Below are 69,162 nucleotides of genomic sequence, written 5' to 3'. Positions count from 1 at the left end.
TAAGAGTCTTTTGAAGCAGCCCAGGTCTTGTCCTTCAGAGTTTGTGAAAGGAAACTCTGAAAATAGGTTGAATCAACGCTAATATAGAAAGGAGACCAAGATTATTTATGCCAAAGTGTTTTGCTGCGTTCCGGTTTTCTGCAACGCGCCATACCACACCGGGAGAGTCTCAGAAGTGGAGCGTCTTGCTGCCCGACTCTCAGATTACATTGTCTCTACGAGTACTTTACAGGACAATTCTGTGTTTGTTAAACTAGTATCTACTGTCTACTCTAAGCAGTGCTGTAATTAAACTCCATGCCTTCTCTTTTCTGGCGTTGTCCTGATAAAAGGGATCTCTAGTGTCTATTATGTTTTTCAACCTCCAAGATGAGTCTCTCGTCGTCCTTGGTGTTGTAGAGGACACATAAACGATATTTAATGGTAAATTGACTGGATCTTCTTGCTGTTTCACTTCCTGCCAGCGTGAAAATAGACCTGGCGCGTATCTTTAATGGAGCAGAGAGCCGCTTCACGCACGCTTCTGGGAGCGCGCCGTGGTGCAGCTGGTGGAACTTCAAGCATTGACTTGAATGGCCGCCATTGCTCGCAGGGCACGCGACACAGCGCAGACACGCCTGTTGGAAATTAGGGGTTACAGATGATTCCTCTAATGTGTCCTCGTATCACAGCTGCTCTGCCGTTTCCTCATCAGATCTGTTGTTGGTGGTTTTGCTTCGCTCTGTTGTGCTGTTGTGTGTTTTCTTCACTTGTTATCAGACATGAAAGCGACACGATGTGATTCGATTTGTCTGGTTTAATCAGACATCACTGCTCTCTAATGCTGTTAGTCCAGGACAGGGAGTAATGTTACACCGTGTGTGTGTGTGTGTGTGTGTGTGTGTGTGTGTGTGTGTGTGTGTGTGTGTGTGTGTGTGTGTGTGTGTGTAAATTACTCTGTTTTTGTTTGCCTCCAGCGTGTGGACGCACTTATACAAGATAAACAGCATCATTTGTCGACTTTAAAGCTTCTATTTTTGTATTTTAGCGTTACTCGGATGGAAAAGTGCCTTTAACAACGCTCATGTTTCTCAGCATTAAGACTGCATTTCCCATCAGCCCCATCCACCCATGCTTTTCCTTATCCCTCCAACCAATCATCCACCATTCCATCCTTCCAACCGTCCAATCATTCATCACCAATTCATCCAGTATCAATCAGTCCACCAATCTATCCATACAACCAGCCAACAAACGATCCATCCATTCATCTGAGACTGTCCTCCCCTGAAAAAACAGAGGAACTTGTTTTGGTGGAACATGTGTACGTTCAAAAGTAGTTTTAGTCGTGCAACAGAAAACTCAGATTGGACAGATAGTCTAGCTAGCTGTCTGGATTTACCCTGCAGAGATCTGGGGAGCAGTTAACCATAGTCCTCACAAATCCACCAGAGGTTAGAACGCCAACACAAAGGAAGAGGAAGGGGACGGACATCTGGCCTAAAAGAGGGACATAAGGCAGAATTTCCGGCGGCACCGGAGCAATCCCGGAAGTGGAATGTCATGGATATAGACTACGTTTATAGTGGCGAGATCAGGGTTTGTGTCCCTTTTGTAAATAAAAGTAAACTGCAAGTTTTTTTTAACTTTACGGAACAAACAGCACTACGTCACGTTCAGCGTCACGTGCGTAACCGGATGTGAAGTTACGTCTGATTTGAACCCAAACCACCATCTTTTTCTAAACTTAACCAAGTAGTTTCGATGCCTTACCCTAACCAAACCATTACGCTCCTGTGAGGCTAGGAATAAACAACCGATATTGCCGTGTGATTTGAAGAACTTGTTGATTCACCTAGATTTCAAATTGAAATTGTCCAGTTAGGGCTGGGCAATATATCAACATTATATCGACATCGATATATCAGCCTAGATATTGTCTTGGATTTTGGATATCGTGATATGACACAAGTTTTGTCTTTTCCTGGTTTTAAAGGCTGCATTACAGTAAAGTGATGTAAGTTTCTCAACTTACCAGACTTACCAGCTGTTTTATTATTTGCCTTTATCCACTTAGTCATTGTATCCACTTTATTAGTATTATTATTTATCTTAAATCTCAGTGTGAAAATATTTTGTGAAATCACCAATTGTCAACCCAACAATATCATCTTTGTATGTATCTTTATGTATTTGGTCAAACTTATTGTGGTATTTGATTTTCTCCATATCGCCCACCAACACAAAAATAATAATCAATGTCGGACCAATTGTCTTACAAGCACATTATTTAAACATAAAGACACATTTAAAGTGTACTACACTATTTCCAGACTGTTTGGAGAATATAAATTCCTGATGTGTAGATGCTGAGTTACATCACACCAGCTCCCTCATCTCGGTCATCTCTAACATGTCCTTGCATGTTTTCACCTCCTCCTCCTCCGCTCTGCCCTCCATCATGGCCGCCCTCTCGCTCGCTCTCTCTCTCTCTCTCTCTCTCTGTCTCTCTCTCTCTCTCTCTCGCTCCCAGCTGCTGCCACCCTGCACGCGCCTCCTCTTATCTCCAACACGCTCAAACAAAAGAGACAAAAAAAAGACAAAGAAGAAAAAGGCAGGAGCAGACAGAGTAAACACCGGCCTTGCTCCGTAAGGCCGAGGGAAGTCAAACAAACCTCGGGGGCATTTTCCAGGCCGGCAGGTGTTGGTGTCAGAGGCAGGCGAGCGTGGCGTCGAGAGTCAACAAGTGAAACAAGCCAACACAAACACAGGAACAGTGTGGTTTAAGTGCTGTTAGCTGTTGCTACTTGTAGAGTGGTTGTGACCTTTGTTCATTTGACATGTGGGTGCTGGAGTTAAAGCTTCAGTGCGTAACTTTTTTATATTAAAGCTATAGAAAGTAGTTTCTGTCGCCCCCATGAGGAATTCTAAGTAATGACAACAACACTGTCGGAGTGTCCACGCAGTTGCTAGTAGCCAAGGAGGACAAGGACGATTAAAAAACATGACGGACTCTTCAGAAGAGGTCGTTATCTTCTTATCTTCACTCGAGCTTCTGCGCGGGAAAGTCGCAGGACGCCACATTCTTCTGAACATAGTCATACTGAGAAATCCAGAGAGAGTTGTGTGGAGCTGTTAGTCTTAATTAGCTTTGTAGCAACTAATATGGCAATGGCTTGTGTGTATGTATATAACGGACGTTGATTAATATCAAAGAGGTACGCATTAAAGCTTCAATGAATGTCCGTTACATTCAAGCTTGAGAACTTATCAATAATGTAATGCATTGTGTAGATCCAGGCTGGACCTGCGACGTCACATCCAAGGTCAGAGTTTGCAGCTGATCAGCGTTGCAGAGCAGGATCCAGCTGGCTGTGATACCCATCTCCCCTCTAATTAGCAGGGCTCAAGTAAAACCTTAATCGCCTTGTTGACTTGAAAGGATCTCTGAGTGGGAAAGCTAATTAACTCAGCACAGAGACACAGAGTACTTTCTGTACAGGAGTTGGAGCTGATGAAATGTAGCAAAGTCTTTTTAGTTTCTAGTTTCAAAAACTCTGCAAGAAATACATTTTTATTGTCAACGCTTTTCCTACTTCAGACACAAACAACAGTGTAGAAAGTTGGATTTATTCTAAAGCCGTTCTTTGATTAGATCTGGCAAAAATGCACATATCTGGTAAATGTATCTTCATTTAGAGGAACAGTTTTCTCTCTACACACAAACACACACACACACACACATACACACACACACACACACACACACACACATACTGGTTTACATGTTGGATGAGGACCAATTTTAAAATAAATACTTGTGGGGACCACCCTTTCTAAGTGACCTTTCTAAGATGTATGAAAACACAGACAGACACACACACACACACACACACACACACACACACACACACACACACACACACACACACACACACACACACACACACACACCAACACACACAGGTGTAACTGTTTGTCTGATTGCCTGTACACAGCATGGATTAGTTTGGTTCATGTGTGCATGGTGTTGGAGCGAGACTCAGTATGTCTCAGTGAAGTTTTAGACAACCTAACTCGAGTGTCAGCAGCTACATTGAGAAGGAACAATCTTTATTTTTATTTTTTTTAAGATTATTTTGTGGCATTTTTAGGCCTTTATTTTTGACAGCTTAGAGCTTCATCAGGTCAGAACCGAACCTGCGGCCGCTTCGTCGAGCACTGAGCCTCTGTATATGGGCACGCGCTCTACCATGTGAGCTACTCAGGTGGATGGAACAATCTTTTTTAATAGCTCAGGTGTCCATCTTATTGCTGTGTTAATAGAGCTGGGTACCAAATTCAATACTTTTTTAGGCACCGAAATTTAAATACATAATCTCATCAGCGTCAGTGAGCCAATAAGCACGCAGCATGCTGCTACCAAGATCTGATGTCTGTGACTGGCTGTGTAACGTTATACATCGTAGAGACATACAGGAAAAACTAACTACATTAAAATAAATAAAAAGATTTGTGCCGTAATATTGTAATGTTGTAATTTCTTATCTTTTAAAAAATTGGTATCGAAAAAAGTATCGTTTAGGAACTGGTATCAAAGTCACGGTATCGGTATCGGTACTGGTATAGAATATTTTTGAACGATACCCAGCCCTATGTGTTAATGCACCCAAATCATATTTTCAGAAATTATATTTAAACTCCCTGAATGCATCCTTGTTTGATTGTCTTAACAAAATTGAAAAAACAAAAACTTAAATCACGAACTATCTGCAAACAAGACACGAACCTTAGCAGATTCAGTACTGGACAGTTTTTAACATTTGGTTTGTTGGTCACAGCACTTCATGCAAAAAAAAAACGCCCACATAGGTCATTTGTTCAAGCAGCAATTGCAACTCATCTTTACGATTATAGTGGCGTCGCCCTCTAGTGGCCGTAGTAGTTATGACGGAAGCGAATCTTTATTATTAACACAGTATTATTACAATACAAAAACACGTTATAGTACAGGGAGTATTTTCACAATGTGCACATAAATATACAGCTTACAGTTTCAGGTCTTAAAAACAAATAACCAACTTAAATTATCTGGCAATATTGTCTATATTGTTCCTTAGGAGATGAGAAGTCTTTAAAGCTGTTTTTGTTTTTTAAATACTTTACACGCAGAGTCAAAGAATGTCTGAAATTCACCATAAAACTATTTTTTGCTGGGAAGAAACTGAAGAAATCGGACCTTGTTTATATGGTATTTGCCTAAAAGACAAAGCAATTTCATCACGCTATCAACTTCCTTGTTGTTCGACTCTACATTCAAAAATAAAATAAAATATACATACATACGTTATAGGGACCAAGACCTTATGAGTCTCCGTAATTAAAATAAATGGTAAATGGTGAGTTTTTTAAAACTTTACAGAACAAACGGAGCTACGTCAGGTTCCGTCTGATTTGAACCCAAACCACGATCTTTTTTCTATTCATAATTAAGTTGTTTTGATGACTTAACATAACCAAACTGCGACTGTTCCATAACATTCACGATGTGTTCGAATCTGCAACCGTTACGTTTTCTGTAGAGATGTTCTGATACCAATACCAGTATCGGAAAAGCCTCCGATACTGCGTAACTGCTGGTATCGGTATCGGAAAGTACTGGAGTTTATGCACCGATCTGATACCACGTAATTAACCCCCGAAGAAAATCTACTTTAAAGTAGTTTATTAATGTTTTTTTTTCCTGTACTGACTGACTGTCAAACTGAGTAATTAAAGAAAGTTCTATGGCGTTCATTGTATGTGTTTGTTCATGTTTCACAAAGACCAAAGCCAGACCGTACAACAATGATATAAATCATATCACATCCATACAGAGATAGTAGTATACAGTTGTTAAAACATAGTAAAATATATGACACACTGGTATTGGATCAGTACTCGGTGTCAGCCGATACTTAAGTTCAGGTATCGGAATCTGTACCCGGAAGCAAAAAATGGTATCGGACCATCTCTAGTTCTCTGGTTTAGATAATTTATGAAATGCTCCTGTGGGTCGTATTAGATGGTAGGACTAAACAACCCATATCATCGTATGGTTTGATTACTTGTTGGAAATAACCTTAGTCATCTGTCTAAAGAATCTTTTGGCGTCTAATGGTCGTTTTCTATCTGTGCAAACCTCAAACATTTCTCTCCGTACATTTACTGTGTATTGTCACATTTTATCGGGTTTAAACTGTACTCTACTGACAGGTTTGATACTGCCCATGTTATTGTGGAAATTAGGGAACAGCTTCTTGCATCTGCTGTGGTTGAAAGAACACGTCTGTTCTGTAATTCCTAAAATCCTGCAAAACATCAGTGTGTTCTGTAAGCTTTTGTTCAGAGGGTTGAGGTAATGGGTGGGGCAAGAGGGGGGGGGGGGCTGTATGTGTAGGAGGGATGCAGCTGATTTGAGAGCCAGGGCAAACACAAAGGGGGCCAGGACCTCCTCCACACATGCCCCACACAATGCCCCGGCCCTAATGCTTGTAAATCTATTCACACATCCAGAGGCCAAAGATAATAACAAGCTGTTCAGAATGAATTTCTAATGAGCAGACTGAAGCCTGTCTCTCCTTCTCTGTCTCTGTCTCTGCTTCACACAGTCAGACATGAAACAAACGCCTGTTTAGCATCGACGCAGAGATGTGTACGTATGGACCAATAGCAACAGACGGACGGACGGCCTTCCTATAAAGGAATCTGAGAGGTGAAAACACACAGATGTCATTTTTAAACATTTCGTTGATTGTCGGCACAAAGGGAGTTCCTACGAGTGCGAAAGATTTCAGATTTTTAATTCCCAAATCGCTGTAAATATGGCATTCAGGGGTCAAAGCTCCAGCAGTCAGGTTTAAATATTAATTTTCAAATTTTAACCCTTGTGTTGACTTCGGGTCACATTGACTCGTTTTCAATTTTTGTTTTATATCAGAAAATATAGGACGTAGAAATAAGCGCTGAAAATGTGTAGAAGAAAAATTTAACAATTTAAAACATTGGAAAAAGCAAAAACAAACAAACAAACAAAAAAGCCGTCAAAAACGTTGGAAAAAAAAGACAACACAAGGGTTAAAGTTGTAGATTTTATTTCTGGTTGATGTAACCTGGGGTTACCGTGGGAACATCAAGTGTTGGTGTAATACTACAGTACTGCAAACACTTGTTGGGCAGCTGCTTTGTCAGAAATACAGCAGAGGAAGGACAGCATCGTATCAGTTTGCAGTGCAGCTAGTCTATATCCACGACGTTCCACTTCCAGGATTGCTCCAAAATTTCGCCTGATCTCACGCTTTTCGACCGGATGTCCGTCACCTTGGGCTTCCTTTGTGTTGGTGTTCTAACCTCCGGTGGATTTGTGAGGACTATGGTTAATGCATATTTACTATCAAACAAGGGTATAATAGTTTTGACTTTTGAGTTAGTTTTCAGTGTGCGTTTGCTAGTTTTTCAGAAAGGTTTACTTTTAGTTAGCCATGATGTTCAATGTTTAATATTTGTGCTACTTTAGTGTCCGACGTGAATCAGTTACGGAACGTGTCATGTCCTTTCAATATCTGTGCTTCAATGTCACGATGACAGTTGACGGATATTCATGCTGTCTCTTTTTTTTCCAATATATAGCTAAAAAACATTTTTATTTGTTTTTTTTAACCTGGCAATATAGTTTCAGGTTTTAGTCTTTATTTAGTTTCAGTTTACTAAAACCCTCCCCTCAACACAACTGTTTCATGTTGGAGCCTTAATGTTATAATATCACTTTAGCATATTTACAGTATGTGTGTGTGTGTGTGTGTGTGTGTGTGTGTGTGTGTGTGTGTGTGTGTGTGTGTGTGTGTGTGTAAACCCCTCCTCTTGTCTCATTCAGTCTTAACCTCCTGATGACTGCAGCTAATGAAAAGCCTGCAGAGAGGAAGGATGTGTGTATGTGTGTGTGTGTGTGTGTGTTTGCGTGCGTGCGTGCGCTCTGCCTATTCTTGTCCCTGGATGATGAGGCGGGGCAGGGGGCCGGTTGCCAGGGCCTACGGTGACTCCAGGGCCCCTGGCTGACAGTGGCAGGCTGTCAGGTCGTGCAGGCCGTCTGGCGAGCAGGCGCGGCCCTACTCGGTGAGCTGGCACGCGCCGGCCCAGCAGCAGCAGCCCGGCCGAGGCATAACGAATCACTGAAAGAAACCTCGGCAAGGCCGCGCAGAGAAACACCTGAGCCACCGAGCTGAGGGGGGGTTGGAGGGAGGGAGGGAGGGGTCCAGAGGTCCTTTGGCAGAGAAACCAAAACGGACAAAAGCAGACAGGAAGACACTTTAACATGAATGACCCAAATACTCTCCTTAAATCAATCCTTTATAGGGAAATTTAGACTTATTTAGGCCATAGGTCCTTTGTTCAAGCAGCAATTTCGACTCGTCTTTTTGTTCATAGTGCCGGCGCCTTCTAGTGGCCGTAGGAATTATGGCGGGAGCAAAGCAGAAAGTAAGGTCAGGAAGTATAAGAGCGCCAAATTCCTCATAAGGAGGCAGTGGTGTATGGGTAAAACAAACACAGGACTTTAACCCAGGAGACCGGGGTTCATGTCCTGTTTGAAAATAAAAGTAAAACAGAGAGTTTTGTCGACTAAACTTTACTGTAATGACCGGTCGGCTAAACTTTGTCACATGAGCGGTCGGCAGTCGTAGCATCTTCGTAAGATTTAATACGAATTGTTGTTTCGTACGAACCCGTTCAGGAGAACTTCTTTTAAAGGGGTGATAGAATGATTATATAGGGTATTTTACACTGTTCCTTAAGGTCTCCTAATGGGGTATGTAACATTGGTTGGGCTGAAAATTGCCCGAATGATATTTTATTAGGCCCTTAACTACCCTGTGAATATGGCTCTATTTGGAACAAGAGCTTTTCTTCCAAATATGGTATGCTCATGAATATTCAGAATGAGCTACGCGCTGATTGGTTTGAGCAAACTACATGGAAACACATGGGAGACTCTCATATTTCAGACACTGCAAAGTTATACATTGTTTATCGGGCTATTTCGTTATTAAATTCACTTCTGATACTTTTTTAAGCGAGAAATCAACTATATAAAGTTCAAATATGGGCCGTTTTACGAAAATTGATGGCTAATTGCAAATTTGGTAAGACTGTGTGTCGGAGTTCAGCCGCCGGTGCTGCCTCTTCGCCCGGCCTGCCTTCCTTCACAGACCCCGCGCCTGCTATGAAGTCTGCAGCTCGGTCACGGCTGCAGCCCACAGCAGGGACTACCAACACCGCTGCCCTGACAGAGCTCCAGGGCCTTCAACTCCCCTCTTCCTGCTAGCTAAATGGCCCGTTGTGTGAGAGTGAGAGGCCATAGCGAGCTTGTTACACCAGCAATCTGTTACCACATGTTACACACATGTCACGCCACTTATACAAAATCTAATTAAAGGTCTTATAAAGCTAACAACGGTGTCCGATTTCAAGTTAATGAATATTTGTGAAGACAAAGTGTTTTGTTAGCTGTGACTGTCCCCTTCAATCCTAGCTATGTGTAGCTACAAATCACGGATAGTTAGCTTCCTTTTCGCCTTTAATTCGATTATATTTACAGTTTGAATTTCGATCCACGCACTTACACAAAATCTAACTATATGTCTTATAAAGCTAACAACGGTGTCCGATTTCAAGTTAATGAATATTTGTGAAGACGAGGTGTTTCGTTAGCTGTGACTGTCCCTTCAATCCTAGCTACAAATCACGGATAGTTAGCTTCCTTTCCGCCTTAATTTGAGTATATTTACAGTTTGAATTTCCGTCCATACGCCACAAACAACATCTCCCTAAAGGTTTTATAAAGCTAACAACGGTGTCCGATTTCAAGATAATGAATATTTGTGAATTCCAGAGGAATTCTAAGAGGAGGCTAGCTAGCTCTCATTGATAGAGCTACATCCAGCCGCAGGCTCTATCAATGAGACTTCGCGGACAAGCGGCGTTTTCCCCAATAGTTTGTTTAAATAACTCAACACATTATAATTACACACATTAAAAGATTAACTGGAACCTGTGGTAATTGCTGGCGTAACAAGCTCGCTGACCGTGCTCTCACTCACACCACAACACGGCATTTAGCTAGCAGGAAGAGGGGGAGCTGCAAGCCCTGGAGCTCTGTCAGAGCACCAGCGTTGCGTGTCCATTATCCAAAACCGGTGACTTTGCGGCGGGTATGGAGTGCTGTGGGCTGCCAGTCGTGACGGAGCTCCAAGTACCTCAGAGCAGGCCGGGTGTGTGTGAAGGAAGGCAGGTCGGCGGCGAGGCAGCAACGACAAGCAGCACGGCAGCTGAATTCCGACACACAGTTGGACAAAATTTGCAATTAGCCATCCATTTTCGTAAAGTGGCCCATATTTGAGCCTTACATAGTTGATTTCTCGCATAAAAAAGTTTCAGAAGTGAATTTTGTAATGGAATAGCAGAGATATGCGCGACCTAGATTCTGAAGACTACCTGATCTCAGGTCAGTTGTGTAGACTATGTAAATGTTGGGGCGTGACCGTTCTCTTAATACACCCATGGGCTGACAAAGGTTCCGGTTTTTGGGAGGTTGACGTCAACTTCCAGCTTTGTTGGGATTCGCCCGTTTTCAGCGGCAGTTTCAAAATATGAAATTTTCATAGTAAAGGGGTGTCAGTGGGACTTTGAGCTTCTATGTATGTCCTATTTACCCACCGAACTGTCGTTATTCAACTATGACAGGGTAAAATCGGTTTTGCATTCTATTACCCCTTTAAGAATACATAGTTGCAGCTTACAGAACACACTGATGTTTTGCAGGATTTTAGGAATTACAGAACAGACGTATCCAGAGCCCCATACGCTTACGGTACAGATCCACTTTTGCGACACGACTGACGCGTGGTGTCGCAACGTCATACATCCATTGTTGATGCTCCACGCCCCTGACCAGCAGCTGATTGGACGAACGCGTGAGGTGGGACTGGCTACTCGAGAATGTCAACACTTCTACTGGATAGTCGCACCGCGTTCAACGGATTTATTTGCATAAAGCTGGGCATCGGACAGCTTTTTGACGCGCAACATTTTCTCAAATGTAGCGCCACCTTCCCGGAATGCTTTGCGTGCACGTTGAAGTCGCTTGACGTCACCCATAGGAATATAGTGGAGCGTGGCGCGACAGAAGTGTCGCACGGACAAGCGGATCTGTACCGTTAGATACCAGAGGAGCTAACCGGTAGATTAAACTCTTAGCTACCAGAGGAGCTAACCGGTAGATTAAACTCTTAGCTACCAGAGGAGCTAACCGGTAGATTAAACTCTTAGCTACCAGTGGCGCTCACTGGTAGATTAAACTCTTAGCTACCAGAGGAGCTAACTGATAGATTAAACTCTTAGCTACCAGAGGAGCTAACTGGTAGATTAAACTCTTAGCTATCAGCGGAGCTAACTGGTAGATTAAACTCTTGCCGTATCCGGTCGACAAAACTGCAAAAACGTCCTTCTTGCAAAGGAACGATTGGAGCGCCGTCTTCTGTTCCTCTTTTAGATAAAAGCCAAGTCTAACTCGTTCATTGTAGCGGCCAAAGCCGTTTTAAACAACTCCTGTTCATCTGTAGCCATCTTGCAATGTTTCCAGATGTGATTGGTGCAGCTCGGCTACAAGGGCATAGTAAATGAGCATCATTACTGAATGCCAGAGTGACCCGCTGAGCAAATTCAAATTGTGCTCTCGCAAGAACTCTGGATATCCAGGGTAGTACAGAGTCTCAGTATGCTTCAAACTAGTCTGGATCGACGGCAGTTCATTTCCACTTCCGCTCTCTTTAGCTGTGTTCCAAACCGTTCCCCATCACGGAAATAGTGCACTAGTGCGTTTGCCATTTTGTAGTGGTGTTTGAATTCGCCGCAGATAATTTCATTCACTATATAGTCCCTATAAAATACCCACAATGCACTGCTAATTTGAGTGAACCAACGATGTACCCTACATTTTACTACCGTATACCACAATGCAACGCAGTTGTGTTTTCCCAGAGGAGAAGAAGAAGCAGAAGCACCTGCAAAAAATGTAATAGGAAAAAATGGATAGGCCTTGGGTTTCTAAACAGTGGAAATGTAAAATGCAACATATATATATTATCCAACTGGCAAATCAAAACAACACACACACACACACACAACACACACACACACACACACACACACACACACACACACACACACACACAAATATCTAAAAATAATTACCTTCACATAATTAAAGACATTTGCATCATAACTTTATGCATGAAAGCCACAAATTGTTGCAGGAAAATTCACCAAAATGCAGAAAATAAAGTGTTGGATATGCTTAAAATTTCAGTTTTGCTAAAAAGTGGAGATCTCAACACTGAAATGAATGCTGTTTTGTATATCATGAGTCATCCTAACAGCAAAAAAAAGAAGTATATTTTCAGTGTTGAACCATCTGCGTTTTAAAAATAACAACAGATAAACTTCCACTGGCAAAATATTTCCCCCAAATGCCTGCATGTATCTGCAGTAATTGATTTACTAACGAGCTCGGGTCCTCAATGTGCTAAGGAACAAAGCTTGCACATAGAAAAGAGCCGCTGATGGACGAGCAGCCGGTACGTTACGTGAAGTAAGGAGACCCAAGTATTGATCCGAGACATCTGTTTGGGATCCCCATGATTCATAGAGCGGTCAAAGGAACAACCATGTGAGGATATTTTAACCTTTGTGTTGTCCTCGGGTCAAATTTGACCCACTTTTTTCTATCAGAAATAAGGGTTTCTTTCAACCAAATTGCCCAAAAATAACATGGATGCATGGATGTCTTAGCAGATAAAATTAATGATTACTTTCATAGAATTTTGGGTGTTTTATCCTCTTTCATCCTCTGATCTTAACTGTTAGTCAAAATAATTAATAATTTCTGGTATACTTAGATAAAATAGGTATAATGTCATATAAGTTAGGTTTATTAACCATGAATTAAAAAACAACGTTGAAAGCATGTCAAAAGCGACGGGAAAAGCACCAAAAGAAGTTTCAATTTCATTTTCAATTTTGACCTGGAAGGACAAGTTCATGGTGGAAACCTAAACCTAACCATTGCCTAATCCAAGTGCCTTCCAGGCAGCACTGCCTGGAAGACGACGTTGGGGGCTTAAAACACCAAACACCGTGGACGGGAAGACAACACAAGTGTTAAGAGACATTTTGAGGCTCCCACATCCGTATATAACCTGCCACTCTGTCCCTGCTGTAGTAGTGTCCCTGCATCACGTTTGATTTTTAGGGGACATTTGAACAGGTTAAGATTATTTTTTTCTACTATGAAATGAACAACCAACTATTTGGATAATGGATCTGTTTGAGTCATTTTTCATTGAAAAAAAAAACAAAATGATCTGACTCCAGCTTGTTAAATGTGACAGTAAACGGAATATCTTTTGAGTTGTGGACAAAACGAGACATTTGAGGACATCATCTAGGGCTTTGGGAAACACTGATCCACATCTTTCACCATTTTCTGACATTTTATAGCCCAAACAACTAATCGATCAATCGAGAAAATAAGCCACAATGAAGATAATTGTTAGTTGCAGCCGTGATCCCTAAAATGTATAATTGTGAAGACAGACGGTTCAGATGTCCTCTCCTTCTGTCACTCCCGAACAATGACAGGCATCAGTAATTGAAACATTACGGTTGTAGCTGGAGGGCCTGCGCTGTGTGTATGTGTGTGTGTGTGTGTGTGGGACCCTGAATCAATAAGGGTCAGGGAGAAAGGGTCGTCTGAAGTCGCAATAAACTGACAGAGGTTTCAAAAGGGTTGGACGGTGGCAGCTGAGGCCGGATTAACCCCCTCCTGCCCCACAGTTGGACAACTTGTTTCATTGCCTAATGGAGCTGCAGGCGAGGGGATTATTGCGATGGCGGACCATGACGAGAAGTCTCTCACCTCAAAGATGATGTAAGGACACCAAAACCTCCTGGCCTTTGACAGGTCATTATTTTTTCACCAGGGTTCCTGTTGCGGGGAGCTTCTCTTGTCCTTAACCGTTGTGTGTCTCTGTTATTTTATATCAGAAATATAGGTTTCTTTCAACCAAATTGCCTGTGTACGTGGATGTACGTTCTTCTAAGGTAAAATCAATAATTATTTTCATTGAATTTTGCATTTTGGGTGTTTTATTCCATTTTTTCATAGCACATTTGAAAAATGACTAAACTTTGACATAAACAGTCTGTGATCCACTCAACATCCTCTGATCTTAACAAATACTCAAAATAATTAATGGTTTCTGCTTTTTTTTTTTTTACAAAAAAATTTGATATAATGTCAAGGTTTATTGACCATTTATAAAATAAAAATAAAAGTCTCTGAAATAAGTGCCAAAAACGTTTACAAAAACAATCAAAACCATCGAAGAAAGTGACAAAAACAGCGGGGTAAGAAAGCGCCAAAAGAAACTTTTCAAAAAAAAATTTTTTTCAATTTTGACCCGGAAGGACAACAAGTTCATGATCGACAGGAAGACAACGCAAGGGTTAACCGTAACTCATCCCTCGCTCCTTTTAACTGCAAACACGGATATAAAAGAAGTGATTCGAACGAGGAGAAGATTCCACCAGGGGGCATTATTCAAGTGTTTGCCAATCGGTTCAAGCACGCTCAAGGAAAAAGTCTCCACTTTGAGAGGCGGATACGTCCTTGAATTGAAGACACTACACATTCCTCTGATGAGGGAAGTACCGGGTGTCTCACTCGATTGGGTCTCAAGCGGCGGTTGCTTAATCATCCCCCGTCGCCGGCGCTGACCTTCCTGTAACATGCCCGAGAGGCCCACGGCCACGCCGACCCTCCTTCAGTGAGATAATTGGCCTGTTAATATAAAGCCGACCGCGGGGCTCAGTGTGGTGCAGATATGGAGGCACACATCCCCCTCCCACCTGACTCAATACATCTGAATGTCAATGATCACTTGCACGGAGAAATGTATACTTTATGATTCAATTAAGAGCCATTCGAGTCAGTGTGCTGCAGTTTGATAGTCTGGGCTTCATTTGGAGCCATGGGCGTACATTTCATCCAAAAGTTGGGGTGGGGGGGGCAATAAATGGACATAACATTTCTCAAAAAATACAGCCATTTTACAGTTGTAGAGGATAAGTGTAGTTTTGGAACTCCAGGAAGTAGGCTGGCAAGCGATTTATTCACTTTAAACATTGGATAAAGTAAATGTTTTTCTCTAATATGGATGATGCTGAACTGTGAACTGAACCCCTCTAGCAAGCAAGCCAGATAACTAACCAGCCGGTCGGAATGATCAAGTTAGCAAATTGAATTAAAATGACCAGTCTGAGTGTGAATATAAGCCAGTGAGTTGCATCATATTTCAGGAAGTTCAAACCGTATTTTCTTCCTCGTACTTTCACCTCTCTTAGATCTGGGCGAGAAAAACGGAGGTGCTGAAAGTTACGAGCATCCGTCTCGTCCCAGATGGTTCGGCGCTGAGAAACGCCATAATCTAATTTCCATTTCCATTAAGCCAAATAAGTGAGCAGATTAAATTTTCATCTGCATCTAGGGTTTAGGAAATTAAGACGGGTGCTGTAACAGAGATGAGGCTTGATTGCTGCTAAATGGGATTGTTTCTCATGGATGATATTCAGTCACGGTGAAAATTAGGATTTATTTTCGTCATCTACGAAGTGCTTCATTAAACATATGAAAAACAAGATGAAACTATCTTTGGAAGATTTAAATGAGGAACCAAGAATAGGTTTTTGGTAATGTGTAGCTCTTCAGTAAGATGTATTGTAACTTAAAATAGAAAAATAGAAAAGGAAGAGTTTTCATTTCCCCCTGTTTATTTATGATTACTGATGCATTAAAGGAACATTTTATTATTTGAGTTTGAGGTCATTTTAGTTGCATTAAAACAATAGAATCATTTAAAACGAGAATAAAATGTGCAATATCTACCTCTGAAATGAAAGTATAAAGTTTCATAAAATGGAAATACGTAAGTAAAGTACAAGTGCCTCCAAATTGCACATACAGTATGAGTAAATGTGCTAAAAAAATATATTTTTCACTTGTGTGAAGGATATCCTTATTCTTGGTCTCAAGACAAGTGCAGTTCTTTACACAAACTGTGTAAGTGCTTTCTGAATTATGGTCAATCAAATTCATTTTTCACATGAATAGTATGAGGTTCAATTCCGGTGAAATGTAATCCCATCCGATCCTTTAACTCGTGCACGATTCATTGGGTAGGCAGGGGCGGTTCTAGGATCAGACCTTTAGGGGGGCTCAGCCCCTAATGAGAACGTGACACGGATACAGCCCTCCCCCCTAAATCAGTAATTTCATTATCTGATCATCTCTGAGCTAGCTACTGAACAACAACGTCAGCTAACGTTTTCCTGACACAATGTTCTTTATTCAGCAATTTTAGTTGCTTACGTTTTCAATTTGGGTTCTAATCTAAATCTATTTTTATTTTGCCCTCCCTGTTGTGATCTTTAACCGCCCGATGTTGCAAAGTAGAAACAGTTCTCGTTTTCCATGCATGTTTTGAGCCCCCTGAACGGTTATTTTTTACCTCTTTTGTGGAGTGGGTTGACTTCCAAATTTTTTGAGGGGGACACATCTACCTCTTCTAAATATTGGGGGACACATATCCCCTGCATCCCCCCCATTTAGTTGTAGAGGTGACACAAAAACAGAAGCTGAAGCTGAAGTCTGTGTGACTCTCTCCTGCCGAGCTGATCAGCCTCCACCCTGTCTGGGCATGCCAACACCCGGGCGTCTAGTTAACCGTTCTGGTGGGAACGACAGGAGCAGTGCGTGCCGAGGCGGCAGGAAGACTCTGAGGTGGCTGACGAACACCCTCCCGGCTGTATTAACAAACCACATAACAGCACACAGCAGCGTCTCCGAGTTCTGAGAAAGCTCTTTGTGTGATCATTACAGAGCGGAGAGGAGAGAGAGTGAGAGAGAGAGAGAGTGAGAGAAGCATCTCCCCGAGGTTTCGGCACAATACAACAACCTCCACCGGGCCTGTGGAGGGAGGGTCTGCTCCAGCAGGCAACTAATGAAGGCTGAGAGGACCTGTGGCGGCTCGGTAATTGAACCTCGGGGACATTCTCTCACTCTACATCAGCATTCTGCTCCCCTGAAGATACCGGCAGCATCACACTGCTGCTGAGGGCTCTTTAATGTGCAGGGACAAAGGCACCGTGGTGTTTCTGGGACGAGAGGTGAAGAAAGTTCAGGCCAGTGGCCATGAGCTTCAACTGTGAGACAAATGTTGGTCGGTTCACCTTTTGGTCGCATTTCTATTTTATACTTTGGAGGAAATATAATGCTGACCAGATTGAGTTATTTTTTTTTTTTTTTTGACAAAATATCCAATATAGCAATGCACTATTCAATTGTCTCCATCTGTCGGCATTTATGTCCCATTCATGCATGTTACTAACTTGGCATCTTCCCTGGAGTCCTTATGCTTTCTTGCCTCGCAGATGTCCTTGGATTGTGGTGGCACCTGGATTGTGGTTGCAGCTGCTGCCGCGGTCCTGCTCGACGCCCTGCACTACTATTAATATTACTAGTCATTGTTCTATTATTCTATTCTTTATCTTTACTGTTCCTATAATTGCCACTGGTCATCATGCCATTCCATTATACCCACTGCTATCATTATTATGTACTGTATATAGCTTTCTCTTTCTCTACCTATCCCCAACCGGTTGCATCCAATGGCCGCCCACCAAGACCCAGATTCTTTCCAAGGTTTCTGTCTGTCTGCAAATTACAGTGTGTTACTTTTCGTAGCTATATGTTTAAATGATTCATGAAAACAACCTGCTATAAATCACAAGATAAGAACACCAAACAAACGCAGGCAAAAGACACTTTGTTCATTCAGATATTACAGATATAGAGACAGCACAAGAAGACGCTAACAAGTAGCTTGTCATCTTAACACCTGACTATATTTAACACTTGTAACTTCCTGTTTCAGGCTGGTGGAGGATCATCGTCGTGCCTCTGGGTTTAGCATCACTCATAACATATGTATATGTATATGTATAACATATAAATGCATCCAAAGTGACAAGAAAATGCTCCGACGTGTTCATTGAGGATTCACATGACCTCATAACTGGAGCTGTGATATGACTTAGAATTATTCTCCAACATCATTAAAGGACCACAGACTCTAATTTCTGCAGGGTGCAGACTGCAGAGCATTAAAAAAAAACTGAAGTTGTGACATCACACACACTCTGATCAAACATCTTCTTCTTAAAGCAACACTATGTAACTTTTCCCGCTTCGGTCCCCCTACAGGTTGGAAGCGGAATTGTCCATTTCATTACATTGTCCAGTTCATTCGAACTACAGATCCGCTACCCGATCTGGCAAACTTGCATAACCTGTAGGAGGACCGAAGCGGGAAAAGTTACATAGTGTTGCTTTAAGTTGTACAAACAAAATGGATTTAGGGGACTTGATGCTCTATCTTCAAGTAGTTAAAGCCACATTACCACATTATCACCAGAACACTTCTCCTTCAGTTCTTAGTAAGGGAAAACAAAACCACAGATATACAATGAAGAACCAACTGGTCTTAGCCCAGTAAAACATATCATCTGTGGTCTTTCCACCGCTACAGTATCACATCATCGCATCACGGACCACATTTTTCTTAAATTAAACTCGGTCAACTTCCTCTTCTCTGTTGCTGACCAAGACCTGTTTTTACTGTTACCCTCACTGTGAATCACTATAGATAAAACAGCCAAATGCATCAAACTTAAGAATTCAAATGCTAAAAAGTTCTTTTATTCTTTTGACATCTTAAAAGGATTCAGAGAGAATCAAAGCTAATATCACACATGAATTTGACTTTTAACAGAGTAGTAATGAAGTCAGTATGAGGAAGTGGGCGCAGGAAGAAGATGCTATATTAATTTTTAAGACGCGGCGCGTCAGACGGTTTGACATTTGAGAGTGTGAGACCGAGAGAGAAGCACAATGGATCAGATCAGATGGATTATAATGTCTTCATTTCTGATGCTGCTGGTTCAGTTTACAGGTAAGAGAAGACAAGTTTTATTTTAATGTGGTGAGTTTAGTGAAATCTTTTAAATCAAACATGAGAAACAAACTTATCTAAAATGATCGTCACACTAACTATGAACATAACCTTTACATTTCTCTCTTTTTCTTAACAGCAGCAGCTTGGAAGTATTCCTCCTCCACTGTCAGAGTTGGAGATGAAGTGACTTTGTCTTGTAGAAATGTGATAGATGATCAGGATAAGTGTTACAGGACTACCTGGTTCTTCACTGGTTTAAAAAACGCAGTGTTGCTGTTTGAAGACGGGAAGATTCACAAAGAAGCCAAAACTAAATCAGACAGACTGAGTGTTAATGAGAAATGTTCTCTGGTTATAAAGAAGGTCACAGATGAGGATGTTGGTAGTTACACCTGCAGACAGATCAGATCAGGAGAACAATATGAAGACACAGTGGTTTATCTGTCTGTTGTTACCAGTGAGTATTTACATCATAATTTTTTCAAACTGTTTTGTTAGAACAATATACTGAAATATTCCAATAATTATGATTACAGTGATGAAGTTAATATTACTGTTGTTGTCTTTCTCCTTCAATATCTCCATCTTCACCAGTGGCTGAACAGAAGAACGATGATACGGTCACTGTGTTCTGCTCTGTGTCAGGATATTGTGACCACTCAGTGAAGTGGCTGTATGAGGGTGATAAGTCTGACGTGGAGACAACACAGCTTGACTGTTCTGCCAATGTAACATTTACAACATCTCATCTTCATCAGAAGTCAAAGTATTACGAGTTATTGAAATGTGAAGTGACCAACGTTGTGATTGGAGAAGTGCAGCTGTTCACCTTCATCCATCCTCAGTCCTCCAGTGAAAAACCAGGTGAGAATATGATGAGCTGTTTAAAATCCCTTTGTGGATAATTACACTGAATATTTGTTTAGATCTGATGTTTTAAAGCGCCCATATTATGCTTATTTTCAGGTTCATAACTGTATTTCAAAGTGATGGTTCGGAGTAATTTCACCCTAGGGTCCTTTGCACCATGACCTCGAGCCAAACACCCCCCCAGGAGCTTTTTTCACCTGGGTCTAACATTGGGAGAGTTAGCGTAGAGTAGCGTTATCAGCTGAATAGCTTAGCGCAGAGGCTAATGGACCCACGTTTAGAACGTAAGTGACCCTCACTATATGCGCCGAAATGATACCCGCACACTAGTACATATAGGTTATGCACTCATAAAAATTATGGATTGGAAAGTTTGTGCGTACACCAGAAGTTTATGAACACTTGGCTGCTGGCTTCTGCTCTCTGTTGTTGCTGCGCTACCGCTGTTCAGTAAGGCGGTGTTTAGGCCGTCTACAAATTACTACTCAAAAGAGATACAACAAAAATATTTATTAATTTAATGATTAAATAAGGTAATGTCTCCAAACTTACCTCAATTATTAATTGTCTCCTGCTAGTTATACTACAGCACTTACTTAAAAAAGAAAGTTAAATAAAAAAATATTTTTGTTGCATCTCTTTTCGGTGTTGTAATTTGTAGACGGCCCTAAGCACTCGTCTTACAGCAGCAACAACAACAGCAGAGAGCAGAAGCCAGCAGGCAAGTGTTATTTATATAAACTTCTGGTGTACTTACAAACTTTCCAATCCATCGTTTTATGAGGAAATAACCTATATGTACTAGTGTAGACCTTTGGTATCATTTCGGGCATTATTAGTGGGGTCATTTACGAGATACAAACGTGGGTCCATTAGCCCCTGTGCTAAGCTATTCAGCTGATAACGCTACTCTACGCTAACGCCCCCAATGTTCGACCCAGGTGAAAAAAGCTTCTGGGGGGGTGTTTGGCTCGAGGTCATGGTACAAAGGACCCTAGGGTGAATTACTCCGAACCATCACTTTAAGGTTGTACCAGAAAAGGTTTACATGGTTTAATTTTCAAAAAACACCATATTGTTGTTGTACTGCACAGCTCTCTCTCACTGCTGCAGATCCTCTTTTCACCTGGTTTCTGTTTTAGCTACAGAGTGAGACCTCTTTTCTTCTTCTTCTTCTGTACTATCTTTGATTGCACTCGCACATGCTCAGTAGCTCAGATCGTAGATCATGTCAGCTAGCTCCATAGACAGTAAAAGAAAGCCTGTTTCTCCAACTTCAGTCAGTTACAAGGCAGGATTAGCTGGGAGACTTCTAAATGAGGGCGCACATGTAAGTAGTTCTTTTGTAGATTATGGTGAACTTGTGTGTGTTGTAGCAGGGCTTTGCTATTGAGAACCGCTATCTTCACAGCTCGTTGGCTTCTTTGTGACGTCACAAGCCGTGCCGATTTTGAACAGCTCACCAGGAGACTGAAGGCAGGACACATTCAGAAACCGTATCTCACTCAGAACACCATGGATGTTTTTTTTTTCAAAGTTTGCATGCGTGTGGAAGCACCAGAGACACAAAATAACACCCCAAATCCCAGAAAAAGTGTTTTTTTCATAATATGGGCACTTTAATGTTTCATCATTCTTTGTTTTCCTTAGTGCAGAAGGTTTTTCTAACTGAACAGTGTGTTATTGTGTTTAAGGTGATGATGCAACAACTACAATATCTCCGACTACAAATAAATCACCAATGATAACAGGAAATAAATGGACATCAGAAGAGACAAACAACACGACATCTGAAAACAACAATCAAACTAAACCAGAAGGTAGTGACTGAACACAACAGAACTACATTTACAGTCAGAACAGACATGCAGGCAAAAGACACTTTGTTCATTCAGATATTAGAGATATAGAGACAGCACAAGAACACGCTAACAAGTAGCTCGTCATCATAACACCTCTGACTATATTTAACACTTGTAACTTCCTGTTTCAGGCTGGTGGAGGATCATCGTCGTGCCTCTGGGTTTAGCATCACTCATAACAAGTGTTGTGGTGGTCAACATATGGGCAAGAGCTAAAGGTGAGAACATTCACAGATGAGACTTTTATTTTGAAAAAGTTTGATGGATTTTTATTGTGGAAGCTAAAGTCGACTCTCTTTTGACTTTTTGTCTTTTCAGGGAACAAAACACAGACAGAAGAAAGCATTGTGAGTTTAAACAGCAAATTATTAAATGTTCATACAATTATAACTTTACAGATCTGTGTTTAAACATTTATTTGCTCCATGTTCACAGAAGTATAATGATGATGATGAGGATGAAGGTACAGTGACCTATGAAAACGCTGCAGAGCCTTCTACCTCTGTCTGACTCCACTGATCAACAACATCAACTCACCACAGAGTCCTCTGCTGTTAAACATCATCTCATCATATATTACATGACTAGATACCAAAATGATATGTTGATGGATGACTGAATGTGTTTTCTGTACCGATCTGTTTCTATTTTAGTCTGAGCTGGACAAAGATACTCAAGTCTTGATCTGATCTCATATTAAGAAGCCCCCCTTTGAGTCAGTCCAGAACCTTAACTTCATCTAAAACAGATCACTTGGTATATTCATTTATTTCTTATTTAGCTTCCTTAAATAATGCTCTCACATACTCATACACATTTATACCTCTGCCCATATATCTGATCTATAGTCTATACACAGTATTGATATCATTCCTCCAGCTGTTTATTCTGTATATCATGTCTTATATTAGCATTATTGTACTTAAAACTGCGCTATATATTTTATAATTATACCTGTGCTGCCGACTGTTACTACTGTAACTGTTTATTTTAAATATTGTATAATACTATATGTGCATTACTCTATAAGTTGCTGCTTTTTGCACTTAAACTGCATGTCATTGTGTCAGTACTTGTAATCTGTGCAATAGACCTTTTTCACGGCAGACATGTTGACATGTCATAGTAGGAAAAGCACAGGTGTATTCAAAACCATTACTGATGGCTGCATTCCACTTAGGAGAGGCCCTGGTATTAAACCATTAATGATGGCTGCATTCCACTTAGGAGAGGCCCTGGCATTAAACCATTACTGATGGCTGCATTCCACTTAGGAGAGGCCCTGGTATTAAACCATTACTGATGGCTGCTTTCCACTTAGGAGAGGTCCTGGTATTAAACCATTACCGATGGCTGCATTCCACTTAGGAGAGGTCCTGGTATTGTGCATGCTGACTCACTGAAATAGCTTACTGGGACACTTGATGGAACTAAGCCATCGTTAAGGTTATCAATGTCAGCTGTGCTTTTCCTACTATGACAAGTCAACATGTCTGCTGTGAAAAAGGTCCATATCAATAAAGCTGAGTCTAACCTTGAATCTAAACTTTCTTCTTGTTTCCAAATGTATCTGTGAGTTTAAGATCTGCTGGTTCTTTTTAAAGCTGCAGCAGTTTTTAATCTCTTTCTGTCCCTCAGTGTACAGATGAAGTGATTTTGACTGTCTTTCATTTAAACATATTGAACTACAGTATGTGTTTGGATTTAATGAGCTTCAAGAATTAATTAAATTTGTAACAATCCTGTCTTTGTTGTGGCTGATAATAATATAATATGCACATGAAAGTATTTATATTCCATTTCACAAGTGTTTTGTAGTTCTCTCTCTCTCTTCAGCACACAGACCACACTTCAGCTGACCTCTGATCAGCTGACCTCTTCTTGTTCTCTCAGCTCTCGTAGTAAACCTTCCCTCTGTTGGGTTGAACACCTCTGTTTGCACTGGGCTCTAACAGTTGTCTATGTAACATAAATTCATCTAAAATAATCTCTCAGGCTGAGTTCAGAAGAAATGTTCATGACAATAATAAGTCAGGGGATTTCCACAGAGAGAATAAAAGCTAATATTACACATCACTTCAACAGCTAACAGAGGAGATGAAGTAATTATTAAGAAGTGACTCCATCATTACCACAGGAAGTAGATGCTATATTCATTTTTAAGACGTAGCGCATCAGACAGTTTGACATTTGAGAGTGTGAGACTGAGAGAGAATCACGATGGATCAGATCAGATGGATTATAATGTCGTCATTTCTGATGCTGCTGGTTCAGTTTACAGGTAAGAGAATACGAGTGTTGCTGTAATGTGGTGAGTTTAGTCAACTTTTGGAAATCAAACATAAAACACATTTTAAAACTTATATTTATAATTCATATTTCTCTTTTTTAAATAGCAGCAGCGGTGACATATTTCTTCCCCATTGTCAGAGTTGGAGATGAAATCATTTTCTCTTGTGGAAATGTGACAGATGATCAGGATCAGTGTCACAATGGTACCTGGTTCTTCACTGGTTCAGGATACACAGGGTTGCTGTTTATACACGGGCAGATTTACGAAGAAGCCAAAACTAAATCAGCCAGACTGAGTGTTACAGAGAAATGTTCTCTGGTTATAAAGAAGGTCACAGATGAGGATGATGGTCGTTACACTTGCAGTCAGTTCAGATCAGGACATTATCACACAGTGGTTGTTCTGACTGTTGTTACCAGTGAGTATTTACATCATAATGTTTTCAAACTGTTTTGTTAGAACAATATACTGAAACATAACAATAATTATGAATGCAGTGATGAAGTTAATATTACTGTTGTTGTCTTTCTCTCTCAATATCTCCGTCTTCACCAGGGACTGAACAGAAGAATGATGATACGGTCACTTTGATCTGCTCTGCGTCGACATATTGGTGTGGACACACAATGAAGTGGCTGTATGAGGGTGATAAGACTGACGTGGAGACAACACAGCTTTCCTGTTCAGCCACTGTGACATTTACAACATCTCATCTTCATCAGAAGTCAAAGTATTACGAGTTATTGAAATGTGAAGTGACAGATCCTTACAGAAATGTGCAGCATTTCAGCTTCATCCCTCCTCAGTCCTCCGGTGAGAAACCAGGTGAGAGTATGATCAGCTGTTTAAAATCCCTTTGTGGATAATTACACTGAATATTTGTTTGGATCTAATGTTTTAATGTTTCATCATTCTTTGTTTTGCTTAGTGCAGAAGTTTTTTCTAACTGAACAGTTTGTTATTGTGTTTAAGGTGATGATGCAACAACTACAATATCTCCGACTACGAATGAATCAGGAAATAAATGGACATCAGAAGAGACAAACAACACGACATCTGAAAACAACAATCAAACTAAACCAGAAGGTAGTGACTGAACACAACAGAACTACATTTACAGTCAGAAAAGACATGCAGGCAAAAGACACTTTGATTATTCAGATATTAGAGATATAGAGACAGCACAAGAACACGCTAACAAGTAGCTAGTCATCATAACACCTCTGACTATATTTAATACTTCTAACTTCCTGTTTCAGGCTGGTGGAGGATCATCGTCGTGCCTCTGGGTTTAACATCACTCATAACAAGTGTTGTGGTGGTCAACATATGGGCAAGAGCTAAAGGTCAGAACATTCACAGATTAAACTTTTATTTTGAAAAATTTGGATACACCTGGATTTTTATTGTGGAAGCTGAAGTCGACTCTCTTTTGTCATTTTGTCTTTTCAGGGAACAAAACAGAGACGGAAGAAAACATTGTGAGTTTAAACAGCAAATTATTAAATGTTTATACAATTATAACTTTACAGATCTTTTTCAACATTTACTTTCTCCATATTCACAGGAGGATGATGAGGAAGATGAAGGTACAGTGACCTATGAAAACTCTGTCTGACTCCACTGATCAACAACATCAACTCAACAGAGAGTTCTCTGCTGTTAAACATCATCTCATCATATTTTACATGAGTAGATACCCTTTTTGAAGAAATAACTTGCACTCTGCTCTGCATCCCCTTCTATTTAGAAAAAGTAATGTTTCGGTCCCTCCGGACCTTCATAAATAGTCCGGCGGTAGATAAAAGGTGATAGCAAGAGCAGAGTGCGGGATTTTTTGCTTTGTTACTTAAGTTGATACTCAAGTCTTGATCTGATCTTATATTAAGAAGCCCCCCTTTGAGTCAGTCCAGAACCTTAACTTCATCTAAAACAGATCACTTGGTATATTCATTTATTTCTTATTTAGCTTCCTTAAATAATGCTCTCACATAATCATACACATTTATACTTCTGTCCATATATCTGATCTATAGTCTATACACAGTATTCATATCATTCCTCCAGCTGTTTATTCTGTATATCATGTCTTATATTAGCATTAACCTGCACTATATATTTTATACTTATACCAGCGCTGCCGACTGTAACTGCTGCAGATGTTCATACTGTATATATCTTAGTGTATTAATATCTCCCCCTACTGTTTATTATATATATATATATATATATATATATATATAGTATAATACTATATGTGCATTACTCTGCATGTTACTGCTTTTAGCACTTAACACTCAGAGGTCTAAGTCCTTTTTTTCCATTTTTTGTTTTCCTGGTCTCCATATGTAATAATGCTTGTATAATCTCAACCCTGTTATGCACAAACAAGTTATTAACATAATTTCTTTCAGGAGAACCTCGGTCATCAGGATATGCATGCTGCAGGGATGTCACAAGAATGTGTAATTTGTTAAATGACTACAAATACAAAAGAAAAAACTGATTGGAAATTAAATCTCACAGAAATGTATTGAAATCACTCAGAACAATAATGTCCAAGACTATTGGCTTTTGAAAAGTGTTCTTCTAGGTCTTGGCAATGAGGGGAAACCGAAATAAACTCTGTAACTACCACAAATATAAAACTATCCATACTCTTTCATCCCAAAAGTTAGTTGTGTCATCTTCAATGTATTATTTGTCTGCTATTTGCAACCTGATCTCACAGAATTCCGTGAAATGAACACGGGCCCTTAACTGAAAATCCGTGGCAGTTTCACGGAATTGCAACAAAATCCGTGAAAATGCCACGGAATAATTCTGCCAAATCACACTAATTTCAGCCTCCAGGCTTCTTTCTGCTGTCTCACCCAGGTCTCTGAGGGCTCTCTATTCACTGAGCAAACTCTTTGGGCACATTACTCATGTGATTGGTCTACAAAGCTGTCAGCCAGATTTTCCCATATCAAAGATGGCTGCTGGCTAACGAGAAATAGATCGTTGTTTGGTACAAAACACAGAAAATAGCCATTTAATCGTGGATCTATTGCTCCGGAACTGTGTGCATAGTCTCCGCACAGGCTCCAAAAAGTCCCCGGATTTCTAAGCTTCTGGAAGGGCTATGGAGACACAGAAGAGGTATCTGGAAAGGGCTAGCTCTCAGCTATTCAGCTGAGACGATCGGTCAAAAGGTCACGAAGCAAATGAAACATACGCCCAAGTTGATTTCTAGATTCATAATCATTTATTTATGTTAAAAAGACAGTTTAATGACACTGTAATTCCATGATGGATTAAAAAAGCTTCTGGATGTGCTACAATTGTCAGAGGACCTCAGTGAAATGGTGTTTTTCTCTGCTAAACAACAACAAAAAGTAAGACTCTACTCTGTATTGATCTGGAGATATTAAACAAGACATCTAATGTTGGATACGACATGGCTGACTCGAGAGGGGTTGCCTCTGAGCGCCCACACAGGTGATTTCAGTTATTGAGGGTGATTAGACCTCTGTGATTTTGATTGACTTTCATTTAAACATTGAACTACAGAGTGGCCCTCATTTATGAAACGTGCGTACGACCTAAAACAGGTGTAGGGCGGGCGTACGCCGATTCCTACACAAAGCGCGGCATTTATCTGTGGGGTTCTGCACAACATCGTGCAGATATGAGAGCTCTGCTGCTGTTGTTGCTGTTAACCACATTATCACCAAAACACTTCTCCTTCAGTTCTCAGTAAGGAAAAACAAAACCACAGATATACAATGAGGAACCAACTGGTCTTAGCCCAGTAAAACATATCATCTGTGTTCTTTCTACTGCTACAGTATCACATCATCGCACCACAGACCACCTTTTTCTTAAATTAAACTTGTTCAACTTCCTCTTCTCTGTTGCTGTCCAAGACCTGTTTTTACTGTTACCCTCACTGTGAATCACTATAGATAAAACAGCCAAATGCATCAAACTTAAAAATTAAAATGCTAAAAAGTTTTTTTTATTCTTTTGACATCTTTAAAGGATTCAGAGAGAATCAAAGCTAATATCACACATGAATTTGACTTTTAACAGAGGAGTAATGAAGTCAGTATGAGGAAGTGGCCGCAGGAAGTAGATGCTATATTCATTTTTAAGACGCAGCACATCAGAGACTTTGACATTTGAGAGTGTGAGACCGAGAGAGAAGCACGATGGATCAGATCAGATGGATTATAATGTCTTCATTTCTGATGCTGCTGGTTCATTTTACAGGTAAGAGAATACAAGTTTTGTTGTAACGTGGTGAGTTTAGTGAACGTTTAAAAATCAAACATGGCAGTGGTGGCCTAGCACTTAAGAAACAAGCTTGGGACCTCGGGGTTGCCGGTTCAATCCCCAGACCGACAGGACAAAGTCTGGGTGGGGAAAGTGAAAGAGTACTGCTTGTCCCTCTCTCATTACCACCACTGAGGTGCCCTTGAGCAAGGCCCTTAAAGGAATATGCCACCGTTTGTTGAAATAGGGTTGTTCACTTCCTCCTCTATATTTATATAGGTGAGCAAATGCATTTTTGTCTCAGTGCATGCATTGTCCTAGTCTGGCGCCGCCGTCACTAGCTTAGCTTAGCGTAATGAATGGAATCCTTTGTTGCTGTTAGCATGTCGTGAGTAAAAGTGACCCAACAACAAAAACAAAACCTAATTACTTCTTGTGGTCTGCGTATTCACAACAAGTAAAAATAGCAATGCAGATTAAGAGTAGATGATTTCCTAGGCAGATATTGACTTGGGACTATATGATGGATGGATGGATGGATGATCAGGATCAGTGTGAAGGTGTTACCTGGTACTTTGTTAATCCAAGAAACAAAGGATTGACGCTGTTTGAACACGGGCAGATTCAAGCTAAATCAGACAGACTGAGTGTTACAGAGAACTGTTCTCTGGTTATAAAGAAGGTCAAACATGATGATGTTGGTCGTTATAATTGCGGCCACTTCAGATCAGGAAAACTACACGGTGAAGACACGGTGGTTGGTCTGTATGTTGTTACCAGTGAGTATTTACATCATAATGTTTTCAAACTGTTTTTTTTAACAATATACTGAAACATTACAATAATTGTGATTACAGTAAAGTTCCTTTTACTCTTTTTGTCTTTCTCTCAACATCTTCACCAGTGTCTGAACAGAAGGATGATGATACGGTCACCTACGGGGACTATATTGGGTGGAAGTAGGTTACAGCCGAAGCACTGCTACTCGGGCACAGAGATATCGGCAGCCCACGGGGCTCTACGGCTAGCGCAAAGTCACTGTTTCTGGTTTGCTGGACAACCAGCTGACTGAGCTCCGCAGGGCTCGGCGGGCCGCTGCCCGTCCAGTAAAGGGCCATTCACATTGTACGCGCAAATGGCATGAAACCCATTTACCTAAACCCAACCTATTGTCAATGGCTTGCGCGGGCAAGAACTGGTCTACGGCTGCGCTGTGCTTTGCTCAGCGCAGCCGCAGACCAGTTCTTGCTGAGCAAAGCACAGCGCAAGCGGCATTTTGCGCCTGGCTGCTCTTGCGCGTGCTGCGGTCAAAGTTCAACATGGTTCAACTCTGACGTGCGCTGTGACATGTCTGAATAAAAAGAAAAAAAGTGAACACCGAACACACGTGGATCCACAAACGAAACAAGGCTTTCTTTTGTTTCAAAGACAGAAACATTGTCTCCACAAAATCACTACTGTGTATCCTACGCAATGTTGCATGTAGCCTACTGCACGTGACGTGCATTCAAATATTGGCGCATGTATGATGTAAATTTGCGCTGAGCCCGGCGGTGAGCACATCAAATATAGTTGGGAATAGGACAATGTAGCGGCGAGCGCAGCGCATGCCACGTACAATGTAAACGGCCCCTGACCCAGAAACAGTGACTTTGCGCCAGCAGCGATCTCAGTCAGAGCAGCAGCATTTGTTTGTCCAGCAACCCAGAAACAGTGACTTTGCACCGGCCGCAGAGCCCCGCAGGCTGCCGATATCTCTGTGCCCGAGTAGCAGTGCTTTGGCTGTAGCCTACTTCCACCCAATATAGTCCCAAGTCAATATCTACCTAGGAAATCGTCTAGTTTTAATCTGCATTGCTATTTTTACTTGTTGTGAATACACAGACCACAAAAAGTAATTAGGTTTTGTTTTTGTTGTTGTTGGGTCACTTTTACTCATGACATGCTAACGGCAACAAAGGATTCCATTCATTACGCTATGCTAAGCTAGCGGCGGCGGACTAAGACAATGCATGCACTGAGACAAAAATGCGTTTGCCCACCTATATAAATATAGAGGCGACGGTGAATAACCCTATTTCAACAAACGGTGGCATATTCCTTTAACCCCAACCGCTCCAGTGGAGCTGCTCAGTGACCAGCAGATCAGACTGTGGTTGTACTGGGAAGCTTCCAGGTATGAGTGTGTGACAAGTCGTCGTTGCAAATGAGAAGTTGTTCTCAATTGACTTACCTTGATAAATGAATGTTAAAAAAAAAAAAGTATCTAAAATGATTGTCACACTAACTATGAACATAACAGTCCTATATGTATTTATGAAATATATATATATATATATATATATATATATATAGTATGTATAATTTATAATATAATATATGTATAATTTATCCTATTTCTTAATTATTTTCAACAGCTGCTAGGACATTTTTCTACCCTATTGTGAAAGTTGGAGATGACGTCACTTTGTCGTGTGATAATGGGATGGATGATCAGGATCAGTGTGAAGGTGTTACCTGGTACTTCGTTAATCCAAGAAACAAAGGATTGACGCTGTTTGAACACGGGCAGATTCAAGCTAAATCAGACCGACTGAGTGTTACAGAGAACTGTTCTCTGGTCATAAAGAATATCAAACATGATGATGTTGGTCGTTATGATTGCGGCCACTTCAGATCAGGAAAACTACACGGTGAAGACACAGTGGTTGCTCTGTATGTTGTTACCAGTGAGTATTTACATCATAATGTTTTCAAACTGTTTTTTTAACAATATACTGAAACATTACAATAATTGTGATTACAGTAAAGTTCTTTTTACTCTTTTTGTCTTTCTCTCAACATCTTCACCAGTGTCTGAACAGAAGGATGATGATGATACGGTCACCTTGGTCTGCTCTGTGTCGGGATATTCTTTGAATTGTTTCCACACAGTGAGCTGGCGGTATGGTGAGACTGACGTGGGGGCAACACGGTATCCCTGTTCAGCTGTATTATTTACACCATATCACCTTAATCTGAAGTCAGAGGATTATGAGTTATTGAAATGTAAAGTGACTCGCAGAGACAGTGGAAATGTGCAGCTGTTCACCTTCATCCCTCCTCAGTCCTCTGGTGAGAAACCAGGTGAGAATATGATGAGCTGTTTAAAATCCCTTTGTGGATAATTACACTAAGGGACTGTTCGTTATTTATTTCAGGGGCCACCGGAGGAGTTTTGGGGTCTTTTGCCAAAATAGACCTGACCCTCCCTTCACCAGCAATACATTTTGGACGACCCTCCAAAATGATAAGGAAAAAAGGGATGACCCTCCCCAACAATTTATTGATGCCTCCTGTGCTGGTTTGCACTTGGCAAAGATGTAGAGATGCCCGTTGTTTTTTAACAACCATTACATATATGACTAAACCTCTGCATTCTCATCTGACGCATGCCACTCTGCAGTTATGGTGTGTGGGCCATTTCAGTAGATTTACTCACTACCATTGTTGTGGAAACACAATAAGCATGGAAACTAAATGCACACTTCCTGCATTACTGCATTACTTCAGATACTAAGTTACTCATCTAGTAAACTAGTATTCACATGAAATAAAACAATAAACATTGAGACCATTCAACAAAGCACACTGGGTAATAACACTGGTTGCTATGGACTCGTCACTAGGCTTCCTCAGTCATTGTATATTTTAGCATAGGTAAAGCTGCCGAAACTGAACATTATCCAAAACTCCATTTCTCAGAAGAGTGTCAATTTGGGAGCTTGCATGCTACCACTCCTTCCTTCTCAAATGCCTTGAAAAAACTGTCGTTTGCACAATTTCACAAATAATCACTGGGACCGAAAGGATATTTGAGTCGGGTATGGCTGCAGCCTGGAGACCCTCTTCTCATGCCCTCCCAGCTGGTGCTGTCTGCGGCGTGAGCTTTGACTTTTCAAAATAAAAGCTTGTGTCTGGTCTGCTATGTTTTCGTATGGTGTTTTTGATGTTTTTGAACTGTCTTAGTTACAACATGATGGAGCTAGCAAAGCAGTTTTGTGTTTATATGTGCGAGTGGGATTTATTCAGTTTGGGAAATCCCACAGTCTCTAAAGCTACAGCTCAAATTGTCTGGCTGACTAAACAAGGAGGGACCCATCTGCTAGTGATAGGGGCCGAGACTGAGAGAGCTACATGGAGCTACATGGATAAATATGCACCAACCAAGCCATTTTGAAATGTTGCCCCTAGACTAAAACAAATTGGATGACCCTCCCATCAACAAAGAATAAAAAGACATGACCCTCCCCCATAATTACCGAATGGTCTCTAAGTATTTGTTTAGATCTGAAGTTTAAATATTTCTACAAGTTGTCTTTTTTGTGCATATATATTTCTAACTGAAGAGTTTTTTATTGTGTTTAAGGTGATAATACTACAACTACAATATCTCCGACTACAACTGAATCGGCATCTGAAAACAACAATCAAACTAAACCAGAAGGTAGTGACTGAACAGAACAGAATTACATTTACAGTCAGAAGAGACATTCAGGGAAAATACACTTTGTTTATTCAGATATTAGAGATATAGAGACAGCACAAGAACACGCTAACAAGTAGCTCGTCATCATAACACCTCTGACTATATTTAACACTTCTAACTTCCTGTTTCAGGCTGGTGGAGGATCATCGTCGTGCCTCTGGGTTTAACATCACTCATAACAAGTGTAGTGGTGGTCAACATATGGACAAGAGCTAAAGGTGACAACATCCACAGATTAAACTTTTATTTTGAAAAAGTTTGATGAACCTGATATTTTTATTGTGGAAGCTGAAGTCGACTCTCTTTTGTCTTTTTGTCTTTTCAGGGAACAAAACACAGACGAAAGAAAACATTGTGAGTTTAAACAGCAAATTATTAAATGTTCATACAATTATAACTTTACAGATCTGTGTTTAAACATTTATCTGCTCCATGTTCACAGAAGTATGATAATGAAGATGAAGGTACAGTGACCTATGAAAACGCTGCAGAGCCTTCTACCTCTGTCTGACTTCACTGATCAACAACATCAACTCACCACAGAGTCCTCTGCTGTTAAACATCATCTCATCATATATTACATGAGTAGATACAAAAATATGTTGATGGATGACTGAATGTGTTTTCTGTGCCAAGCTGTTTCTATTTTAGTCTGAGCTGGACAAAGATACTCAAGTCTTGATCTGATCTCATATTAAGAAGCCCCCCCTTTGAGTCAGTCCAGAACCTTAACTTCATCTAAAACAGATCACCTGGTATATTCATTTATTTCTTATTTAGCTTCCATACTCATACACATTTATACTTCTGTCCATACATCTGATCTATAGTCTATACACAGTATTCATATCATTCCTCCAGCTGTTTATTCTGTATATCATGTCTTATATTAGCATTATTGTACCTAAACCTGCACTATATATTTATATATATATACCTGCGCGGCCGACTGTTACTACTACTATGCAATTTGCTGCTTTCTGCACTTAAACTGCATGTTGTTGTGTCAGTACTTGTACTCTGTGCAATATCAATAAAGCTGAATCTAATCTTGAATCTAAACTTTCTTCTTGTTTCCAAATGTATCTGTGAGTTTAAGATCTTCTGGTTCTTTTTAAAGCTGCAGCAGTTTTTTCAATTTTGACTGACTTTCATTTAAACATATTGGACTACACTAAGGGTTTGGATTTAATGAACGTTGAGTCTTAGAATGTAACAATCCTGTATTTGTAAGGGCTGATTATAATATCTATTTGAAAATAATAGTGATTAGAAGTATTTCTTTTCAAACTAAGTGTTTAGTAGCTCTCTCTCTCTCTCTCTCTCTCTCTCTCTCCAGCACACAGACAGCAGACCACACCTCAGCACAGACCACAGACCACATACAACACTGCAGCTTGCTTCTGCTCAGCTGACCACTTTTTGTTCCCTCTGTTGGGTTGAACACCTCTGTTTGCACTGGGCTCTAACATTTGTCTATGTAACATATACGGTAAATGCATTTAAAATAATCTCTGACAAGTCAGGGGATAACTACAGAGAGAATAAAAGCTAATGTAGCACCCGTACAACCACTCTGTGAGAATGGGGGTGCTTGGGTTCGGTGTAGTTCAGGTGGATACCACAAAGGTGCACCTAATAAGTTACTAATGAGTTGTAAGATCTTTAAACAATAAAGTAGTTAAAAATAATGAGACCCAGAGATGGTTTTTGTTCCAGCAAAGAAAATAGAATAGGGCAACGCCCTAGTTTATTTGAACACAAGAATTGGGCAAATAGAATATAAAAGCTTTCCTCAAAACGCCATATTGAACATATAAACATACAAAAGTAAAATAACCAAAAGATTTCCCCAACAATTAAATAATAGTTTTTGGTTTTAATTTTAGCTGGGAAACTCCACTAGTGTCAACCACAATTGTTACCCCAGAATAAATGGTCTAAATGTTCCCCTCCCTTAGCCCTTTTCTAACAATCGAGAATACATAGAAAACTCTAACAATAAACCAAAAAAAAAACCCCGCAAAGTGTCCTGAAACAAGTCTTAGAAAATGCAGTCATGGGCCCAATCACACACACATTCACACACGTTCCAGTTTACTCACGGTGACGATTTGAACGAAAAAACACGTTGCAGGCCTGTTTGTCTTGCAAAACATTGAGTGCGCTGACCAGACACTTGCAAAACATTGAGAGCGTGGAAACTTTGGTCCGGATCCTCAGGTGCGGTGCGATTAACCGACAGTTCCGCCTAGCATACGTCCACACTGGCTAGCTATCTCGGCTTCCTCCGATCACGGCCTCCGCTCCGTCTCTCCCGCTCCGTCAGACGGGTCTCCGGCTTCGTTTTACTCAGTCTCTCCACTCACCACCACCCCAGTCCGCTGTCCTCTCCTCTGAGCCTCCCGTTCAGTTTCATCGGCTTTTCTCACTCTTTCTAGCGTTTTGTTCCTCTTCCCAACGCACCAGCGTCCCCTGTTCCACACAGATCCACGGAGAGCGAGAGGAAAAGCAAAAAAAACTTCCAGAACCTTCTGCTGTCTCTCATCCGGTCACGTGTATATTCACGTTTCATACCTGAAGCCAATCACTATTGACTCTACCGCGTGAATGACCAATAAAATAGTAACAAAAACAGTAAGAATAAAGTAATAAAAAGGCTAACTGCATAGAACCTCTGGGAATATTATTAAGCTAAATAATATTTAGCTTTAGCTTTAAACGTTAGTCTTAATCACTGTCATGAAATAAAATTACAAATATTGAGCTCCTTTTAAAATTATGTAAAATACATTAATATTTCATTGTTTAGCAATCAGGTGTCCTCTATTAGTTATTTAAAGTAAATAAGCGTTTACTTTTTAATAATCATGAGACTCGTTTTTGAGAGTAAGAGAGATTAATCATAACCCACACCATTCCCATTACACTATAACACCCAAGTTTACCACTGGGTTACACTAATATTACACATCACTTCAACAGGTAACAGAGGAGATGAAGTCATTGTTAGGAAGTGACTCCATCATTAACACAGGAAGTAGATGCTATATTCATTTTTAAGATGCAGCGCATCAGACAGTTTGACATTTGAGAGTGAGGCCGAGAGAGAAGCACGATGGATCAGATCAGATGGATTATAATGTCTTCATTTCTGATGCTGCTGGTTCAGTTCAGAGGTAAGAGAATACAATTGTTGTTGTAACATACTGAGTTTAGTGAAATCTTTTAAATCAAACATGAGACACAAACTTATCTAAAATGATCGTCACACTAACTATGAACATAACCTTTACATTTCTCTCTTTTTCTTAACAGCAGCAGCTTGGAAGTATTCCTTCTCCACTGTCAGAGTTGGAGATGAAGTCACTTTGTCTTGTAGAAATGTGACAGATGATCAGGATAAGTGTTACAGTACTATCTGGTTCTTCATTGGTTTAGGAAACGCAGTGTTGCTGTTTGAAGACGGGCAGATTCACGAAGAAGCCAAAACCAAATTATACAGACTGAGTGTTACAGAGAAATGTTCTCTGGTTATAAAGAAGGTCCCAGATGAGGATGCTGGTCGTTACATCTGCAGACAGTTCAGATCAGGGGAACATTATGGTGAAGACACAGTCTATCTGTCTGTTGTTACCAGTGAGTATTTACATCATAATTTTTTCAAACTGTTTTGTTAGAACAATATACTGAAGTATTCCAATAATTATGATTACAGTGATGAAGTTAATATTACTGTTGTTGTCTTTCTCTTTCAATATCTCCATCTTCACCAGTGACTGAACAGAAGAACAATGATACGGTCACATTGATCTGCTCTGTGTCAACACCTTATTGGTGTTACTGCTCAGTGAAGTGGCTGTATGAGGGTGATAAGACTGATGTGGAGACAACACAGCTTTCCAGTTCTGCCACTGTGACATTTACAACATCTCACCTTGATCAGAAGTCAAAGTATTACAAGTTATTGAAATGTGAAGTGACAAACGTTGTGATTGGAGAAGTACAGCTGTTCAACTTCAGCCCTCCTCAGTCCTCCGGTGAGAAACCAGGTGAGAATTGTAGGATACTCGTAGGGTACAGATTTGATCATTGGCAAATTATCAAAGATGTTTTATCAATATTAATAAAGTTATGAATATGGTTATTAATAACTTTATCAAATCGACAAACAATCAAAACGGGGCACCACCCTGCAAGTCAGGCACCAATAATCAAACTGTGGAACAGTCTCATTTCTGTGGTAATCCTTTAAAAGGAAACAAAGGAAGGGGTGATTTCGAGCACGGACCTGTTCAGCCAGCAATTATTACCATAAGTACACAAATAATCACAAGCAACTGCTATTTAAGTATAATAAGATTTATTAACGTCACAGTTATCAGTAGTTAATCAATAATCCTTCATTAATAAACTTATATACCTTTTACAATATCACAACCAAAACAAAGCAAAAACAAAGCAGCATGTGTCATGGACACGTCTGTGTCTGTGTGTGTGTGTGTGTGTGTGTGTGTGTGTGTGTGTGTGTGTGTGTGTGTGTGTGTGTGTGTGTGTGTGTGTGTGTGTGTGTGTGTGTGTGTGTGTGTGTGTGTGTGTGTGTGTGTGTGTGTGTGTGTGTGTGTGAGAGTGAGTGAAAGAGGAGGGGCGGTGTCGAAATGTAGTTCTAACACAAAAACTACCAAAATGGCTACTCCTGTGAGCTGCACAAAACTATTTAGCCTCAAGAGGGCGTTAGTGGTGCTGGGTGCCCGAGGAGGGGTTGAAGAGGTCGAGGGGGGTTGCTAGGCAATGCGCACGCTTAACCCGTAGCTGGTATGCTAGGCCATGTGTTAGCTCTGTACAAACACTATGCCGACGCCACGTGGTTAAGCTAGCAGCGTTAGCTCGGGAGCTCCGTAGCTAGCTTGTGTGTGGGTATGTGTATAATTAGTAAAAGAAGAAAGGGTAAAGAAAGAGACAAACTGATCTTAGTTATCGATAATGACCACCCCCCCTTAGCCACTCAGGTCTGGACCACACGTGTAGTTAGGACAGACTCTGAGACTTTTGTCTTACTGAGGGAAACTTCGGTCACTATAACCACTCCAGTGGCTAACAGCTTATTTTCCACGATTATCTCGCAGACAGTACTTAAACTCCATGAAAGGAGTGATTTAGCAGGTAGCGATTACAGTTTTACCAAGCTACTCAACACAACATAATCAACAGTATCGTGATCAATGACATTCACAGAAACAGATTAATCATCACATATGGACCAGTACATGATTAAAATCACAGATCACATAAATGGCAACAAGTGGTAGCGAACCCTTTCCTCATTAATAAAACACACTATTTATCTCTGCCGTAAGCCTTCTTACGGTGTGTTCAGTCCGTTTGTTCCTGTCCATAGATTTCCACAGAAATGAAACAGAACGGGTCCGTGGCGCTCGTCAGCGGCCACGGAGAAACTTCCCTCCAAAAAGGCAGCAAGGTGGCAAGTTTAGTCGACTTTGAGAAGAAAAACGTTGTTTCCTTCTCACTGCAGATATGGAAACCCTGGTGCGTTTTCAAGGATCCACCGAAATTAAATCCACTTTCTCCAGAAAATGGAAGTTTAGCACAAGCGCTTGCGCGCCTCCTGTCAGCAACGTGAGTTGAAAGTGAAGAAAGGATTTTCGGGTGATCAGGCTTATTTATAGGTTAAGACTTCATGCTGTGTTTATGGTCCCGCTGACCCAATAGGAAGACTCAAAACTCTTGAAAGTGTCGAGTCTACAATCTTGTAGTTCTTTGACTTCCTGCCAGTTGTCCCCTCTGGCTGGGACTTTCGCATAGAGGTGTGAACTCACCAGGCTGAGGCGCTTGCAAGTAGGCCTGTCTTTTGTCTCTGAGCTCTTTGTCTCTGAACACATGTGCCACATGTGTCTTGTATCCAGAGGTCAGTTTAATCCGAGGCCTTTTGGTTAAAATCAGATTTAACACCACTGGTGGTCCCAACAGAATATGATCAGCTATTTAAAATCCCTTTGTGGATAATTACACTGAATATTTGTTTAGATCTGATGTTTTAAACTGCCCATGTTATGCTTTCAGGTTCATAATTGTATTTTAAGGTTGTACCAGAATAGGTTTACATGGTTTAATTTTAAAAAAACACCATATTGTTGTAGTACTGCACAGCTCTCTCTCACTGCTGCAGATCCTCTTTTCACCTGGTTTCTGTTTTAGCTACAGAGTGAGACCTCTTTTCTTCTTCTTCTTCTGTACTATCTTTGATTGCACTCGCACATGCTCAGTAGCTCAGATGTAGATCATGTCAGCTAGCTAACTCTAGAGACAGTAAAAGAAAGGCTGTTTCTCCAACTTTGGTCAGTTACAAGGCAGGATTAGCTGGGAGACTTCTAAATGAGTTGTAGCAGTGCTTTGCTATTGAGAACGAGCTAATGCTACGAGCTAATGGTTGCGGTTAGCTAGCTCGTTTCGGCTTGTGACGTCACAAGCCGTTTTGATTTTGAGGCATGGCAGGACACATTCAGAAACCGTATCTCACTCAAAACAGCATGGATGGATTTTTTTTTCAAAGTTTGTATGCGTGTGGAAGCACCAGAGACACAAAATAACACCCCAAATCCCAGAAAAAGTGTTTTTTTCATAATATGGGCACTTTAATGTTTCATCATTCTTTGTTTTGCTTAGTTTTTTTCTAACTGAACAGTTTGTTATTGTGTTTAAGGTGATGATGCAACAACTACAATATCTACAACTACAAATAAATCACCCATGATAACAGGAAATAAATGGACATCAGAAGAGACAAACAACACGACATCTGAAAACAACAATCAAACTAAACCAAAAGGTAGTGACTGAACACAACAGAACTACATTTACAGTCAGAACAGACATGCACGCAAAAGACACTTTGTTCATTCAGATATTAGAGATATAGAGACAGCACAAGAACACGCTAACAAGTAGCTCGTCATCATAACACCTCTGACTATATTTAATACTTCTAACTTCCTGTTTCAGGCTGGTGGAGGATCATCGTCATGTCTCTGGGTTTAGCATCACTCATAACAAGTGTTGTGGTGGTCAACATATGGGCAAGAGTTTTCAGGGAACAAAGCACAGACGGAAGAAAACATTGTGAGTTTAAACAGCAAATTATTAAATGTTTATACAATTATAACTTTACAGATCTGTGTTTAAACATTTATCTGCTCCATGTTCACAGAAGTATGATGATGAAGATGAAGGTACAGTGACCTATGAAAACGCTGCAGAGCCTTCTACCTCTGTCTGACTCCACTGATCAACAACATCAACTCACCACAGAGTCCTCTGCTGTTAAACATCATCTCATCATATATTACATGACTAGATACCAAAATGATATGTTGATGGATAACTGAATGTGTTTTCTGTGCCGATCTGTTTCTATTTTAGTTTGAGCTGGACAAAGATACTCAAGTCTTGATCTGATCTCATATTAAGAAGCCCCCCCTTTGAGGCAAGGCAAGGCAGCTTTATTTGTATAGCACATTTCAGCAACAGGGCAATTCAAAGTGCTTTACATAAAACATTAAAGAGCAGTTAAAAACAATAAAAAATATAAAAGCAGATAAAATACAAGATTTTAGGCTGCTAGTATGGGACAATGTGTAAGCCGTTGCTCTATACATGTAATCCACCCGCAATCCTTGCCGTTCCCAGAACGGGCCGGTCCCACCGGTCTTACTTTTTAATTCTCTTTATATGCTTATATAGATTGTCATACAGTTTCAACACTGCAACTTCAGTATAAGAAATGAACAATTATTTAAAGAAAGGCAACATCAAAAACAAAAGGTCTTTAGCCTTGATTTAAAAGAACTGAGAGTTGCAGCAGACCTGCAGTTTTCTGGGACTTTGTTCCAGATATGTGGAGCATAAAAACTGAACGCTGCTTCCCCCTGTTTAGTTCTGACTCTGGGGACAACAAGTAGACCTGTCCCAGATGACCTGAGAGGTCTGGGTGGCTCATAGTGTAGTAGCAGATCAGAAATGTATTTTGGCCCTAAACCGTTTAGTGATTTATAAACCAGCAAAAGTATTTTGAAATCAATTCTTTGAGGCACTGGAAGCCAGTGTAAAGACTTCAGAACTGGAGTGATGTGATCCACTTTCTTGGTGTTAGTGAGGACTCGAGCAGCAGTGTTCTGAATCAGCTGCAGCTGTCTGATTGATTTTTTTAGGGAGACCTGTAAAGACACCCAGGGCTTAATTTGAGCCGGAACATGTTCCTGGCACCTCCGACGTTGGAGCCGGAACTTTTTTTATTGGATGCAGAACCTCCGTGTCACTATGAAAAATGAATCGCCTAAATGAAAAAAATATACTGTTTGTGCATTGTTCAATGTTGTTATCTGTCTTGTTAGTCTTTATTCCCCATTGAAGTTCCACAAAAATCTTGTCTTTGAATTTTCGATGCGTTTTGAGGTGAATTTTCAGGGTAAGACGGAGGGAGCGAGAGGGACGGAGGGAGGGGAGGCACTTCAACAGCGCGGCGCTGCACTTCTAGTGACACAAGCGCTTGTGCTGGTTGAGATTGCTGTTATAGCCTCGTTTCACTCAGGGGAAAAATGTCAAAAAGACAACAAAGTTTGCTTATCTTGTTCAAATACGCTGGCCAGTCAGATCCCAAACAAGCAAAAACCGTTTCTGACGATCAAGAATGTGGAGACCACGGTGAGTTTTTTGGTTAATTTAATAGTCCGATGGATAATTGCTGCTTGTGAAAACGATTGTTGCAGTGTATTTCTTTTTTTTTTTACATCTCGCACTGATGCAGTGCATGTTCTGAAATGAAAATAAACATTGCCCTGATGTACACACAGCGTTGTTTAGGTTTTTTTAGTCAGAGAAGCTACGTAGGCAGTAGTGTAAGTAGTAGTGTAATTTTTCTTTTGTTCCGTTACCTCCAACCCCCGCATTTGGAGTCGCCGGATCCACCCCCCCTCTGCGCTCCGGGACTTCCCACTTTACAAATTAAGCACTGAAGACACCGTTACAGTAGTCAAGTGTACTGAAGATAAAAGCATGGACAAGTTTTTCCAAATCCTGATGAGACATAAGTCCTTTAACCCTTGATATATTCTTAAAGTGGTAATAGGCTGACTTTGTAATTGTCTTAATGTGGCTGTTGAAATTCAGGTGTGAGTCCATGACTACACCAAGATTTCTGGCTTTGTCTGTTGTTTTTAACATTGTCGTTTGAAGCTGAGCGCTGACTTTTAATTGTTCCCCTTTTGCTCCAAAAACAACCACCTCAGTTGAGTCAGTCCAGAACCTTAACTTCATCTAAAACAGATCACTTGGTATATTCATTTATTTCTTATTTAGCTTCCTTAAATAATGCTCTCACATAATCATACACATTTATAATTCTGTCCATATATCTGATCTATAGTCTATACAGAGTATTCATATCATTCCTCCAGCTGTTTATTCTGTATATCATATCTTATATTGGTATTACTTGTACTTAACCTGCACTATATATTTTATACTTATACCTGCTCTGCCAACTGTTACTGCTGCACATGTCCATACTTTATATATCTAAGCATATTCATATCCTCCCACTATTGTTTGTTCTATATATTATATAATACTATATGTGCATTACTCTGCATGTTGCTTATTTTTTCACTTAAAATGCATGTCATGGTCTCAGTACTTGTACTCTGTGCAACAACAATAAAGCTGAATCTAATCTTTTCCACATTTTCCTCAAAATGTGTCAGTTTAAGATTGACTTTTTTTTTTCTTTTTCTTTTTTGAAGCTGCAGCAGTTTTGTCCCTCAGAGTACAGAGGGAGTGATTTCGACTTTCATTTCAACATATGGCCAGTGAAAACAGGAAACAAGGGAAGGACCCAAATGCAGACAAAAGCAGGCATACAGGATCAGTTCAGGGCCTTAATGGGGAAGTGGCACAAACTTTGGTGTCACGAGTGAGCTAAGTGGTAGAGAGGTCGCCTGCCAATCGGAAGGTTGGTGGTTCGATCCCTGGCCCTGCAGTTCCATGCCGAAGTGTCCTTGAGCAAAAAACTGAACCCCGAGTTGCCCCCGATGCTGCTCCATCGGAGTATAAATGTGTGTGAATGTTTATCTGATGAGCAGGTGGTACCTTGTACGGCAGCCTCGGCCACAATGTATGAATTTGTGTGAATGGTGAATGGTTCCTGTACTATGTTAAAGCGCTTTGAGTAGTCGTTAAGACTAGAAAAGCGCTATATAAAAAAAAAAAAAAAACAGTCCAATGGTCAAAACCAAGAGGGCAAACATATCAAAGAGTTAAGAAGCAAAAAATCTAAAAAAGTTCAAGGATCAGGGTTTGAGAACATTGGGGGCACAGCTGGACCTCTGTATGAGGGGTTAGGGGGTATCCTCCCCTGGCACTTCTCTTTTAGATAGGTCTGGCAATGTGAGACAACTCTGTAACAGCCTCAACCTGAAATGTACAAGTCAATAAGAGTAACGAGTAGAGTAACGGCAGTAACTACGTTGCCCACTACTCAGAACAGTTTGACTAAAAGTGGATCTGGTCGAGATTGAAAAGAATTAAACATATTGGACTACAGTAAGTGTTTGGATTTAATGAGTGTTGAGTATAAATGGAATTTGTAACAATCCTGTATTTCTTATGTCTGATAAGAATATAAATTTGCACATTAAAGTATTTATATTCAGATTAAAAAGTGTTTTGTAGTTCTCTTCAGCACACAGACCACACTTCAGCTGACCTCTGATCAGCTGACCTCTGATCAGCTGACCTCTTCTTGTTCTCTCAGCTCTCGTAGTAAATCTTCCCTCTGTTGGGTTGAACACCTCTGTTTTCTCTGGCCTCCAACAGTTGTCTATGTAACATAGAAATACATCCAAAGTGACAAGAAAATGCTCCGACGTGTTCATTGAGGATGCACATGACCTCATAACTGGAGCTGTGATATGACTTAGAATTATTCTCCAACATCATGAAAGGACCACAGACTCTAATCTCTGCAGGGTGCAGACTGCAGAGCATTAAAAAAAAACTGAAGTTGTGGAATCACACACACACTGTGATCAAACATCTACTTCTTAAGTCGTACAGACAAAATGGATTTATGGGACTTGATGCTCTATCTTCGAGTAATTAAAGACAGTTGAGTCCGATATTTATTCATGTGTTCACCATTAATGTTTCTGATGATTATCTGGTCCTGATCAGAGGGTAAAACCTGCATAGCTCTGCTGCTGTTGTTGCTGTTAACCACATTATCACCAAAACACTTCTCCTTCAGTTTTCAGTAAGGAAAAACAAAACCACAGATATACAATGAAGAACCAACTGGTCTTAGCCCAGTAAAACATATCATCTGTGGTCTTTCCACCGCTACAGTATCACATCATCGCACCACCGACCACATTTTTCTTAAATCACACACTTCCTCTTCTCTGTTGCTGACCAAGACCTGTTTTTACTGTTACCCTCACTGTGAATCACTATAGATAAAACAGCCAAATGCATCAAACTTAAAAATTAAAATGCTTTTTTTTTTTATTCTTTTGACATCTTAAAAGGATTCAGAGAGAATCAAAGCTAATATCACACATGAATTTGACTTTTAACAGAGGAGTAATGAAGTCAGTATGAGGAAGTGGCCACAGGAAGTAGATGCTATATTCATTTTTAAGACGCAGCACATCAGAGACTTTAACATTTGAGAGTGTGAGACCGAGAGAGAAGCACGATGGATCAGATCAGATGGATTATAATGTCTTCATTTCTGATGCTGCTGGTTCAGTTTACAGGTAAGAGAAGACAAGTTTTATTGTAACATGCTGAGTTTAGTGAACTCTTGGAAATCAAACATGAGACACATTTTCAAACTTATCTAAATTGATCGTCACATAACAGTCCTATATGTATTTAAATATCTGCATTTATATCAAAACCTAGAGGCTTTCAAACATCAACATGTAATTTATTAATATGTATTTGTGACTAAATGACATATAAACATCTTTTCCTATTCTATTTTGCCTGGAAATGCTTCCAACACGCTTGCGTGTCGCGTGAAAAATAGGCGTTGGTTCTATTTCTAGCAGGCACGCGTTCTCGAGCCGTGCCTGAGACGCGCGTGTCATGCAGGCAGTGTGTAAGCTCTGACCTGTTAACATGGGAGCCGAAATATGCATGATATTGGAAAAAAATTCCATTGCAATATTTTTTTTTTTCCTGCGATATATATTGCGATATGAAAAAAATACTAATTTTTACAAGAGGACATAAATAGCCCTATTTAGAAATACTAAATCATTCTCAACTACTGGGGTGATTTTGTAGGGGAGTGCATCTACAAAGAAAATAAAAATAAAAAGGGAAATTAGGAAGAAATACACTGGTTGACTGACATGACACCATTGTATTAATATAGTATCAATCCAGGCTAAAGTGAATGATATTAATGTGTTGACTTTGGATCACATTAACCCGTTTTCAATTTTTGTTTTATATCAGAAAATATGGGACGTAGAAATAAGCACTGAAAATATGTATAAGAACAATTTAACATATTGGAAAAAGCAAAAACAAACTGAAAAAAAAATCACTTAAATCAGTGTAAATTACGTTATATCAGAAACAGACTGCTGTTGTAGATTAGTGGTACGTTTCCAGCTCCGAACCATAACGTTAGTTGGGACAGACGCCTTGTTTCTTTAGGCTAACTATGTTAGCTTTAGCCTGGCTGGTAGCAGCTTTCTGCGGTGAAAAATGGCCGGGAGATGTCGGGATTACGTTGCATTAATCAGGTGATTTAGTTTGTCTTTGCAGCGTACATAAAACACTTTATGTTCATGGAAAAGTATTAGCATCACTGTGTCAGTGGCACGGGAGAGTCTCACTTCCCATAACAACCCCCGTCGGACTAACGTTACGTCACAGGACCACCTGTTTTAAAGGGGAAGGGTCGGCCGGTAACAATCATGTAAAAGGAGAACGGTGAAAGTTTACTTTTCTATCAAGTAGCAAAAAAGTGTTATTGTCAACATCGCAACGTCCTGTGATGTGACTATCGCGCATGCGCACATCGCAATGTAGACGATGAAACTAAATATCGTGCAGCCCCAAGGGGGTAAGCTTCGCTTGAGAACTCGAACCTCCTATGGCGGCATTTTGTTGCTACCTGGCCATCACCTCCCGTTAGCATTCCACTGACTAGCATTCATTTTGGCGCCACTTGACAGTGAATAACTTTACATCTGAAGCGTTTAAAGACTCTATTTGTCCGTTGTTTATTTCAAAACAAACACAACAATGTATAAAAGGCTCCATTACCTTGTAGCTCACGTTATGGCTCCGTAGCAGACGCTTTTATAAAAACAGGCTAACGATTGTGTCATAACCACGAGACATACTGTCGCATAGTAGAGGAATTAACGTATAGTATAGGAGAAGCTTGCAGGCAGTTTCGACTTCCATTAGCTGTTTAGGATTAATGACTAATGTTAACTAGCATTTTAGTTAGCAATAATTAGCCTGTGCCCATGTTATCTCCTTACATATACCTACCCTCTCCGTCTCTGTAAGATTGGGAATGATTGAGATTTCTCTCGGCACAGCTACCAGAAGACTTCACACTTTCAGACATGTTGCTCACGTCACATCTACGTTGTCTCTCTCAGTTGGAGGCTGCGCAGTAAAGCTGGCCATCACCGGAAAAGTGCTTCTAATATCCTTCACTGGTCTCCGTCCAGAGCAACGGGATCTGTTGGTCCATTATATACTGTCTCTGTGCAGCCCTAGTAACCGGCCTTACAGTTGGCACCAAAGCACTTTTCCTCTTCGGTGCCCCTACAGGTTGGAAGCGGAATTGTCCATTACTGTTACCATTACCATTATTGTTATCTCATCTCATTCGAACAAGTTAATGAACCACTGAAACGATTTTGGAAACATTATTTTAAGGGACAAAAAAATATTTGGTGTTGGATCGATCGATATTGAAATCAATCAATATCAATAAATAAGGTCTCTGTTGTATTACTGTGTTGCATGTAGCTAATCAATGACAAAACGATGCCATGTGGCAGAAAAAATGTTTTATTACATTTACTGAGTGTAACTCTCCTCCAACCCCCCGCCACCACCACCACCAAAAGAATCAAGGTTTTTATCGAATCGTGGGTCAAAAATCATGATACGAACCGAATCGTGGGTTTGGTGTGTCGTTATCCTATATGTATTTTAATTTATCCCATTTCTTAATTATTTTCAACAGCTGCTAGGATATTTCTCGACGCTACTGTCAAAGTTGGAGATGACGTCACTTTGTCGTGTGATAATGGGATGGATGACCAGGATCAGTGTGAAGGTGTTATCTGGTTCTTCGTTAATCCAGAAAACACAGGCATGACGCTGTTTGAACACGGGCAGATTCAAGCTAAATCAGACCGACTGAGTGTTACAGAGAACTGTTCTCTGGTCATAAAGAATATCAAACGTGATGATGTTGGTCGTTATGATTGCGGCCACTTCAGATCAGGAAAACTACACGGTGAAGACACGGTGGCTGCTCTGTATGTTGTTACCAGTGAGTATTTACATTAATATGTTTTCAAACTGTTTTTATTTTGGAACAATATACTGAAACATTACAATAATTCTGATTCCAGTGATAAAGTTCTTTTTACTGTTGTTGTCTTTCTCTCAACATCTTCACCAGTGTCTGAACAGAAGGATGATGATTCGGTCACCTTGGTCTGCTCTGTGTCAGGATATGCTTATGGTTGTTTCCACACAGTGAGCTGGCGGTATGGTGAGACTGACGTGGGGGCAACACGGTATCCCTGTTCAGCCATTGTATTATTTTTGACACAATCTCACCTCAATCCGAAGTATTACAAGTTATTGAAATGTAAAGTGACTCGCAGAGACAGTGGAAATGTGCAGCTGTTTACCTTCAGCCCTCCTCAGTCCTCCGGTGAGAAACCAGGTGAGAATATGATCAGCTGTTTATTGTCCCTTTGTGGATAATTACACTGAATATTTGTTTAGATCTGACGTTTTAATATTTCTACAATCCGTCTTTTTTTGAGCAGAAGTGTATATTTCTAATCAGTTTTTTTTAATTGTGTTTAAGGTGATGATGCAACAACTACAATATCTCCGACTGCAAATGAATCAGCATGGACAACAGGAACTAAATGGACATCAGAAGAGACAAACAACACGACATCTGAAAACAACAATCGCACAAAACCAGAAGGGACCGGGATGAAGATGAAGGTACAGTGAACTCCAGTGAGTCCACTGCTGTTAAACATCATCTCATCATATATTACATGAGTAGATACCAAAATGATGAGTTGATGGATGACTGAATGTGTTTTCTGTGCCAAGCTGTTTCTATTTTAGTCTGAGCTGGACAAAGATACTCAAGTCTTGATCTGATCTCATATTAAGAAGCCCCCCTTTGAGTCAATCCAGAACCTTAACTTCATCTGAAGAAGATCACTTGGTATATTCATTTATTTCTTATTTAGCTTCCTTAAATAATGCTCTCATATAGTCATACACATTTAGGTCGCGCGAGCGTGTCAGCCGCGTGGCGTGTCCGTTTATATTTCAGCTCCCATGTTAACAGGTTAGAGCTTACACACTGCCGGCGTGAGACGCGCGTCTCGAGCCGCGCGTGAGACGCGTGCCTGCTAGAAATACAGTGCCTTGCGAAAGTATTCGGCCCCCTTGAACGTTTCGACCTTTTGCCACATTTCAGGCCTCAAACATAAAGATATAAAACTGTAATTTTTTGTGAAGAATCAACAACAAGTGGGTCCCAATCATGAAGTGGAACGAAATTTATTGGATATTTCAAACCTTTTAAACAAATAAAAAACTGAAATATTGGGCGTGCAAAATTATTCAGCCCCCTTAAGTTAATACTTTGTAGCGCCACCTTTTGCTGCGATTACAGCTGTAAGTCGCTTGGGGTATGTCTCTATCAGTTTTGCACATCGAGAGACTGACATTTTTGCCCATTCCTCCTTGCAAAACAGCTCGAGCTCAGTGAGGTTGGATGGAGAGCGTTTGTGAACAGCAGTTTTCAGTTCTTTCCACAGATTCTCGATTGGATTCAGGTCTGGACTTTGACTTGGCCATTCTAACACCTGGATATGTTTATTTGTGAACCATTCCATTGTAGATTTTGCTTTATGTTTTGGATCATTGTCTTGTTGGAAGACAAATCTCCGTCCCAGTCTCAGGTCTTTTGCAGACTCCATCAGGTTTTCTTCCAGAATGGTCCTGTATTTGGCTCCATCCATCTTCCCATCAATTTTAACCATCTTCCCTGTCCCTGCTGAAGAAAAGCAGGCCCAAACCATGATGCTGCCACCACCATGTTTGACAGTGGGGATGGTGTGTTCAGGGGTGATGAGCTGTGTTGCTTTTACGCCAAACATAACGTTTTGCATTGTTGCCAAAAGTTCGATTTTGGTTTCATCTGACCACAGCACCTTCTTCCACATGTTTGGTGTGTCTCCCAGGTGGCTTTTGGCAAACTTTAAACGACACTTTTATGGATATCTTTAAGAAATGGCTTTCTTCTTGCCACTCTTCCATAAAGGCCAGATTTGTGCAGTATACGATTGATTGTTGTCCTATGGACAGAGTCTCCCACCTCAGCTGTAGATCTCTGCAGTTCATCCAGAGTGATCATGGGCCTCTTGGCTGCATCTCTGATCAGTCTTCTCATTGTATGAGCTGAAAGTTTAGAGGGACGGCCGGGTCTTCGTAGATTTGTAGTGGTCTGATACTCCTTCCATTTCAATATTATCGCTTGCACAGTGCTCCTTGGGATGTTTAAAGCTTGGGAAATCTTTTTGTATCCAAATCCGGCTTTAAACTTCTCCACAACAGTATCTCGGACCTGCCTGGTGTGTTCCTTGTTCTTCATGATGCTCTCTGCGCTTTACACGGACCTCTGAGACTATCACAGAGCAGGTGCATTTATACGGAGACTTGATTACACACAGCTAGATTCTATTTATCATCATTAGTCATTTAGGTCAACATTGGATCATTCAAAGATCCTCACTGAACTTCTGGAGAGAGTTTGCTGCACTGAAAGTAAAAGGGGCTGAATAATTTTGCACGCCCACTTTTTCAGTTTTTTATTTGTTAAAAAAGTTTGAAATAGCCAATGAATTTCGTTCCACTTCATAATTGGGACCCACTTGTTGTTGATTCTTCACAAAAAATTACAGTTTTATATCTTTATGTTTGAGGCCTGAAATGTGGCAAAAGGTCGAAACGTTCAAGGGGGCCGAATACTTTCGCAAGGCACTGTAGAACCGACGCCTATTTTTCACGCGAGACGCGAGCGTGTTGGAAGCGTTTCCAGGCAAAATAGAATAGGAAAATATGTTTATATGTCATTTAGACACGAATGCATATTAATAAATGACATCTTGATGTTTGAAAGTCTAGGTTTTGACATCAAAGTAGATAAAAATGTAATACAAAATTTCAGAGAAAATATTTTCAAATGTTGCACTGGTCATACAGAACGAAATATTCTGTAACATATTTTGCAGTCAATACTGCCGATGTTGTCTTGCTTTAATCAAATCAGTAGGCTATATATAAAGGGTAGGATAGGCTACGATAACAACGTGAGTGACGGTCCAACATCAGATAGGCTGTAGGCTCTTTACAGCTACACAGACAGCCCACTTACCCATTTTTCAGAGTTTGAATCTGTCGGCGCTATGTCCCGAGATCAGCCCTCCCTGTATCTAGCAGTAGGAGCAGCGCCGCGTCAGACACGCTTCTGGTGTGTAGGACACAGAAAAATCCACGCAGCTGAGACACAGCTGAGACGCAACAGAAACGCCACGCTCGCGAGACGCGTGCAGTGTGTAACCGGCCTTATACTTCTGCCCATATATCTGATCTATAGTCTATACACAGTATTCATATAATTCCTCCAGCTGTTTATTCTGGATATCATGTCTTACATCATAGGCGGCGCTAGGCTATTTTTTTTTTTTTTTTAAATCATCTCAGCACCCCTGAAAATAAAGTCCTTATTGTGATAATGTGAAATCGTTTAGTGCTCAAACTAGTGGCGGTTTTTGGCACGGGCGAACCGGGCAGCCACTTAACTTAAAAAATAAATAATCCTCTGTGCCGCAAAGCGTTTTTCTGTTTTCTATCATTTCACTGTGTGGGGAATTGGCAGATCAGCGCCCCCAGCAGCTGCAGGCGCCCTGCTAGCTGAGAGAGGTCAACACCCCCCACTTCCACAATGAAATGGACTAGTCCGTCCCACAGTGCGCCGCAGCGCGAAAGATAAACACACGGTGACCGGAGAAATGGGAAGTACACAGAGACGGAGCAAGACGAGTCTAAACGCTCTAAACCTTTCTTTTATGTCAATGGTCTAAACGCCGAAATGAAAAAAAAGTTACCCAAGCGGCTCAAATAAAAGAAAAAAGCGAAAAGACATGTTTTCGGGAGTAGCAAGACCTTCATCAGCTCCCGTGCCCGTGGCCGATGATAGCGGTGCTGGTATCGGCTACAGTGACCTGCACAGTGAGGAGGAGACTTTAGGAGGAGAGGGACAGAGATGAGGGAGTGAGGCTACAACCTGCGGTAGGCTAAGCACAACTCCCCTTAAAACACTTAACCCCTTGATAAAACTGAGTGGTGGACAAACTGTTGATGATAACACTACAACAATAAAAAAAGTAGGCATGCTTTACTGTATGATTGCATTAGTAGCCTATTAAAACGTTGCACATCATGCACATCATGCAAACGTTCTTAACGAGAATTGTAGCTTTTCTATCTGCATTGGCAGACAAAAAATCATAATAGACCTCTTCAAATTATAGCATAGGGCCTCTCGAAATGATAATCATAAAGCAAGCTACATATACAGTACAGGCCAAAAGTTTGGACACACCTTCTCATTCAATGCGTTTCCTGTTTATTTTCATGACTATTTACATTGTAGATTCTCACTGAAGGCATTAAAACTATGAATGAACACATATGGAATTATGTACTTAACAAAAAAGTGTGAAATAACTGAAAACATGTCTTATATTTTAGATTCCTCAAAGTAGCCACCCTTTGCTTTTTTATTAATAAGTGAAAAACTTCCACTAATGAACCCTGACAAAGCACACCTGTGAAGGTAAAACCATTTCAGGTGACTACCTCATGAAGCTCATTGAGAGAACACCAAGGGTTTGCAGAGTTATCAAAAAAAGCAAAGGGTGGCTACTTTGAAGAATCTAAAATATAAGACATGTTTTCAGTTATTTCACACTTTTTTGTTAAGTACATAATTCCATATGTGTTTGTTGAAGTATTTAATGTGTCAACTTTCACTGATTCTTGCTTACTCATTACATGGCATTAGTAGTTTTAGGAGTAGGTATACATATTCAGGGGAGGGCAAGGACGGGTACAGCTTTATCAATACTAGTTAAACAGTTGTACAGTTTTATTCCCTATTTTGAATATGGGGGGGCGCTCGGAGGGGGTCTCGCCCGTCATTCAACACAGCCAAAGCTATGAATTCTAGCATATTTTTCAGTCCCCGTTCCCCCCCCCCCCAGTCCAACGCCCCTGGGTATGTGTGCTGCAATAATCATGCTTTGTAGTTTCCATCTTTTTTCACAGCAGATGCCTTGAATCTGTTGATAGTTTGTCATAATTGCATGTCTCAATCTGTCTATTTCTTTCCCCAAAACTCACAAGAAGTCATGATTTAAGGGTTTAAAAAACAAAAAAATCTTACGGAAGCATGCCCCCGAACCCCCCTAGCTTAACTGCTATCAACTTTTCATTAGGGGCTGAGCACCCCCAAAGGTCAGATCCTAGAATCGCCCCTGTCTTACATTAGCATTAACCTGCACTATATATTTTATACATATACCAGCGCTGCCGACTGTTACTGCTGCACATGTCCATATATATCTTAGCGTAGTCATGTCTTCCCCCTACTGTTTATTCTATATATTATATAATACTATATGTGCATTACTCTGCATGTTGCTTATTCTTTCACTTAAAATGCATGTCATGGTCTCAGTACTTGTACTCTGTGCAACAACAATAAAGCTGAATCTAATCTTTTCCACATTTTCCTCAAAATGTGTCAGTTTAAGATTGACTTTTTTTTTTCTTTTTCTTTTTTGAAGCTGCAGCAGTTTTGTCCCTCAGAGTACAGAGGGAGTGATTTCGACTTTCATTTCAACATATGGCCAGTGAAAACAGGAAACAAGGGAAGGACCCAAATGCAGACAAAAGCAGGCATACAGGATCAGTTCAGGGCCTTAATGGGGAAGTGGCACAAACTTTGGTGTCACGAGTGAGCCAGTGGTCAAAACCAAGAGGGCAAACATATCAAAGAGTTAACCCTTGTGTTGTCCTTCGGGTCCCAGTGACCCGAAGGACAACACAAGGATTATGTACTTCCGTTTACTTTGTTGAGAATTGCTCTCTAAACAAGGGTTAATACAGCACCTTAGTTCTTGTTTGTACAGCATTTTGGTCAGCTTAAACTGTTTAAATGTGTTCTAGAAATAAACTTTACTTACTTACTTTACAAGAAACAGGGTTTAGAGAGAAATTCTCAACAAAGTAAAGGGAAGTACATAATCCTTGTGTTGTCCTTCGGGTCACTGGGACCCGAAGGACAACACAAGGGTTAAGGAGCAAAAAATCAAAAAAATTCCAAGGATCAGGGTTTGAGAACATTGGGAGCACTGCCGGACCTCCGTAGGGGGGTTAGGGGGGGATCCTCCCCTGGCACTTTTCTTTTAGATAGGTCTGGCAGTGCGAGACAACTCTGTAACAGCCTCGGGGTCAGCCCTATGTTACCACAGCCCCATGGTCCCACAGCCCTATGTTCCCACATTTCTAAGAATTAGTTTTCACTTAAAATTAGGCCCTATGTTAGGGTTAGGGTTAGGGTTACATTCCATCTGTAGTCCATTTCTACTGGATAATAGGTTGGGTGTAACTGACTACCAAATTGGGAGAAAGGGGGATACAATCTGATAAATGTGGGAACATAGGGCCTAATTTTCAGTGAAAAAATTCATTCTTAGAAATGTGGGAACTTAGGGCTGTGGGAACATAGGCACGCTCCCACAGCCTCAACCTGAAACGTACAAGTAAAATTAAAGTAAGAGTAACGAGTAGAGTAACGACAGTAAAATCAGAACAGTTTGACTAAAAGTGGATCCGGTCGAGATTGAAAATCGGCATCGGTGCCATCACTTCTTGGCACCATTTGAGACAGAGACAGACAACCTGGGAGACGTCTACCATGTCTGTCCCACAGATGGCCCGGCCCCGCTCTCCCTCTGTCCGCTGGCTGGACCAGCGCTCCGCTGGACGCCACATCGGTGCCAAATCACCCGCGATCACGATCACACACACACACACACACACACACAAGAGATCCCATGGCTGCTTCTGGCACCCGAGGCAAAGCTCTCCCCATCGCTCATCTCATCTGACTGCTCCTGTAAATAAATAACAACAACAAAACAGCAACAAGAGGGTGACACCCGGCAGACACATGGGACCTGCTGGTTGTCGGTGGTTGGCGAGGTGCGAGGGTCACAGATGGCTGCACCCCCCCCCACACACACACACACACACACACACGTCGCCCACATTTTCCTGGGCTGCTGTGCTTTTAGGTCGATCACTCAAACGGCCCTTTTTTTCCTACACACATTTTTTGATTGTTGACAGCGGCTCAGATGGGTAAAACACAATCGCAAATAATGAACCAAAGGGGGCTAAATTAAAGGGGGACTTAATATGAGCCGGGGCGGTGGATGACTCACTTTGCATTAGGCTTTGAAGGCGATTCCCTCGCGGGGCCCGGCGTCGGCATTAAAAGCCTGTGCGTCCTGGCACGTCGCTCAATAGAAAAGCAGGCGGTTGATTTGCGCTGCATTAGCGCTGAGCCTTTGTTCTCCCGAAGGGCTGTCAAATGGAGAGAAGGCTCCCTGAGACATTTTATAGATACATTCCCCTCAAAGGCAGCTGAGCACCGGCAGGATGAAGCCGCTCGGAAGTATTAAAGCCGCGAGATTTGTAAACACGGGACGAATATGAGTGACGGACGACTCCGAGGTCGAACGAGAGGATTTAAAGTTCAATTTCTGTCATGTTATTCTCCTTTGTTTGTCATTCCTCCTCCTCTCCTGTTTTTTTTTTGCTGCACTCTCTGATTAAATGCTTTCATGTGTGTCACACAGCAGGCGGGGAAATGAATTCCTTATTGCACTTTGCACGGCGTGACAGAAGTGCTTTTCGGAGAGAGCACTCAAAATTGCAGCAGATTGGACTTTGAGGTCTGCAAATGTTTCGCAGAGAAGAAGAAGAGAGCTGCATTAAATGTCAGTTTATTTTTAAAAAAAAACATTGAAATGAAGCTTTGTGTCTGCTGCTTTCCACCAAAGTTCACCAGACACGTTTATGCGTAAAAATGTTATTCACTGGCGCGCCTGGGTAGCTCAGTCGGTGGAGCGTGCGCCCACATGTAGAGGTTTATTCCTCAACGCAGAGGCCCAGGGCTCGAAGCCGTCCGGCAGCGATTTCCTGCATTTCTCCCCACCCCCTCTCTCTCCGTCCCAGTGATTAAAGGAGGAAATGCCTTTAAAGCTGGAAATGCCCCCCCCCCCCAAAAAAAAAATTTTATTCACTAGTGTAGATACAGGTGTGGAGAGTTTAATAAGTGTCCTTGGTTGACTTAAATATTCAAAGCCACCATTCAGCCCAAAAAGTAGTTTTACTTTAATACTTTAAGTATTTTGTTGCTAATTATTTTGTACTTTTACTTCAGTGAAATCTTGAATACAGGAGGACTTCTTTCTTTATTTTTAAGATTATTTTTGAGGCTTTTATAGCCTTTAATCGACAGGACAGATTGAACACAGGAAAGGGGTGAGAGAGAGGGAGGGGGGGAGACATGCAGCAAAGGGCCATGGGTCGGATTTGAACCCGCGAACGCTGCCAAGGACTCAGCACACATGGGGCGCCCGCTCCACTGGGCAAGCTGGAGGTCGCCCCGAATGCAGGACTTTAACTCATTTCTACAGAGCTGTGTTGCTGTTTTACTTCCACCACTGTGAGAATGTGCTGTTTATGTCTGTTTCGTTTCATTATTATTTAATATTTTTTGGGGGGTTTGGATTGTTAATTTTTTCTTACCATTTTCTAGAGGAAGCATCTAATCAATGACAAAAATAATCCTTTGTCGCATCAAAGTGAATGCCTTATAATGAACTTAAAGTGCAGCGTATTCAAAGTTACTAATTTACAATAACAACAGCATTTTAAATCCAATACTTGGGATGCATATGTTGACATTCTTTATATTTACTAGTGTGATGCAGACAGCGTTCATGGCCTCTTTTCCTTTTACAACTGATAGGTTACCATGCCTCCGTGTTGTTCTGTTGTCTGTAAGTAGAATAATCCTGCTGCTGCTGCTTCGGTCCCAGTCGGGCCCCTCCCCGGCCCCCCCGCAGGTCCCGCAGGAGATCTGGTCGGTCAGGCCCTGTGGACGGTTACCTGGCAGCCGGTGCAGCGGGGAGGCTGAAGGTCCCCGAACGCAGGAGCACTCAGCACTCCTCCCACTGATCCTCCTGGCTGCATCAGCTCCACCTGCGGCCACGGTCTCAGGAAGATTATGTTACATCTCCAGTCTGTCCGAGCACTCCCACTTCAAACTGAATCTACACGCAAATAGCAGATACACACCGTACAATGCAACTACTGCTGAGAAATACATCCGTTCACTTTTCATCACACAATAACAGAGACAAAAGAGGACAGAAAGGCAGTTAAGATTTTACATTCCAAATCACCAGTTTGTCAAATGAAAAAGGAAGGGGTAAGGTTTATTAAAACAGCACATTTTACAGATACGGAAATCACAAGGTGCTTAAGATGAAAAAATAATTACTTAATAGCTGTTATTCAAGCAATACAAAAGACAGATAGCAACAGCATGTCCCATGTGAAACCAAAAGTCACTGACAAAAGTCAGTTTACATTGACTATTTAACTTGGAAAGTTATGTAACAAACATTCTCATTTCAACCCAAACCATCTTTTCCTGAACCTAACCTAAGTGGTTTTTTGAATTCACGTTCAGTGCATATATATATATGCAGTTTTAAAAACCTGATTATATTCGGGTTAAAGTGATGGTTCGGAGTAATTTCACCCTAGAGTCCTTTGCAACATTACCTCGAGCCAAATACCCCCCCCAGAAGCTTTTTTCACCTTGGTCGAACATTGGGAGCGTTAGCGTAGAGTAGCGTTATCAGCTGAATAGCTTAGCGCAGGGGCTAATGGACCCACGTTTGTATCTTGTAAATGACCCCACTAATAATGCCCGAAATGATACCAAACTTCTACACTAGTACAAATAGTTTATGTACTCATAAAACGATGGATTGGAAAGTTTGTAAGTACACCAGAAGTTTATGTAAATAACACTTGCCTGTTGGCTTTTCGTCTCTGTTGTTGCTGCTGTAAGACGAGTGCTTAGGGCCGTCTACAAATTACAACACCGAAAAGAGATGCAACAAAAATATTTATTAATTTAACTTTTTTTTAAAAGTAAGTGCTGTAATATAACTAGCAGGAGACAAGTTATAATTGAGGTAAGTTTGGAGACATTACCTTATTTAATCATTAAATTAATAAATATTTTTGTTGCATCACTTTTTGGTGTGTTTCAGTCTAACTGCGTGTCAATAACTGCTCATGCAAACGCTTTGTTTCTCCCTTGTGGGGGGAGGGGCTTAGGAGATCGTTTTGGGCTTTAGCGGAAAGGGGGGGAGGGACTGAGAAGTTGTTGATGTGGTTAAGTCCTGGATCTTCACAATTCTACCTACGGCACCTTTAACGGAGCTAGAGACTTATTTTAGTAACCACGGGTTTCATGGATGTATACACTTTAAATAGGGTTAGCTCAGGTTACACGTATGCGCATGCTCCGTAGGTCATATCTGTCCCAATGGCTGCAATGGGTTTTGACCCGGAAATAATCCGTCAGCGCCGTGGAGTAAAAAAACGTTGCTATGATACAACAAAACAGCAGCAGAGAGCACAGAGCCTACGGTCCATCTGTTTCACTCCCTGCGGAGAAAGCAGCAGACATCAGGAGAAGGCTAAACAGACCGTCCATCTCTGGGGCTGTCGACGCTGTGTCTCAGCAAACAAGTGGAGGGAACGAGCCGGCCGCTGCGGCCGCTGGCTAACGTTAGCGTTAGTTAGCTAGCATGCTAATTCCACCCAACATGCCTTCATGCAACACTGTTAACAGATAATGAGCCGGACAAAGTTGTCAGTCATCTGGCGAGAGCACTGTGCTTTCCTACGCTGTGACAAGAGTGTGTGAATGAAACATTAAGTTAATACATTTGACTAATTTAGTGGCCGGCCGGCTGGCTATAGATAGCTAGGTTGCTCGCAAGATGTCTCTCTGACATACTGTAGTTCAACCGGAAGAAAAAGCCTTATTCTGACCAGTTGTGCATTGGCAGAGCGCCACCTACTGTGCCGGAGGTAGAGTTATTCCTGTCATTCTTCCCATTCTTCCCCGCTCATGTATACGGTGAGAACTGGCATCACCGGGCTATTCACTTAACCGGGGTAAGGTCAGGTTACTGATGTGCATGTAAACGCAACCACGTGTTGAAGTCTATTGGACTCCCTAGCACATTAAAAAGTCACGTTACTTGGGCTTGTTGTAGTTGAAGAATTACTTGTGCACTTTATTTCCTGGCTGAGGTTTGGCCCTCTGTGGCTCTCAGAGTTCAGGAGTCCGATTTTCTGTAGTCTATATCGGCGACCTTTAATTTACGGGATTGTTCGGGTGCCGCCGGAGGTTACACCGGATGTCCGTCAGCTTTCTTTGTGTTGGCGTTCTAAACTTGGGGTGATTCATGAGGACTATGGTTAACTGCTCCTCAGATCTCTGCAGGGTAAATCCAGACAGCTAGCTAGACTATCTGTCCAGTCAGAGTTTTCTGTTGCACCACTAAATCAACTTTTGAACGTACACATGTTCCACCAAAATAAGTTCCAAGGCTATTTTGCTGAGGCAATAAACTGAGAAAAGGCAATAAACCAGAGCACGTTTTTCTCCCATCCTGGAATGCTGTGTGGACTAGCCAGACCCTCCTCGGCAGCGCTGTGGAGGAAGGTCTGGCAATGGTAGACTAGATGTGCTGAAGGCAGATATTCGGCTCCATCCAGCTGCTTGTTGTCATCCAGCAGCAGACAGAGACGCATCCAAATCCCCGGACACGGTGGCTGTTCACTTCAGATATCCTCCTCAAGCCACGAAACCAAATAAAAACAGCACTCCTGGCCTCCTTTTATCCCTTCCTCCCCGAGTCCCTTTCCTTTTTCTTTCATTACGACTGAAGGAGTATCTGTGTGTGTGTGTGTGGGGGTTAAAAGAGGCGGAGGGGGGTGTAGTGTAGTGTAGTGAAAGAAAATGGACTTCTGTGTACTCGCTAGCAGCAACAGCTTTTTTTTAATCCTAGCCCCAAGCCGTACTGTGCACTGAAGCAAGCTATTACATGGCAACAATTAAGAGGCTGGAGCGCAGCACCTGGTCCTCCCCATTCGCCGGCCTTCAGTGGCAGCTGACTATACAGTTCCCCCCGCCAGGTGGTTCCACTTCAATCACATTAGCTAGTCACTGTAGGGTTAATAAAGAACCCCCTCGCTGCTTTTCTTTTCTGCAGCGAATCTAAAGACGGAGCTTTTTAAAACTCGTTAAAATTAAGATCCTCCGCCGGCGCTGGATAATTAAAGCAGACGAGCTCCTTGGAATCCAGGGCTAATGTTTCAGGGAGGGAGGGGGTGGTGTGTGTGTGTGTGTGTGGGGGGGGGGTCCCTATCCGCTTAGTAGTCCATTTGTACAAAGAGCAAAGGATCATAATAGACCTTTTCATGGATAGACAAAACAGATGGAGGCCAATTGAAATGAGACAGGCAGGGAGACTGTACATATCTGCCCGGATACTGGCGATGTGGAGGGATTCACAAAAAAAACAAGTGGCGAGCCAGAAGCAAACAAAAGCGTTATCACCCTAAAAACAGCTTGGAAACCAAAAGGTTTGGGCCGAATGTGTCAGGCTCACAATCAATAGTCATTTGGAAGAAGGCAGATGTATGCGGTGACATTTTAATGCAGCTCGGCCTCCTTTCAGCCCCGATGGTAACGGTGCGTTTCTCAACTTACCTCCTGTTGCTTTGCTGTTGTTGTCGATTTTTCTTATTTTTGGAAGAAAAATAAGTGTTATCCTTTTAACCTTTATTCTTTTCAAGGAAAGATTCCTTTTGTGTGCGCACAAATAAATGGATTCTTTATTTTTTTTAGGGTTTTAGGCAACAGTTTTAAAATGTTGCTCGAGCTAGGGATATTTGCTTGATTTTAAAATAAAACACACAAAAGTGAAGTTTGTGAAACGGAAATTAATGGTGAGGCGTCAAAGAAACTTGTGTTTGGGCAGATCTTTTACCCTTTAACACCCAGTTTTCCCATTTGACTGCCCTTTAAGTACACGTTTGTTTAAAATCATCTCATTCCACACTGTATCATATATATTTCAAAATATTCCAAAAGACATCCTCCAGAAATTTCTATGGCTGCACCATTCAATCAAATGATAATATTTTGATATGCTCTGCATTCGTAGTATTTCGATTGTAATATGTGATAACAAACATAAGAAATCAGCTGGAATAACATTTTTAATTGTCCGTTATTCCATTTTGGTGGAATGAAATGTTTTATAAGAATAACATTCAGGTTAAATTGATAATAAAAATATGAAATTCCAACATTATGGACAATATGAAGGACTAGTGGCAAAATGTTGTGTTGAAATATAAGAAATGATTTGTAAAAAGTGTCGGTTAATATCTGGTGTAGATCTGTACGAGTCTTTTGTTTGTTTCTTTTTCATCAACAGAATAGAAAGCCTCTTTACCAACCCTGATATCACGCATCGAGTCCTTTTCTCTGGCTGTAACTGTATTCTCTGATGTGAGGACAGACCGTCCCTAATTCCATTTATAAGAGAAATACTGATACAAAGAGGCTGAGCGTGTCTTTATACCAGAGTGAACAAATTGGGATGCAAATGCGCCGCCTTTGAACTGTGTAAAGTGGCATATTGGGATTAATCAGTGTTGGTTAAGAGCTGAGCCCAGAGCACATGACATTACCGCTGCACAAGAAACACAACCAAAAGGGTTTTCTCATCTGGTGCCGAGCTAAGAAACACAATGTTTCTCACAACTGTTTGTTATGTAATAATGTGCATATTTATATCGCTTTCAGTCTTGGAATATGTTTTAACAACGTTTTGGTCACACGCGTTATCATTTTTTAAAGAATAATTAGCTTGAGTTCATTAAATTTTTTAGGGAGAAAAACACTCCCATAGGTTGTTTTTTCAAGCAGCAATTACGACTCATATTAATGTTGATAGTGGCGGCCCCCTCTACTGGCTGTAGTAGTTATGACGGGAGCAAAGTAAGAAGTATGGTAGTCTCGTGTTGCCAGACCCTCCTCCACAGTGCTGCGGAGGAAGGTCTGGCTAGTCCACACAGCATTCCTGGATGGGAGGAAAACGTGCTCTGGTTTATTGGCATTTCTTTAAACCAATCACAATCATCTTGGGCGGGGCTAAGCTCCGGACGGAGCCACGGTGCCTCTGCAAAATAGCCTCTGGAAGGAACTTGTTTTGGTGGAACATGTGTACGTTCAAAAGTTGTTTTAGTCGTGCAACAGAAAACTCAGACTGGGGCGCCTGGGTAGGTCACCTGGTGGAGGGTGCGCCCATGTGGGGAGGCTTAGTCCTCGACGCAGCGACCGCGGGTTCGGCTCCGACCTGCGGCCCTTTGCTGCATGTCATTCCCCTTTCTCTCTCCCCTTTCGAGTCTGGGCTGTCCTGTCGGAAATGAGGGCCTAAAATGCCCATAACAAAAAAAAAAAATTAAAATGAACTCAGATTGGACAGATAGTCTAGCTAGCTGTCTGGATTTACCCTGCAGAGATCTGAGGAGCAGTTAACCATAGTCCTCACAAATCCACCGGAGGTTAGAACGCCAACACAAAGAAAGAGGAAGGTAATGGACATCCGGCTGAATTTCCTGCAGCACCTGATCAAATCCCGGAAGTGGAACGGCGTCGATACTTGAAGCCTGACAAGATAGATTTTTGTGTGATACAGTATGTGATCCAGCTGCCCTGAAAGGTAACGGAAAAACTCTCCCGCGGGTCGTATTAGAAGGTAGGAATAAACGACTTATATGGTTTTAACGTTTGGAGGACTTGGGATTAGTTTAAAGTTTGTTGACGCCAAGTCTCCCAACCAATCACCATGTTGCTGTGTAACTGCTGGCTGTGTAAATGAGCAACTGTTTGCTAACAAGGTCACGTATTAATCAGATTAGAACAGCCTGACAGGTGGAACCAAAAGGCAAAATTTTTTGAGTAAGTCTGTAAGTCTGTTAAACTGTAAAAGTACGAAGACAAAAACATGGATTTTGAAAAGTGGAAATCACATTGTGGTCTATCTTTTTCCAGATTTTGTCGAGTGTCTCTTACTTGAAACAAATATTTTTTTCTGAAACAAATTCTGGCAAAATCAGTGCATTCACTCGAAAGTTGTGCATAAAGTTTATAAGCTTATAGATAAAATATACAATGTGTTTTAAAAACTTTCCTCAACAGAAGTGAAAAAACAATTAAAAGAAAGACATATATTGTTATTAAACCCACAATCACCTCATCAAACTGTCTTCAGAGTGAAATTAAGACAAGATGCCTCGTTAAAATGGACTTTTCCGCTCGTTTGACCTGCTGAGCACAAAGAAACGTCTCCAGGTTTCTCTAATCTCCTTCTACCTGCCTTCGGACCCCGCGGGGGCCTCTCACATTGTTTGGGAAGCTGGATTAGCGATGCTCCGAGTGACTCGGCATTATTGTGTTGCGTTGTGGAACGTTCCCAAGCGCTGCCATTTCCACGGGGATCCACGCCACATGCTGTCCCGGGCTAGCGCGCAAGCTATAGCATGCAGGAGAAGCCCAGTGTCGTGACTGATAGGCTGGCAGGCTGCTGGGCCTCCGGGCCAGAGCACACTGCAAGAAATGACCCTGTGGATCTAGTTTTCATCATAAGAAGTGAACAAACAATGAGCTAATATTTTAACGATTTGACCAGAGATAACTTCCATTGAAATGTAACACAAATCCATATATTCAGACGGCCTGAATGAGGAACAGTCTCTGTTTTTAATTATGTATTATTGTCATCTTTTCCAAACAGAGCCTCATGGGGAATGCAACCCTCATTCTGTGGCAACCCTGTCCTCTAAAAATTACATTACAATTGCAGAGTATGCATTTTTATTGGATTATGTTCACTGGCATTTTCTGGAGGAATTGAGTCCTGCATGTGGTCAGAGTATTGTGTTCACAATGCACGGGTGAAGAGAACTGTAGTCTACATCGACAGCGTGTCATTTCCAGGATTGTTCAGGTGCCGCCAGAAATTCCGCTAGATGTCCCTAATTTTCGGCCGGATGTCCGTTACCTTCGTCTTCCTTTGTGTTGGCGTTCTAACCTCTGGTGGATTTGTGAGGACTATGGTTAACTGCTCCTCTGATCTCTGCAGGGTAAATCCAGACAGCTAGCTAGACTATCTGTCCAATCTGAGTTTTCTGTTGCACGACTAAAACTACTTTTGAACGTTCCACCAAAACAAGTTTCTTCCCGAGGCTATTTAGCAGAGGCACCGTGGCTCCGTCCGGTGCTTAGCACCGCCCTGGACGATTGTGATTGGTGTAAAGAAATGCCAATAAACCAGAGCACGTTTTTCTCCCATCCCAGAATGCTGTGTGGACTAGGAGGATCTGGTAACGGGAGACTAAGAGAACTGCTACGCCGACTTGAAGCGAAAGGGTTCGTTCCAGAGGGGTCTGAGTCCCTTTGGAGTGTTCACATATGCGCAAATAATGCTTACTAATAGGTCTTACTTCTTATTGAGGGCTGAAACCGCATGAAAACGCCCTGATTCACTAGGTCCATTATTTTTTGTCCTGTCGGGGTGCATATTCGCATGTTGACTGCAGCTCGGCCACTTAAGTGTTGCATAGACTTCCAAACTGCACGATTATACATGTGCACATTACTTATCTTTTGATTGTATATATAACTTATCTTTTTTATATTATACTTGTTATACGTGTCAAACATATTTTCAATTGCTCTCTATGTCTAGCACATATTGCAGAATTGACAATAAAATTGACTTGACTTGATTACAAGTCAAGAAACCAAATTCGAGGAAACATGCTTGTTTTTTTTTAACCTTCTGGTGATTACATGAAAAGAAAAAATTGCTCTCTGACTGAAGATGTGATTTTTTTAGCTCTCTTGTGTGGACTGACATTTTTTGCAGCGTGTGTGTGGTGGCCAGACTCGGAGCAGCTGGTCAGTTAGCAGGCCACATCAGCGTCAGGCCGCCTCACTGATAATGGGATTAGTTTAAGCCAGGCAGCAGGGAAAGCAGAGAGGGGAGACGGAGGAGGAGGGGGAAGCAGGGGATGAGTGGGCAGAGGGTGGGGGGGGGACGAGGACCAAACACACAACACTAAACCCCAAAACCCATAAACCCATAACTGTACAGTGCAGTGCCCGGATACTGCAGGTATGTCAGTCAGGTTTGAGTGGATGAATGAGAGAGAATTGGGCAAGCTGAGATCAACACAGAAAAAAAGTCTGCGAGTGGTATTTCCTGTTGCTGTATTCGGTGGTTGAAATGACTGCAGAGACGGATGCATTTGCGACACGGACATTATTTTCAGGAGTTGTTTACGCTGCGTTGAAGCGAGCTGTCCCGTCACCGTTCCCGTGGTCAGAGCCAGAACCAGAGACGGTAGGCTAGGGACATCTGTGTCCTGTCAGTGTCGACAGCAGTGTGCCCGAGCAACTGACAGATAACATGTCAGGAATTAATGTTTAGTCTTGCTACACGTAATATCATTACAAAGTAACTAGACTGTAGGCTACTTTGATTCAATTGTAAGGGAGTTTTTAATTGAGTATTTTCATTTTCTCCTACTTTCTCCTCAATTCAGAGTCAAGTGGGCTATTACTATATTTTATAGCTTTAGTTACTTTGCAGCTTCATATTAATATTACAAAATAATATAATATGAATAAATAATGATGTATTTAAGTGGATAAAGATAAGACTTTGTTGATCCGTTGGTGAAATTCAGTTACCTGCCAAGTCATACTTCCGCTTTTATTTTGGTGAAAGTAACTCCAAAGTAATGCAAAAGTAGTGTAAAGCATTACAATTCAGAGACAGTAATATTGTAATATAACTACTTACTCTCAAATGACACTAACTAGTAATCAATAATGTATTACATTTGCCCAACACTGGTGATGATCAGAAGTTTATGTGTCAGACAATCAAATGGTCCAAATCATGGCAGATCATGTATCTATCTATCTATCTATCTATCTATCTATCTATCTATCTATCTATCTATCTATCTATCTATCTATCTATCTATCTCTTTCTATCTATCTATCTATCTATCTATCTGTCCATCTAGCCACCAAAACTACTTAGTTAAGTTTAGAAAAAGATAGCAGTTTGGATTCAAATCAGACATTACTTCACTTCCGGTTGCGCATGTGACGCAGAACGTGTTGTCATGAAGTAAAAATGCAATTTACTTTTATTTTGAAATAGGACATGAAGCCCGTTTCTCCTGTGTTTGTTGCCAACCTGCGGTGATATGCAACTTGATGCTCTTATGCTCCATCCCCTTACTTCTTGCTTTGCTCCCGTCATAATGACTGCGGCCGTTAGAGGGTGCCGCTGGTATAAACATAAATATAAGTCGCAATTTGTTGCTCGAACGAACGACTTATGGGAGAGTTTTTCGGGGGACGGACAATCTCATCTATCTATCCATCCATCCATTTTATTTTCTGCCGCTTATCGGGTGCCGGGTCGCGGAGCAGCAGCCTAAGCAAAGTACTCCAGACGTCCCTCTCATCAGCAACGTTTTCCAGCTCTTCCTGGAGAACCCTGAGGCGTTCCCACAGCCAGATGAAATTCATAACCAACCTCTACAGCGTGTTCTGGGTCCATCAAAAATAAAGCTCTATACAACTAGCAGTTATGAAAATAAAAATGTCATTCTTTATCTCCCTCCTCTGTTTCCTGTCATCAGAATTGGAATCAGAATCAGTTTTATTTGCCAAGTGCACTTACATACACAAGGAATTTCACTTTGGCAGGTGTTAACTCTCTATACATATACAAATAGTAATATAGACACATACTGTACAATAGAGACAACAATATACATATAAGCACATATCAACATAATATACAAAAATACAAATGAGACATAATATCTCTCAGTTGTCTAACAAAGGTATTCAGTGAAGCACATTTTCTCTGTCAGCTGAAGCCTAGACAAACTGTTGGGGTGGATATTTTTTGCAGTGCGCGCTCCCCGCCCCTTCAGCTCACCTGCAGTGGAGGCGGTTGAACCACACTGGGCTCTAATAGGCTTACAGCAGCTCTATTATCATAGCCAATCTCACTTGCTTGCAGCCTCATCTTGTGCTGCGCCCGACCGCAGGCTTTAATGGCTGAAGTCTTTGCCGAGGGGAGCTAATAGTGGCATCGATAACAACAGCAATTTCGGTGTGATGAGAAAGCCCTAAAGTCGACATATTACTTCCTCTAAACCACCAGCAGCAGCAGAAGCACTACCACATAATTTCACCCTAAAAGCCCCCGGCACTCCCGCTGAGGGCTGGAGAGGATTGTCGGGGGATTGATCTGTGAGAGTAGATGGATGTGTGAAAGCCTACAGAGCCGCCTATTGATTTCAGACGGCGTGGAGGATGAATCCATGATAACAAAAGGTCACCGCTCCTTAATCCTGGTCTTTAATCAGAGCAGAGATCCCTCCAGCAGCCCTTTTTCAAACGGAGCTGAAGCCACCTGAAATTTCAAATTAAGGGATGTTTCAGAGAGCAATGGTTTCACAAAGATCTGTCTTGGGGATGTCGGAGAAATAGCCACACTCTCAAAAAGACAAATGTGTTGATATCAAGTTGCTGAAAGGACAGATAACTGTTACGAAAACACGTAAAAAGTGAAGTTTTCAAGCGTTCAGACTGCCAGTGATGTCCCCCCACGTGGGATCAAACGCTTGAAGGAATTAACAGTGTCTAAAAGCTGCTTTTGGTGATGTTTTTGTTCTTCCAAAATGTGGCAGTCTTTCAAAGATGGCCTCTTCCCCAAAATACCGTATCTTCACCACATTTCTAAAGATGTCTTCTCCTCTTATAAAACCTTTATTTCAACACCCTTCAAATGCCCACAATTTTCAGAAGATGTTCCCACTTTTCACTTCCCAACAATATGCATCTTGCACACTACTTTGCACTATTACTCTTTGCACTTTACATCCCACTCCATGTGTACTTGTCTTGATATTATGTCTTATTTGTATATTTGTATTTTTGTATATTATATTGATATGTGCCTATATGTATATTGTTGTCTCTATTGTACAGTTATGTGTCTACATTTGTCTACCGAATGTTTACTACTACATGTCTTTGTAGAATGTAGAGTTAACACCTACCAAAGTCAAATTGTGTATGTAAGTATACTTGGCCAATCAAACTGATTCTGATTCTGATATCCTCACCTTACAAGTCTTCCCCAAAATTCCAAAACAAATTCCCACTTTTCTAAAATGTCTTCAGTGTCCAAACATGTCCCCACTCACGACCAAATGTTTACATTTTTAAAATGCCGTCTGTTTTCGCTGAACCTTTTATTTCAACACCCTTCGATGTCCTCACTTCATATATTGTCCTCATTTTCCAAAAGAAATGTCCTACTTTACCCCCAAAAATGTCCTCACTGTCTAAAATATTTTCACCTTTTAAAATGTTTTCTCTTTGCAATAAACCACTTTATTTCAAACCCCCTCAGTGCCCTCACTTTGAAAATTGTTCCTCATTACAAAAATGTTAGCATTTTCCAAAAATGTTCTCGCACACAAAATGCATATACACACTGCTGCACGCTACTCCTAATGACTTCACACACACACACACACACACACACACACACACACACACACACACACACACACATACACACACATTTCCCAAGAGGCACCTGACACATGCAGCTGCCTGTGGCTCTGACATGTTCATACATGTCATTCCAACATGCTGCTGAGTATCTCGGACAAAACATCCCTACAAACACATGCAAACACACACACACACACACACACACACACATGCGTGCACACTGCATGTGGAATCATCTGAGCCTAATCTTCACCAGGACAAACTGAAATCTCCTGTCGTGCTGTCTGTTGTTGTCTGTGACTTCTAGTGTTGTCTCAAGAGACGGCGATCCCTCTGACAGCAGAGCAGCGGTCGATGATGTGACATTAAAATGAATGAATTGTTTCTTTTAATTAGATAATTTACATTTAATTCCACGCCGTCATAAAAAGTTAACGAGTGAGGACGAACTGTGCCAGTACGAGTTGAAATTAAGGAGAAGCAGCAGGGGGACAAACTCTGGCCGAAACACTAATGAGCTCGTTGAATACACTCCAACCTAATTAAGGACTGTGTGTGTGTGTGTGTGTGTGTGTGTGTGTGTGTGTGTGTGTGTGTGTGTGTGTGTGTGTGTGTGTGTGTGTGTGTGTGTGTGTGTGTGTGTGTGTGTGTGTGTATGTTTGGAATATATGGGGTTTATTTGTGTTTTGGACGGAAAAAGCAATGGCCTTCAGGCTTCACACGTGTTCCGATTCTTTATTTTAGATATTTATTTTAGATCACCATATTTAGCATTACAACGACTAGTGTTGTTACGGCGTTTGCGAACACTAGTTGACCTTAGCTTATCTGTGTTGCCAGAACTCCCACAACTTTGTTTCTGAGACAGAAACAGGTCTGGAACAAAGTTAATTTTCTCCTGATGTGTCCGTCTGACAAATACAATGTTAGTGTCAGAACGTCATGGAGATATGTGACCT

At 41.2% G+C, this 69,162-nt stretch overlaps 3 protein-coding genes and 1 long non-coding RNA gene across 4 annotated transcripts; all 4 read left to right on the top strand.

Moving 5' to 3' along the window:
• The first annotated feature begins 13,958 nt into the window (after positions 1–13,958).
• LOC120546441 lies at positions 13,959–22,384 on the top strand. The gene is made up of 8 exons (XM_039781368.1): positions 13,959–13,999; positions 17,217–17,333; positions 19,220–19,599; positions 19,737–20,006; positions 21,707–21,832; positions 22,006–22,092; positions 22,193–22,221; positions 22,310–22,384. The coding sequence occupies exons 1-8, from the start codon at positions 13,959–13,961 to the stop codon at positions 22,382–22,384; spliced, it is 1,125 nt and encodes a 374-aa protein (XP_039637302.1).
• A 2,808-nt stretch (positions 22,385–25,192) lies between these two features.
• On the top strand, positions 25,193–25,791 carry LOC120547289. Its single transcript, XR_005637044.1, has 4 exons — positions 25,193–25,253; positions 25,427–25,513; positions 25,620–25,648; positions 25,735–25,791. It is a non-coding gene; the product is annotated as an uncharacterized LOC120547289 (long non-coding RNA).
• Positions 25,792–28,342: 2,551 nt separating this feature from the next.
• On the top strand, positions 28,343–33,943 carry LOC120547046. Its single transcript, XM_039782417.1, has 7 exons — positions 28,343–28,421; positions 30,842–31,153; positions 31,278–31,550; positions 32,833–32,910; positions 33,084–33,170; positions 33,278–33,306; positions 33,395–33,943. The coding sequence occupies exons 1-7, from the start codon at positions 28,361–28,363 to the stop codon at positions 33,461–33,463; spliced, it is 909 nt and encodes a 302-aa protein (XP_039638351.1). The 5' UTR covers positions 28,343–28,360; the 3' UTR covers positions 33,464–33,943.
• Positions 33,944–44,701: 10,758 nt separating this feature from the next.
• Positions 44,702–48,740, top strand: LOC120546267. Its single transcript, XM_039781105.1, has 4 exons — positions 44,702–44,780; positions 47,252–47,563; positions 47,696–47,965; positions 48,113–48,740. Exons 1-4 carry the CDS (start codon positions 44,720–44,722, stop codon positions 48,265–48,267), a joined length of 798 nt encoding a protein of 265 aa, XP_039637039.1. The 5' UTR covers positions 44,702–44,719; the 3' UTR covers positions 48,268–48,740.
• Positions 48,741–69,162: the final 20,422 nt, after the last annotated feature.

Source organism: Perca fluviatilis, chromosome 18, assembly GCF_010015445.1.
Source record: "Perca fluviatilis chromosome 18, GENO_Pfluv_1.0, whole genome shotgun sequence".
Classification (NCBI taxonomy): domain Eukaryota; kingdom Metazoa; phylum Chordata; class Actinopteri; order Perciformes; family Percidae; genus Perca; species Perca fluviatilis.
Note: the sequence above shows the minus strand (reverse complement) of the source record. Positions and strands in the feature narration are given on the sequence as shown.

Coding starts and splice junctions, on each gene's coding strand:
- LOC120546441 (XM_039781368.1), top strand. CDS start 13,959: ATGGCGGACCATGACGAGAAGTCTCTCACCTCAAAGATGAT. Junction 14,000..17,216: donor TCTCTCACCTCAAAGATGAT/GTAAGGACACCA, acceptor GCTCCCCTGAAG/ATACCGGCAGCATCACACTG. Junction 17,334..19,219: donor AGTGGCCATGAGCTTCAACT/GTGAGACAAATG, acceptor CAAACTTATCTA/AAATGATCGTCACACTAACT.
- LOC120547046 (XM_039782417.1), top strand. CDS start 28,361: ATGGATCAGATCAGATGGATTATAATGTCTTCATTTCTGATGCTGCTG. Junction 31,154..31,277: donor TGCTCTGTATGTTGTTACCA/GTGAGTATTTAC, acceptor CATCTTCACCAG/TGTCTGAACAGAAGGATGAT. Junction 32,911..33,083: donor CAATCAAACTAAACCAGAAG/GTAGTGACTGAA, acceptor TTCCTGTTTCAG/GCTGGTGGAGGATCATCGTC.
- LOC120546267 (XM_039781105.1), top strand. CDS start 44,720: ATGGATCAGATCAGATGGATTATAATGTCTTCATTTCTGATGCTGCTG. Junction 44,781..47,251: donor GCTGCTGGTTCAGTTTACAG/GTAAGAGAAGAC, acceptor TATTTTCAACAG/CTGCTAGGATATTTCTCGAC. Junction 47,564..47,695: donor TGCTCTGTATGTTGTTACCA/GTGAGTATTTAC, acceptor CATCTTCACCAG/TGTCTGAACAGAAGGATGAT.